The sequence below is a fragment of the Castor canadensis genome, chromosome 7, assembly GCF_047511655.1.
Source record: "Castor canadensis chromosome 7, mCasCan1.hap1v2, whole genome shotgun sequence".
NCBI lineage: Eukaryota > Metazoa > Chordata > Mammalia > Rodentia > Castoridae > Castor > Castor canadensis.
In genome coordinates, this window is record NC_133392.1 from 95,428,757 (window position 1) to 95,500,845 (window position 72,089).

The 72,089-nt window shown below is 34.7% G+C and overlaps 1 pseudogene; it reads right to left on the reverse strand.

Annotated features, from left to right (window-relative positions):
* Positions 1-30,720: 30,720 nt before the first annotated feature.
* LOC109701164 (AP-3 complex subunit sigma-2 pseudogene) lies at positions 30,721-48,456 on the reverse strand (annotated as a pseudogene).
* Positions 48,457-72,089: the final 23,633 nt, after the last annotated feature.

Below are 72,089 nucleotides of genomic sequence, written 5' to 3' on the forward strand. Positions count from 1 at the left end.
ACTGTGACGTTTAAGTTTATTGGTAAAAGTAGACAGAGTCACATGGTACTCTGAATTAAAGAGATTAGTAATGTGGTCTCCCCTTGGTAGAGGTAATTGAGTGAAAATTTGATGAAAATGGGCTCAACGTTCCTCTGTCTGCCATATTTCCTTTGAAATATGATTTTGTCAGTTGTATAAAGAGGCATAATTTATGTGGTATGATTTCCAAGGTCAAAAGTAGCCTTGCAGCTTCTGACTTGTTCTTTCGAAACGTTTGCTCTTCAGATGTTTCATTTTTGGGACCCAAGTCATCACAGGGAATTGCTCTGATTGACAATGCCAAATAAGTCAAGGTTTCAAATTATCCCCGTTCATGTGCTTGAAGAAGCCATCTTGGTCATGGATTATCTAGCCTATTATTTTGGCTTCCAACAATTTAAGTCATCCCCAATCACTTAAATCACTCCCCTTCCCCTACCATTTAAATCTTCTAAATAATGGAACTAAGACATCCTTGAGCAATAAAAGATTATTCCCACTGTCCTCCCATCTGAATTCCTGATCAGCAGCATTTGTGAGCACCACACAAAAGCAAAACCAAAAATTGTCATTGTTTGGTGGTACCAAGTTTTGAGGTATTTTGTTTTCATAGTCATACTATTTGAAATAATCAGTTATGAGAGGATTTCACTAGCCTAGTTTAAAATATATTTCATATTCTACCTGGTTGACATTAATAGAGATGAAGCAAAAGAGTGGTGACTAACAGGTATTGACAAGTTAAAATTATAAACAATTTATTGATGGTTTCATGGATGATGGGTAATAAAGCAAATAAATGTATCAGGATTACTAATAGTACAGCTAACTGAATAGATCATGATGTTTTTTCATGAGGTATTATTTAACATATCCAGTTCTTCTTCCTTTTCTGAGTATGCAGAAGATTGTAATCCAAATTCTGACTAGGGTGGTGGCACCATCTGCCTAGTTCTGGCCAATGAGATGCTATTAGTAACTATGAGTAAAGTGATGGGGAATGTCTGCAGGTTTTTCCCATTCTCTCCTTTGGTGCTGAGAGCAGAAGCAGCCTGACTTATTGAGTCATGACATGAATAATAACTGCCCAGGAGTGGCACTCAACATGCAGAGAACTTTGTATAAATAAGAAATTAACTTTTATTCATCAAGTCACTGAGTTTTGGGGGTGTTTGTCACCATAAATTAGTCTTGTTTGTCCTGACTTATCATTTGGGAAATGCTGAAGGCGGTCTTTTTTCCATAGTAAGTTAGTTAGAACCATGTTTTTCCTGTTCATTTTTAATCACATGGAAATTGCCTCTGTTGTGAGGCCACCTACATATTTTTTGGCAACTATATCTTTCAGTTCTTTACTTCACCTATTTCTTTAACAATATTGAAAAATTACAGAGTGAAAATACACCAGGTTCTATCTACTTAGATGATACTGGATGTGAGGCAAATATAAATAATGGTATAGATAGATAGAAATATACAGGTATTAGCCTAGAAAATCATAAAACTTAGAAATGATTATGCATGAGTATAATAATATTTCAAGGAAAAAGTAAATTATATAAATGTTCAAATACAATGACATGTTTTTTTAAGGAAGCCTAGAGGCTTTGAGAATATGAGTATCTACCAAAACAAACAAAATAATAAATCAAGCCTGGAACAATTGGGAAATATGTGGACACAAGGAGACTCATGTAGCGTTATGGTGTGAACATGGCACACACAGGCTCACATGGGATATATGTGTAACAGAAAGTTATGCGCATGGTCAGAGCTCAAACAATAGAGAGTGTAGTAGAAAGTAAGGTCAGAAATTTTAGTCGGGTATCAGATTGTACAGCACATAAAGTTCAAAAACATAGATTGAAATTTTATTTTGTTAAGTTGCATTTGAGCAGGGAAATTATTTTAGAAAGATTGTATTTGATGAAGGAGACAGAATAAACTATTATATTCAAGCAGTATTCAAAGCAAAAGGCCTTTAGGACCTAAAGAAAATAGTATGAATTAAGAAAAAATACACAGGCAAGTATTTTGTTTTGGAGTGCTTAGGATCAAATCTAGGTCCATGCATGCTGAGCAAGCATTCTATCATTGAGCTGTATCTTCCAGTATTTTTTTTTAAAGATAGGTTCTTTCCATGTAGTCCCAACTGGCTTTAAACTCAGAATCCTTTTGCCTCAGCCTCCCAAGTGTTGGGATTGTGCCATGGGCAAATATTTTTAACTGGTGCTGAATTATATCACATAATTGGCATTAGTCAGATTTTTGTTGCTGTGAGAAAATACCTGAGAGAGACACCAAGAGTGAGAACACCTATTTTAGTTCACAGTTTTAGGGGTTTAGGTCTACGGCCTCTTGGGGCCTGTGGTAGAAGGTACAGTGGAGCAGACCTGCTCACATCACGATGTTCAGGATGCAGAGAAACAGGGAAAGGAAGAATAAGGAACAAGACAAATCTTTCCAATACATGTTTCTAGTGGCCTACTTCCTCCAACAAGGCTGCACCTCCTACTTTTTACTGTCTTCCAGTGATGCCATCAGACTGTGAGTCCATCAAAAGACACCTAAAAAACTAGCTAGCATTTGTTGCCCTTAATGCAGAGAAACTAAAGCAGATACCTTAAAGCAACTGAGGCCAATAGGAAAAGGGGACCAGGAACTAGAGAAAAGGTTAGATCAAAAAGAATTAACCTAGAAGGTAACACCCACACACAGGAAATCAATGTGAGTCAATGCCCTGTATAGCTATCCTTATCTCAACCAGCAAAACCCCTTGTTCCTTCCTATTATTGCCTATACTCTCTCTACAACAAAATTAGAAATAAGGGCAAAATAGTTTCTGCTGGGTATTGAGGGGGGGGAGAGGGAGGGGGTGGAGTGGGTGGTAAGGGAGGGGGTGGGGGCAGGGGGGAGAAATGAACCAAGCCTTGTATGCACATATGAATAATAAAAGAAAAACGGAAAAAAAAAAAAACAGAGAAGACAAGAAAAAAAAAAAAAGATTAATCTATTGATTATATCAGAGCTCTCAGAATTCCATCACTTCCCCAAAGACCATCCACTGGCAATCAAGGTTTGAACACATGAGCCTTTGGAAAGCATTTCTTATTCAAACCACAACCTTATTCTTAACCTCTTAACACTTATAAATCCTTTCTATGCATCATCAACAGTATTTTCAATGTCTTCTCTGTACCCCCTAATCTATCTCACCTTCTTTCACTCTCTCTTCCATTGGTTTATCATCTAGATTTTAGCCTACCTTTCTATATTAAATGGGATTCTATACAGAAATACAATGAATACACAAGATAGGTAAATAAATAGGACAAAAAAAAATTTATTAGGGGGATTGGCTCTTGCAATTATGGAGGCTGAGAAGTTCCACGATAGACTATCTTCAAGCTCAATAACCAAGGTGGTTAATAGTATGGCTCAATTCAAGTCCAAAAGACTCAGAAATCAGGAAAACAGTGGTGGTGTGATTCTCAGTGTAAGGTCAAAGGAGACCACTGGTAAAGTTCCAGAGTACACAGGTTGTCCTTTGAAGTCCAAGGACAAGAGAAGGACATGCCTACTCCAGAAGGAAGACGAAAGGAAGTTCACCCTTTCTGTGACTTTTTGTTCCATCTCAGGCAATGGGATGGTGTCAATCCACACTATTTGAGGTAAGAGTTTCCACACTTAGTATACAGACACACAATGTATCCTCACAGATACTAGATATAGCTTTTCCAGAAGTCTAGATAGCCCTTAATCCACTCAAGATGATAACAAAACTCATAACATAATTTACAACACAAATTTTTTGTAAATTTACTTAAACCTCACAATTACCCTAGAAAGTAAATTTTACACAGCATGCATGGAAGAAGAAAAAGTAACTTAAAACTTGAACTTGAGTGAATGGGACAACTGTGAGTTATAAACATAAAAAAAGAGTGTGTTAGTCATCTTTTAATTACTATAACAAATGCCTGACATAATAAACTTACAAAGAGATAATATTTCAGTTCACAGTTTTAGATGTATCAGTTTAAGATTGGTTGGTCTCTTTGCTATGGGCCTGCGGTGGCACATTATGTTGGGTGATTGTGGTGGAAAAAAACCACCAACTTCATGTCCAGAAAGCAAAAGATAAAGGAAGGAGGGTGGGGCTGAGATTCAACTATTCCTTCAAGGACACTCACTCATTGACTGAAAGACCTCCCACCAGCCCTTCTTAAAGGTATCTATTACCTCTCAACAGTACCAAGATTGGGACGAGGACTTTAAAAATGCAGTATACAATTTGATGTGAAATGATTATTTAGCCCTCAAGTGTTAGAGGGAAATCAGAGGGGAAGAAGTCCTAAGGGTTGAGATGGTCTAAGAAGCTTCCTGAAAAAGGCCTGATTGAGCTGGCTCTTAACAGTATGGGGACATGTCCAGGTAAGAGCCAAGGGCAGAGGTAGAAATGACCTAGTACATAAATCCGCAAATTACAGCCTGTGAGCCACATCTGCACCACCACAAACTAAGAATAGATTTTACATTTTTAAAATGGTTGAAAAAAATAAATAGTATTTCATGGCAAGTGTAAATTATATAAAATTCACATTTGAGTGCCCATAGATAGTTTTGGGGTTTTAAAAAAATGGGCTTTTGGGGAGCATTCTAGATCCAAACTACAACAAGGACAAAATAAACAATATCTGTAAAGAAAATATTCTCCATTTAGTCTTTGAAGAAACTCCTTAAATAAAAGTGACAGTGATGCACATCAGTTCTTAATTTTAAAATCCCAGATATTTAGTTTCAGTAGATATAAGATGGGTGACAAATTCTTCAAGGTGACCTTTACTATATTACAATATTCATGTGTCTGCCTAGGATATGATTTAGATGTTTGAGAGAGCTGGGATGCCTGGGCTCCTCATCCGTGTAGTCTCATGTTTTCTGATAAGTTAACTTGGGATTTTTAACATCATAGAAGAAGGATTCCAGCAGCAAGTGTTGTTGAATCCCAGCACTCAAACACTTTCAAGACAGCATTTATTTTATTTGCTATTGCTCCAATGCTCAAAGTCAGTCACCTGGTCAAGCTCAGAAGCAAAACTTGGAGTAATAAGCTCCACATTTTAATAGGAGAACCATCATAGTATATTTGTAATTGTTTATATATTATGTATATACACATATATATAATTATATATATATAAATATTTTATAAAGCAGGAAAAAAAGTTGGTGGTTATTACTGCAATACAACACAATTGATGCTAAGACTATCAACATGAAAAATACATGCAAATGTTATGTTTTAACATATAAGTGTAGAAAATTTTGGTGATGATGGGTATATGTCTTAGTAGACCTTAGATGGTAAGCATTTTCTACAATTCACTATTCCCTCCTATCTTCTGATTAGGCTGTCACTGTAGGCTGTCACTGTTGATCTGTAAAAGAAAAAAAAAGCCAGAATATTTTCAATAGCTCTACCCCACACCCTGAACCTGTTCTGTGTTGCTATGAAATAGGACAAAAGAGTTGGGTCACAGTAGATACCATGTTGTTCTCTTTTTCTTTTCTCATCACTGAATATATTCTTCTGAGAAAAATGACATGGTTATTTATCTTCATTTTCCTCCACAAAAAACAATTTAATGTACGATATCACTGAAAAATAACCAGATTACTGTTTGTGCTCATTGTACTATAGAATAACTTAATCATTCTATAAATTCTTATTTGTTCATTGACCTGGGAACCTGGAGATTGTTTTTGAAATGTTTGTACTTATAAATGTTGTCAAATTGTTTACTTAAAAACATTTATCTTCTAAGACAAGTTGGAAATATCCTTTCATATGTATTCAGAATGAGATATAAAATCTGTTTATTTATTATATGAGGCAGCATGGGTACAATTGGACAGGTCTAGGAAGCAATCGAGTTAAAGTCTATTTTCAGTTTTACCATTTATTACCTCTGTGAGCTGGACAAACCAGTCTAAATTTATAGGTTCAGTTTTATTTCATGCAAAAAGTAAAATAAAAGTATTTAAAAATAGGTGAAAACTAACTTTTCTGTATCATCAAAGTATGAAAAATATATTAAAGTTTTATGCTTCAAAACATCTGTTAATGTAAAGTGTTATCACTGTCAGAGCTATCTGGTGTTATATGTAAAAACATTCATCTATTTCTTCCCTCACAATTGTTATTAAAATAATAGCAAATGATAAACAGCTTCAAATTAGATTAGAATGAAATTGAATATACTTACTGATAAGCCAAGCATTTTTACAATGAATCAACATATAATTCATCATGTTTTAATAAAGAGTAAAGCTTATTGAATAACACAAAGACTACACTATTTTTAATGGAAACCATGAATTTGAGCATAAAAGGGATATTACAGGCAATCAAGTCTTATAAATCTGAGGTCAAGGTAAAGTACCCATTTATGAATTACTAACTTTCAATACATTTAGTTCCAATAAATTTCATGCAAAGTGTTAAGATAGTGATGCTCCATAAATAAAAAATAAATTTACTAGTCATATTGCCGTATGTTTTATAATATTTTTGTGATACAATGAAAATATGTAGGTCTCAAAATTATACTTTTTGTTAAGATATCTTAAGAACCCAATTTTCACACTCATTATTCTTCAAGTAGTAATGAGAAAAATTGCTAACCATATTTGTAAGTCTACATATTAGTCAAATTTTGGTGACTGTGACAAATACCTGAGAAAACAAGTTAAGGAAGCAAAGATCTATTTTGGCCCAAGGATTCAAAGGTTTCATTCTATTCTCCATTGACTCAATTGTTTGTGAGCAGTGGTGAGGCAGAACATCATGGTAGAAGGGCTTGATGGAGCAAAGTAGCTTGCCTCCTGGCAAACGGGAAGCAGAGAGACACAGACAGGAAGTTCTCACCTCCTAATAGCCTGTTGATGAAATTAGTACCCTCATGATTCAATCACCTCTCAGTGGCAACAGGAGAGGGAAACACATGAGAATTTTGAGGGGACACTCTATATCCAAGTCAGAGCAGTCTGTAACTAATAGCATCCAGGTAATTAATGTCTTTCAAAGAAGTGAAATTTGGGATAAGATTTATATAGCTCTGTGAATGGGGAGACAGACACAAGAAGAAAACACTTTTCATATATTATGCTCTGTGAGAAAATATTTCAATGGATCACTATTTATGTTGGGATCAGAAATTAATATTACTTTACCAGGGGAAAAAAGAAGAGTACTGTGAATGGGGGAAATGGTTTGAATAAAAATACGGAGATATAGAACTCTTGGATTGTTTGAAAAAGTATAAAACTTTCTGCCTTCCTCCAAAGATTTTGTCTGTAGCCATCCCCACTTGAGCATTCCACAGCTCTCTGCCCCTGCTTAGTTTATAAGCTTCATCATTTCTAAACTACGATGTGGTTACTTCAGTCTTTTGCATGTATGTTTGATGCCTCGTTACAGCCCCAAAGAAAATGTTCAGACTCCTCCTCTGTGTTTTCCACAAAGCAATGCTTAATTTGCCTTTTTCCCCTCCCCTCTGGTCATATAAAACAAGTTATAAAATTAGGCGAAACATGACCTGAGCTGCTAAATTTATTTCTGACCTCTTGCTTTTATCAGGGTCCTTTCCATCTTCTAGGGCCCAATTTTGCTGCCAGATCCTGACATCTTTTGTTCAGAATTCTGAATTTGGTCCTAAATACCTGACTTTGTCCACAGACTTCTGTCTTTCTTACCAATAACAAATCTTGTTTCCAGAAACTTTATTCCTTGAGCAAAAAGGTCTGGATAGTATCTATACTGCATTCGTTTTCTATTGTTATATGACAAAGTGGCTTAAAGCAATGCATTTCTTTCTCATTTTCTTTGTGCTACTGGGATTTGAACTCAAGGTCTCATGCTTGCTAGATGGGTGCTTTATCGCGTTATCTGTGCATTCTGCCCTTTTTGTTTGAGTTAGTTTTGGACAGCATCTCCTGCTTTTGCCCTGGTCCAACCTAAACCTTAATGTTCCTTAATGTTCTTACTTCTATTTATACATCCACTGTAGCTGAGATTATAGTAGTGAACCATCATTACCATCTTATTAGTTAAGATGACATCTCACTGACTATTTTTGCCCTGGCTGGGCACAAACCACAATCCTTCTGATCTCTGCCTCTTATGTAGCTTGGATTGCAGTCATGTAACATCCAGTCAACACACTTTTTATATTGTAGTTTCTGTGACACCTGAATCTGGGCACAGCCTAGTTGGGTCCTCTGTATGGCTACAATTAAGGTACTGGTCAAAAGTATGCTCTAAACCAGACTTTGGGGAAGAGTCCACTTCAAAGTTCACTGTAATCATTGACAGCATTCATTGCCTCGCTGTGTAGGACTTGTGCTAGCCTTTTCTTCATATAGCCTGTGAGGGAGAAAGATTCCAGACACATAGTGTTAGCTAGATGGATTCTCCTGTAATGTGACATAATCAGGACACTGATGTTTCGTAATCTCTGTCACATGCTTTTAGTTAGAAGCAAGTCATATAACACATTGGAAGGGGATTATAGAAGAATGCCTGCATTGTGGGTGTATCTTAAAGTCACTCTGCCACACATATACAGTTGGTTTTCTATCTTTTAACAATAGTACACACACACACACACACACACACACACATACAAGCACATTTACATACACACAAAATATCCCAAAGTCTTAGTGTGATTTTAAGATTAATAATTTCAGATGTATACAAGGCTACAAATACATAACCACTACATTTAAAACTTATTTTTTGAACAATTATTCAGTTTTATGCAGATTCCAAGTTAGTTTCAATTTTAATATTAATTTTAAGGGTTATCTATGTTCTATTCACATATATGTGGTAAAGAAAATTATTAAGAAAGCCAAAGAGTTATTAAGAAAGACAAAGAGAGACAGAGAAATTAAGATTAGTGACTGGAAACTCAAAAGATTGTGTAGTACAAACTCCTTTACTTTATAGAAAGGAAAAGTAAACCCAGATGGTTAAAGTAACACAGTTACCAATAAGGTAACAAGAGAAGCAAAATCTAGCTCCCTTTTCTGTGTTTATTTTCATTGTCCTCATAGTATTTCCCTAGTTTATGGTAAATAATTGTATGACAGCAAAGAATAGCATCTCAGTCAGATACTGGATCATGGTCAGTGCCAATATCTTCTGAATAAATTCATGTAAAGAAGGAAGGATTGAAGGCAGGATCACAAATAAAAGGAAATAATCAGGAAGGGAGGGAGTGAAGAAGGGAGGAAGGAAGGAAAGAAGGAATGAATCTTCAAAATAGACTAGGTATGTACTTAACAAGCATTTATTTTGCCAAAATTTTAGGAATATTTATGTTCAATAAATTAATTCTTCTAAAATATGAAAATATATAATTTAAAGATACACACACACATATATATATTACATATATAATTATATATTATATATATAATTAAAGGGAAACAAAGCAATTTTATAATATACTATCCACAATCTGGAATCTAATAAAGTTGGAATAGTAAGAAAATGGTTATCCAGAGACAATTCTTCCAACCAGAAAACAACAGTCAAAAAATAATTAATGAGTTATTTTTAAAGAATATTATCCTTAGAACTAAGTCAAAAAAGGGGGTGAACACTACAAAAAGAAAAAGAAAGGTAGAGATGCTTGTCTGCACAGATTTGCTGCTCATCCTCCCAGTTTTATCCACAGTACTTATGGAGGACCTTGATAGGGAATATTCCCAGGTAATTACAGAAGCAAAAACAATTCTACTTATAAAGGAGTCTGCTGTTAGCAAAGTTGACAAGAGTCTTAAGACACCATGAACTGAATGACAATTTTTGATTTCTGAATAAGAAAATATGAAGAAACATGATGTTTAGAATCTGTGAAATATAGTCATTCCTGCAAATGCTGCATAACATGATGTAGAGATTTTATCTATTAAAAATAAGGTAGCAAAATTTAACTTGCACAATTTAACCAATGCCATACCATGTTTAAGGAGCAGAGGAAGGATTTAAACCCCAATTTACCCACACTCTATTTGCCTTCAGAACACACAAGTTGGACTCAATGCATGTTATGTAACTTGAGTGTTACACAAAATTGTCTTTCTATGCCACAGGAAAAATACTGAACAAAACCAGATGCAGAGAAAAATCTTTTGTGTGTAAGTTAAATAATCATTTGACTAATATGAATTTTTTGCCAACAGTACCATGACACATTCCTAAGCATGCGCCAGCATATTTGAAGATTTATCTCATAAAGACTTCCTCTCTGTCCCCTATATAACTCATTTGAGTAAGTAGGCCATTGCCCTGCAGAGGTCTGGAAGCTCACATCTTCATTTTGTGACCACAGTTAATGAAATCGTAAACAATATTTAAGTCCTGGTATGATAAATTCAGATTATTTTGGAAATTAGATGTCACTTAACCCTTTAAACTTACTGCTTCCTCAATCTGCCTTTGCAATAAGTCTTTCACAGGAACACACTAACATAATAAAAGTAAAAGATAAACTGGGCGTGGGAGCTCACGCCTGTAATCCTAGCTGCTTGATAGGCTAAGATTGGGAGAATCATGAGTTAAGGCCAGCCTGGGCAAATAGTTTGTCCAGAACTATTTCTCTGTTTACTCCAAAGTAAACAGAGAAAAATGGGTTGGAGGCATGGTTCAAGGGGTACAGTACCTGCTTTGAAAGTGCAAAGCCCTGAGTTCTGACTCCAGTCCCATCAAAAAAAAAAAAAAAAGAAAGGATATACCTCCTACTTAAGTCTGTTGAATCCCACATTCCAGAAATAATGATTAAATAGTAATTATATCATTCCAATCCTTGCCTACAGTGACATCAACCAGCTACATCTGGTTGATCTTTTAGCCTTTTTGCATCTTCTTGATTGCTGATCTGTCCCTGTTGTCACAGTGCTATCAGTGATGTCACAAAAAGATATGTTACATTTATTCTTCTAAATACACTTGGGGGATTCCAAAACAATCCATTTTCTTTCTACTATAAGTGTGTTTCACATAAAGTTGTAGCCTCATATTAAATAGATTTTACATTACTCTATAGTAACAGTCTCTTGAAGGAACGATTTGGAACAAGCTAGTGTATTCAGGTTATAATTATTCTTCTAAGCCTTTGGGTTAAGTGGAGCCTATTCTGTCTCATTCCAGCCATAATAATAGTGCTTCATAGGTAAGAGTATCCACTTGCATTCCTCAAAGCATTCAGTGCTTCTTGATAGGGAATGATGCTTCCTAAGTATGTGTCGTTCTATTTCTTACTGATAAACTTATAAGATTACTTATAAGTAATCTTTCTTTTCTCAACACAGGCACACTATTCCACGATTTAGATGCTTCAACTTTCAGGCTACACATTTCATGTGCTCTAATAAGAGGTAATATATGCTTATCTACACCCCATTGCAAACTCTGCATTTTGTCCGATATAGACATTCAAAAGCCAGTGAGGTAAGACTAATAATGAACCAAAATATCAATCGTTATTTTAGAACATAGTAATGAACAAGTTAATGGGATAATACTAATTCTTGGTCCTCTGATTACATGGTTTGTTTCTTGATTCCTGAGATAAAAACTGATTCCTTTGATTATGAGTTATCTTTTCATGTTCAAATTGAATGTTGGTTGATTTGCTTCTTATGCTGCTGGCTCTCCAGTCAACACCCTTATGTACTTTTCCCAAGAAGAAAATCATTAAACTGAGGCACTGGTTGAGACAAGTAAACTGAAAGGGAAAAACAAAGTGGAAGTCAGAGCATCTGTCATTTTCTGTAGTGAAATATCTGATCTAGCCCAGTTAATTAGTATGTTGGCCCCATTTTCTTCATAAGTAAACATGACGTCCAGCGTCCTTTCTAACTCACATTTTCAAGTTCTCTGAATATTATTCACAATCCTATCTCTAGAACTGATTCTATTTGGTGATGGTCATTGCACTAAGTATTCAGTAATCTTTGCTAATAAATTGTCAATTAAATATGTATTACAGTTATCGGAACAACTCTGACTATTCTTGACGCTTTCCCCAGTTGGAACAAGATGACAAAAACAATTTCATTTGATAGATACATTTGTTAAATTCTATCCTATCCACAACCAAAGTCTATTACTAACAGTATGTTTTTATCCAGAAAAATTGAAATAGTGTCTTAAGAGAAAACAAATACAATAATTGTCACTCAAGTCTTGCTAATTAGTGTGGTCTATAAAGGCTATATGGTATTCAGTAGTTTGCTTTCTTAAGTGAATATAAGTAGGTATATTTGGTGAATATGTATAGGTCCTATATTTGTTTAAGATCAGAAAATATGCTTTAATAATGAATCACTAAGGGAAAATTCATGTATGCCATGTGGTTCAATTCAAAACTAATGCATACTTGAGTGTTTTCAGAACATTCAATTCTAAGTGTCTCTGAGTTTAACAATCAAAATGTTTTAAAGTTGCATCCTGCTGGAGTTTTAATAGTTGTGTACCAGAATCACTAGCCTCTACACAATAGCTATGTTTTAATGTACAATTAATGTTGATGTAGTAAAAACAACCTTATTTTCAAAGCAAGGACCTTAATCTGTAGTACTTTCAGGTTAAAGTTTAGCAAATGGCATGGGTCATAGTAAACTAGCTATAAGCTTTAAATTAGCTGCTGAATAATTTACTTCTACATTTCTTATTTAAATAACTGCCAAGATTTTTTTCATATAAACAAGAACCAGTTAGAAAGATGCTCATTAAACTTATTTCTTTTTTAATAAACAAAGGTGTAGCAAATTATTTCACTGAACACTATTAGAAATTTTAAACAACTAATTACTTCTGGTGTGCAAATTTAGTGTAACCTAATTATGTAAATATCAGATCTATTCACTGGCTTATTAAACAATTCTCTTGATTTAAATCAGTCTTACAAGTCCTATGTTTATGATAAAAACTGTTTAAACACACAGGTAATAAAAGAATAAATATAAAATAAGTAATCCTTTTAAGCACTAGGTAATAAAGAAACAAAATAATTATATCAACATTGAAACTGAATTTATACATTTTTTTCAATTCTTGAAAGGAGAAGTTAATTTATAACTAGATGAATTCTAAATAAATATGTGAGATGTTTATGGAATTCATTATCTCTGAATGATTATATCAAGGTTCTTATATGTAGTAAAACAAAAGAAATATTCAAATGTCATAAAGAAATCTTATTTACTTATGAAAATTTTTCCATTTACTTAGATGAGGAATATACTTTAATGTGTAAGTATTTAAAGTGATTATAAAATTTTATCTCATCTACTAAAGATATCTTAACTAGCTAGATTCCATTGATCTACCAGAAAGCTTTGTCAACTAAAGCTTTTTTCCCTCAAATTGATTCTCCATTTTGTCTTCTCATCTTCTCAACAATGCACAGCAGGAATCACTGTCTACAGACAGAAAATAAGTCTAGCTGTAGGCATATGTATAAAACAAAGAGGCCCTGATTAAAGAAAAAAAAAGACTGCTGTTCCTATTTGATCTTAAAATTATTGATCTTGTCAATCAGTAGCAGACAGAGTCCCATTTAAATCTGTAATATCTACTAATATTACAGTTGCATTTCTGACCATTTTTAAAGTCAAAGAAACCTACAAGATAATGGATGTAATGTTATATTTGCTTAGACCATCTATTGCAGATCATTTCACATTCTATTTCACAAACATAAAATCAGTCAAGACTTTATTGGAATGAGAAAATCAAGGGATCTATCTGGAGTTTAGCTCCATGGTGGGTTAAGAGAGTGGAAGTTTAACACCAGGTGCATCATATCTACTCTGTTTTCTTTAGGTTAAAAAATAGAAAGTTAGTTAGCAAAAAAAAAGTACTGCTGGATTGAGATGTAAATTGAACTTAGTTGGTAGTAATACCCAATGTTTCTTAAATAAAGAAAGCAAAACTCAAAAGTCTCGACCTGGAGACACATATCCTTCATTGGAAGTATGTAAGTGAGAAAGATAAAGCAATAATGCTGATTATGATTGCTGCTTGCTTTCCCCCTACAGATCAAATGTGAACAGTTTCTGGTATGGTTGTAACAATGTGATAGCAGCTTGCCTTCACTTACATACATGCTCTGTTCTTCTCCAGAAGAGGTGATCCTCCATTTAACAGGCCAATTTATTTTACTTTGCCAGTCTTTACTTCATTCAGTGAAAGAACTTTGCTATTTCTTTTCTAATAGGACCAGTAATGCCTTGGAACTTACTTTTACTTAAAATACAAAGGAATATGCACTAATCTAGCAAAGGAACATATGTTCCCACCACAGAGCGAGAACTTTCATGAGGTTCTGAGAAGCTACCCCTCTGTCATTTCCACTGAAGCTGGAATCTACAATTCTGAACCTGCTTAACCTCAGGATATGCATGGAAATGACAAAAAACATCACATCAGATCTCTGTGACATTAAATCATCAAGGACCACAGTTCTGGTTTGAGGTGTGCCTATTGCTGTCCTTGAATATCTTAACCCTTATATGAATTCCGTATACAACTCTGTTCTTTAATTTCAGTAAATGTAACATAGATCTGATAGGTGATCAAGAAAATAGACTTAGAAGTCACTGATACTCATTAGAGCATGTTTTATTCTATACATTTAGTTTTTGACTTTTTGAAAAATTGCTGATGTCATCATTATAAACATGCACTTTTTGTGAAGGATAGTTTAAAATTTTAAATTCAATATCCATCATTTGAAACACTATATTTAATTGTTTTCTCAAAGTAACACTTTGAAAATAACTTATATTTCTGTCTTTTATTCTCATAAGAAGGCATTTATCTGTGAAGATAAAGTGACAAATCAGCTCCTTCAATGAGATAAGTATGCTCATCCATCAGTAGGTGAAAAATATTTGACACTAAAATAAATGTACTTTGTTACCTTCAACATTATTCTAGGTTGAAGGGAAAAATCAGAAAAAGTTAGCAAGTTTCATTTCATAGGATGGAGTACAAAAAATGATATGAATAATTTTGATTTATTAACTTTACCAAAATTTTCCAGGGAATTGTATGAAAAAGAAAGCAATAAACAAAATTAATGTTTGAGGTTAATTTTAAAATATATGATTGATATTAGTGTAGGTCTTATATATGTTATTTAATTAATATTTTCAAGTTTGTGTTCTTCTACAGAAAATATCACCATTCTTATTTTATATATGAGGACTACTGTAAGCCTTAGGGAAACTTTGGATTAAACAAAGCAGTTACACACCTGCAATATGGAAAATCCCTTATCTCTCTGCTCTGATTCAACAGTTATTTCGACTAAAATAGAATGTCTTCCTACTTATAACATCTACTATGAGTAACAGCAATTAAGCTCTTTGATTTTAGTGTCTCTAAAATTTATGCTATTTAGAAGAAACACACAGTTTTATATAGTGCTCTAAAATTCATGAATATAGCTTAAAATGATATTGAAATAAAAGATTAGGGTAACTCATAGTAAATCCCACATTCATAGAATATTTTCATATATGAGGTAAAAATATGTAACATAGGAAAGAGGGAAAAGCCGGGATAGAAACTGGATTATCCAGAAGAAGAATGAGCAATGAAGATAGACTTTGACAGCAAGAAAATCCTTGGAGAAAAGAACCACATAAGGTATGGAAAGCCAGAGTAAAGAAAAGAAAAAGGATATAAAAATAAAGGACTAGACTAGAAGTGAGGGACATTCTGAACTTAAAATGAAGCAGGAAACCAAAAATACAGCTTATCATTGAATGTATATTGGTATAACTTTGCCACTTTGTGATGTCCATTAATTTAAAAAGGGAGAGGATATTTATTTAATAGTCTCCTGCCAGACAAGAAAATGAAAATTTTGGCAAAAGAATTTTACCACAGACAATTAATATACATTTCTCTTTCTAGACTCTTGAGAAAAGTGGAATCCTGGAGGAAAGGCATAACATCAAGGGCAAAATTGAAAGAGCAACCCAAATCTGCAAAAATAGTATAAAGAAAGCAAAAGTACAGAGTGAGACAAGCCTTTGGAAAGCACTAAGGACAATTTAAATATAATTTCAAAGAAAGACTGAGTAAGGGATAGGACTGCTTCTTAAGCCAGATGGTGTAATTTTAACAGATGACACTGGAAGGTCTAAACTCCTATTTTGCTTCTGTTTTCTCAATCAGGAAAAAAAAATGATCTTCAAACTCGAAAGGGTAGGACAAACAAGGGAATCAAATCCTGATAAGTGAGGCGATAGTAAGAGAGCACTTAGCTACTTAAATGAGTTCACGTTACCAGGTCCAGATTGATTACATCCCCAAGGTCTGAAGTAACTTGCCACTAGACTCTGACTCACCTCATGAAATTGCCTGCTCTTGTCTATCGCTGCTGCCACTCTCCAGCCCAGACCCCATCATCTCTCTACTGGACTCTTTTAATACCCTCTCTCTTCATTAAGATCAACTTCCACACAGCCTCTAAAATGAACATTTCAAAAAAATTGCGTATTGATCATGTCTCCCTCCTACTAAAACTCACCCCATTTTGCTTGTTTCTACAGAATGTAAAACTTCAAATGGGCATCTGATTTCTGCACTGGCTAATGATTCCCATGGCATGTTTTACCCTCCATCACTCATATCAGATAGCCTGAGGCCTACCCAAGCTAGTCTGCTGTTCAATTGGTCATGCCCACAAATGCCTTCCTTTGCTTGGAACATGCTACCCCTTCTACCTACAGTGTGTTTTCTAACTAACCTTACACTAGGATTCTTTAAGCTGTGGGTTGATAACTCTCCCGTGTCGTTTGCTCTAGGTCTCAAAGTAGAATAAATTTTGTACCTTACTAGATATATTGCTTCTCAAAATGATTAAGATTTACTTATATTCAAATCCTGTAAGCCAAATGTTCAAAGTCCATTGAGTTAAATGTGATTATTATTAAGCACCTCAGTTTTTCCAAAAATGTTTGGCAAATCATAAGAGATAAGATCATTGACAGATATTTTAAGAAGTGTCATATTACTATTTGTACAAACTCAAACATGATATAGGCTCAAGGTGTCTGAATTCATAGTTTTGTTCTCCTCTGTTTTTATTATAACTGGAGGCGATAAATTTTGTCTGTGTGTCTTCAAGTCATCAGCACATGTAAACCTACTTCACTCTTTAAAAAAATTACATAATATTCCTTAGAGATAAGTACAATATTTTTATTATTACATGAAGAAGAATGGGCAAGGAAAAGAGATTGCCATTTATATACTGGGTCTTTCCCACCATGCCTGATTTATCAATGAATTTATGGGCAGAGTGACAATGCCACAGGACATCTAAATCAACTTTTTTCTTGATCAACCTTAGTTCTCTTGAAACTCACAATGTAAACATCTCTTTGTTGTGAGAGTGATTCTAGCATTTTAGGAGTTTGCAGACATCCCTTTCACTAAATTTAAAATCTAAGCTCTTCAAAATATGCAGCATCACTCTCTAAAAACTCCTAAAAAGAACTCTTCTGCATATATATTAATTGTGTTTTATTTTTGCAAGATGGAATCCTAAAAATGAGACTGTTTGAATCAAAAGACATATTCATTTTAATGTTTCATGCTTGAGAAGAACCAGAACTGATTTAATCATAGTGGTCATCTATTTTGATTAATGAATGGATATCCACCAAGAAAAAAACTCTCTAAATTTTTGCTTCAGTTTTATAGTAGTTCTCATTTTCTTATTGCTTTTATTTGAAAAGTTAAAATCATGCTCATTAAATAGATAATAAAGAATAAGATGCAACTAATGCTCTGATAGAATAGTAATATAAAGTACCTTGACAAGTCTGAATAATAAAACCAACAAAAATATAGTAGAAATCAATGAAAGTATGCATAGAGATTCACAAACAGCTTAGTGGCAAAATACTCAGAAGTTTCAGTTGACTGAATTTCTGCCCAGTCATCAACATGTGATACATTTTAGATTATATTGATATTAGTGTCTAGAATGTGAATGATACAGATTTCATTACTGTTCAGAAAGCAGACTCCACCTGGAATAATGCCTTTCTCTCCCCATAACACATTTTAGTATGAACATTTCCAAAACAAAACATGCTGTAAGAATGATAACTAATAAGGAGCAGAATCTCAAAAGTATAGCTTAGGAGAAAGTTAAAATAAATGGGAACAGGAAAACTACACAAGTAATTCAGAGGTTTCTGAATGTTTGAAAATCTGTCTTAATATAAAAATTGATGTAGTCTGTCCAGCTCTAGATTAAAAGAGAGAAATTACAGAGAGATCAAGTTAACTCACTATGTGGAAGAAAGTTGGCTAGTTTGTTAGTTAGAAGTTTCCTGAAGTGAAGAAAAAGATATTGTGTGAAGTATGAATTGTCTTTTTTATCTAGCAAGGCTGGTAGTCTTTACCCATTTTGGAAGTGGGGCATTCAAACTGTTAGTTTGGGCTGGATGCCTTTTGATAGCCCTTTTCATTCAAAACTTTTGTAAAAACAAAAATAGCCTTCACAATAGCCAATATTTATGAAGAATTTGCCTGTCTGGTATTCTTTAAATCTACCATATGAAATAACTTTATTTAATCCCAAAATAACCTTATATTGTAGGTGAGATTATCACCATCCATAATGCTTAGAAATGTCACATAATTTGTCCCTAGTTTTGAACAAGTAAATGGTTGCTACAGAAGTGAAACTCAGGCTGCCTAGCTCTGTGTCATCATCACTTTGAAGCTTCATGACCCCACACAAGAAGAAGACACATTTTATTTTGTAACGAGTCACTTTTTAATAGGTTCCAATGAGTGACTGCTTGTGATTGCATCTTGTCCTTTAATAAGCCCCAGTGCTATTTTTGTTCTATGTTTTTAAAGTGTCTGCACTGCATCAGGTGTTCTAAGAATAACAGCTGCAGGTGCTCTTGTCTTAGAGACCCTAATTGTCCCTTTCACTCTTATGGTCTGTTTTTGAAAAGTTCACATCCCATGTTAATCAAGATCTTTCTGTCTCTAATTTGCACATAGTAGTAGTTCAGGAAATGTTCAAGGATGAGTAGCATGCTCTCATATCCCAGAGTACAATTAGGAAGGCAGAAATGATTTAAAATTGTTCTCTGCTGAATACAAGGTATGTTGGCATGGCTAGATCTTAACTTACCTACATCTAATTTTCTTCCCCATATAAAATGAGCAGTTACAGTAACAACACTATGAATGATAGTATGGATTAAGTGACACAGAGTTACAGTGAGGATCACATAAATAAACACATAGAATGTTCTTAGCACAGTAAGTGACACATGGTAAAGGCTAGATAAATATTAGCTGCTATTGTGTCGATGGAGATGATGACATCTGCCAGTCATACTCTGAAATCCATAAGAAACAGAAAACATGTAAGCACCCATGCAAATGGAAATCTTGACAATAATAATAAACATTATTGTGCATATGTTTCTACAATGCAGAAGTTCCATATTACAATAATTTCTGAAATATTCTATAATTTAAAAATGTAGTTCTCAGTACTGAGCCAAGTTCAATAAATCATTAAAAATTCTCATCCCCACTGAGTTTCTCTGTGATACCTCCAGCAGCTCAGCAGTCATTCACAGGCCCAGCAGCTTGAAGGTCACGGATGCAGTGTCTCCAGGTGCCAGGGTCACTTCAGCATTTAACCCCTAGTCCAGTTGAGTTAAGACCACGCAGATTTTTCTCTCCTTTGAGACAGGACTCAGCAGGGTATTATCGGGTGGTTGTCCCTAGAGAACAGAAACTTCCTTCAGGACAAGCTAACCAACCACATCAAATAAGGGCAGACAGAGAGACAGTCCTCTCCATCCCATGTGTGTATGCTCTGGAGTTATGAAAAGGCCTTCAGAGTGTCACAATAAGTAAGGGGAAGATGACACAAAGCAGGGTACTAGGGAAGATTTAGCAGACAGATGGGCCACTGTGGTTGGTCGTCAGAATCTTGAGTGGTTTCTTAAACCTTATGGCCAGAGCAGAAAAGAGTTTCAGGGGAAAGAAAATGGCTTGGGAAAGGTCATCTTTTCAGACAGATATGATTTCTTGGACTGAATAAATGGTGCTTGGTTGTGTGTCTGCACAAAATGAAGAGACAAAGCCTATGGCCTAGGTCCCATTCTCTCATATAAACAGCTCATGCACTTAAGAAAAATAGAAGCAGTTTAAAACTTAAGATCTGTCGTACTCCTTTCTAGATGCCTTTTTTCACTTTGTTAATTGTAGTTTTGAATAACTATTTCAATGAATTGTTTTTATTGGGTCCTATATAATTCTTAGAACAATGTAACCAAAAGAATTTTGGCCTTTGTTTTAACCACTGTCTTCAATCTGTAAATTAATTTAAAGCAAACATGCAAAAATGCAATGTAACAAGATGTGGGACAACCTTTTCTTTACATATAAAAGGACTTCTTTAGATTGTGTGTTCAGAAGAAATGTTAGAAACACCGGATATGTGGATATGGTTGCTTTCCCATATCTATCTATCTATTTATATAGATATAAATATATAGATTTTTCTCTAGGACTTATGGAAAGAGGAAATATGTAGATATTGTTACATAGCTCAAATATTAAATAACTGGGTTGTATATGTTAGTGTTACTAGGAGATACCTCTTACAAAGATTAAAATGTTTGGTTCATGAAATTGAGATCACAGATCAAATAATCATGATTTGAAGGACCAGTATTCAATTCTTTAGGATTTAAGTGCCCATCCAATATGTTTTAGTGTTACTATGTTACTATGTACAGTTTAAGCCAGATGACAATCTACTATACAACAGTAACATATTTGACACATTGTAAGAAGTTTTATAAATGCCACAATATACCCCCACCCATCACAATAAAGGAAAAAAATGTCCACACAATATCAAATATATGAGGGATGCTAATAAAATGGGAAGCTTGAGAAGAGCATCAAGCCTTTTCAAGGCTGCAGTAAGATTTAAATCCTTAAAAAAAAAAAAGGATCTTTGAACTTTGGATAACCTAAAAAAATCACAGCAAAATACAAGGTGTAGCTTCATTCAAGTTCTACATGTATGTGTTTGCTCTGATGTGTGGAGGAATTGTACATTTTTCTATGATCATCTTTCATTTTAACATTAATGAAATAGAAGTGCCAGTCTCCATTATGTATTAGTTCTGGCATTGTGTTGATAGATAATTGCAGGAAACACTGAGAAATGTACTCTTTCTCTAAGATAAGACAGTACTCCAAGGCCCTACTTTTATTTCCAGAAATATTAACTATTCTCCAGCTACTGCCTGCTGATTCCTTTACTATCTACTGAGCGACAGCCGATGAATTCCTTGCTCTCTGGAATGGAACTTACATTCTAGGGGGGAAATTTGGCAGGTTACAAATGACTATTCCCAGGTGAAATCAAGTGGGTGCCAAAAAGAAGTATAGCCATGAGAATGGGAATGAACCTACAAAATCTGCCAGACTAAGCTACCATTTTTTATAGACAAGGAAATGAGGTCAAATGTAAGTGTCTAGTTTAAGGTCACACTGCATATTAAAACACAACCAAAATGGAAGTGAGGTCTTTTAACAAAAAATCAAGAGTTCTTTTCCATTTAAATTGCACCACCACTTTTGGGGAACTTAAATAACTTTAATTGTTCTTGGACCTTGGCATGTTTAACTTTAAAACAAGAGTATAAAAATATACTGAAAGTGTTTCTGGACACTGAAAAGTACATGGAATGAATTAAAATTTTGGCTTAGTAAAGTAAATATCATTTTACAACTTTCTAACCCCATTATTCTTGTATTTGATATGTTTTACAAAAGACTGTAAAATTAAAAATTGTCAGTGGAGCAAAGCAACAAACCCCCACAGATAGGTCATGACAAGAGAACTGTTTCTGTTGTCCACAAATATCTGAAATTTAACTTGGATTTATAAGAGTACTGGTTACCAATCTCTTAAAAATCTTATCAACCTTCACATGAATGTAGTTTTATTTCTCTGCAATGTTGATTAGCAGACATATAAAATAGCAAAGTGTTACCATGAACTCTGTTGCACTTTTAAATTTTGAAACACAGATACATCTATGAATGTAAAAAAAGTAAAATATATACATAAAAGTATATATTCCTTCAAAATGCAATCTTTACATAAAGGCAATGATAAGCTCATTCATTTATTTATCATTCATTTAAAAAACTGAGAAAAAACTAAAAAGAAAATTGAGCTTAATGTAGTCATGAGTCAGTATTAATAAAAGTAACATTTTTCTCTTCAGAATTTATTTTTCCAATGGATCTCCTGTAACCAGTCATGGAATTTGCTGTGGAATAAAGCAAAGAGTGAAACTATAAATTATTTAATAGAAATAGTCTCATCAGTTATCATGTTTTTCTTGAGTATTTGACAGAAGTAATACATGCACCTGTGTCAAGTATTCTACCTGTGAGACAATGACTAACTCTCCACTACAATGTCTGCTCATTATTTACCTCTACTGGGGTCAGAAGATCCTGCAAGTGTTTTTTAAATAGGTGGGTGGGGGATTTCCAAGGAAAGCAGGGAGACTGAAGTGTCCATTTCATACTAATTGTCACTTATCTTTAATTCATATTGGCTGGGCTTGGAGACCTTTTTAAAGGCAAGAAATTTCAACTCTACCATGTGTAAACTTTCTTGGCAGTGCTCTTTTTTAGGTTGGCATGGAGTACATTTACTCCAGTTATAAAATCCTAGTAACATCTGTTGATATGAAGTGTTCATTTGCTTTTGATTTCCAAGTTTTTCCAGTAGATCTACATGCATTCTGAAGCTAGCTAAATTTGGGGAAAATGAGCAGCCTCAAGAGCATTTCAGAGTCATTTGCTCAGTGACTTCCTTTTCTTTGTTTGCAAATTTGGTTTCCTGGGGACAACAGCAAACAAATAGAAATGTAGACAAGGCCAGTTCATGTACATGAAAACTCATGTATTTCTTCCTTTCATTTTTCTTCTTATTACACTTAGATTTTTTTTTTTCTGTAACTGGTGTATACATTTACATATAATTTACTCTAACAGTATTTCAAATGTCTGTTTGCTTTGCCTTTTAATCAAATCATTTCTGATCAGTTGTCTAAACAAGAATGATAGTGCCCTTTTTGTAAAATAAGTATATCTGACAAACAGTTCACTGATTCCAAATCATGCCCTTCACATCACATTTGGACTAGAATCTCCAGGATCTTTTGGACTGTAACAGACGATGGCTGCCCTCTAGTGACAAGATATTCCTGCTGTTTTCAGTTTCGGTAAAATAGGGATGCTTAAAACAGATGTCTGATTTCCTACTCAATCAGTGGTGCATTAAAAACCTTTATAGAGAGAATGCAACACATATATTGCTAATTGTACTGAATGTTATATTCTAGGAAATGCAGACATACATGAAATGCGGAAATGCAGATATGTAGTCCTTTATCATAGCAAGTTGACAACATGCATTTCCTTAAAAGTCAACCTTTTAAAACTCAAATGTTGTAAGTTAAATAACACTATATTATTCCAATAATCTTGGAACAAAGGTTAGACTTTTTAATGCAGATTGGCTTTCTAATAACACTGATAACTATTGAATCTGCCTTCCATCTCCCCAATCATTCTTATTTTCCCTGGTAAACAGAACATACTATGATCATTTGGCAAGCAATTTGTATTTCAAGCTAGCTTCAGAGCAAGTGTTTTCTTTTTGAATTGCTAAATGTCTGCAGTTGTATTTAGATAATCACACATGCTTGAGTACATCAGGCTACATTCAAAATTCAACTAGCAAGACTGTAAATGGCCCAATAAATAGTAACAAAACATGGTAATGCAGACCACAGGCAAGTTGACTTTTTCATTTCACATCGGCTACCAGGTAGAGCATGGCAATGTTTGATTTAATTTTAAATTAAATCAAAATCAAAAAACAAAAAAAGAAGAAGAAAAAGAAAAGAAGTAATGCACTTTGACCTGTTGCTGGTAGAGCTGAATCAAAATAAATTTCACTGCCAACCAGACCAGAGAAAAATCACCTCTTTGAAGGTTGACAGAAGAGCAAATCATTTTTCATTTACCACCTCATTTTTTCCTGTATTTCCAAACATAAGAACATTTTCTACAATGGATAGTTGATTTCCTATTAAAGCCAAGTTTTCACTGTAAGTGTGAAAACCTAAAAATCATCTAAGAATAGAGGGAAGAATTCTTCCCAGTTTCTATGAAATGATAAATCCTCCCTTGTTTAAAAGACAGTGCAGCATTTCTTAATGGTTCCCATTAAAAGTAAAAACTATGCAGGCACACATAGTAAGGATAGAAATGCACCATGAAAAACCTATGAATCTCGCTTGGAGTAACTAATGAAAAATATTGACATTAAAAGCAGGTTGACTGGAAATCTAGTATGGCTTTCCACATGGTTGATCATCCAAAAGACCTATTGGATGATCTAAAACCACAACAGTAAATCCAATCAAGGTGCCAATTTTGATTTGTATATATTTCAAAGCTTTATGAAGGGGTAGTTTATTTCCTATTTGTCCTCATTACTTTTATAGAAAAATATACTTTTCCTCTGTTCATTAAAACTAACAATTTTTTGGTGAGTCAAATCTAAACTTCCTGATCTTCATGGCTAAGCTAAAATGTCTAAAATTAACTGATGGTAGCAATATCAATGTGTGTCTTTCTGTTCATTCCTATAATTTCTGGAAAAAAATACTCATTTTAGTTTATTAAATATTTGTGAAATTCTGATTCTGCATCAGGCAAATGAGTTTTTAGTGGTGAAAATGCAGATATGATTAGGGTTCTGCTTTCAATGACATAAAAATACTTGCACATTAATGTACACAGTCATAAGAACACATACATTATACAAACATTGCAAAATAGGATGTATTTCTCTTGAGACCAGGGAAGACCTTCTAGAAGTGATCACCCCATGTTGACTAGGCCAATATTTTCAACAATAAAAAGGGATTCTGCAGACATATAAGAGAAGGATCAAACACTACTTCAGTGGACAAAGTTTAGTTATATTCAATCCTGACAAATGTTATATAGTTTATTATAAATTATGCCTGTATTTCTGGTACTGCAAGATCTGATTAGTCCCAAAGAAAATAATTCGTATATGATAATTTAGAGAGTTAAATAATTTTAAAAATCAATTTCAGTTCAACTGATCATTCCACAGAGAAACCCATACAAGCTCATACTCACACAGAGAACTACTAGATAGCTTTTTAGTGTTTTGGTCTGAAATATGAATAAAGAGTTAAGCACAACTCTACATGTTCAGAAAAATAAATTAATCTGAATAATCTCTCCTCCAAAGAAACAAAAGAACACTACCACATGAGGAGCAGAAGCCAATAATCATACCTTCAATATATCAGAGAGATGATAGAAAACATTGTGCCCAAAAAGTAAGAATGTGAAGTATGAAAAGGGACATTTAGAAAGCATGAAAAAAGCTCTTAAAAATCAAAAAGTTCATTGCCAAAATAATACTTCAATATAAGGGTTAACAGGATAGGAAATTACTCTGAAAGTAAAACACAAAATAAAGGAATAGAAACTAAAAGTGTAACAAATATAAACATTAAGGTCAATCCAACAGTCTTAAATTTCCATTTGTAGTAGTTATAGAAAGAAATTCAGGGGCTATTTAAATTGACATGTTATCAAATCAGAATTAGAAAATATTTCTCATATGATTTTTAAACTAAAACAATATCAATGGTCTAGTAGAGTATACTGAACACACACACAAAACATCAACTACAGAAAATAAACATACAGAAAAAACTAAATACATGCACACACACACCAAAGCCAAACAGAAGTCACATGTAAAGACAAAGGAATCAAAAGATTTGCTTGGTTTCTGGGAAAAGTTGAAGGAATAAGATTTTTAACCTAGAATTTTCAATGCAACCAGATAAGCAGTAAAAATGCAGAATAAATACATTTCTTGATATGCCCATGCTCAAAGAATTAATCTCCCATGAAATCTTTCTTAGGAATTTGATCTACGGTATCCTTACTTTAAAATACACCTTGGAAATCCCAGAACATAGGTAGGAAACCAGCCTAGAAGGTACAGTAAAATAAGCAGAAGACATAAGAGGAAGCTCTTTTAGGAAGAAATCTCGTGGTAGTGCTAATTTATAAAGTTAAATTTAATAAAGTTCCTCATGAAGTTGATGAGTAATCTAAATTTCAAACATATTGCTTGCTTCTTGAAAACTGACAATAAATGCATAAAAATTTAAGGAAAGGGGTAACATATTTCTGGGCAAAGATGGATTTTTTTTCAGTACTGCTGCTTGAACTCAGGGCCTTCACCTTGAGGCACTACCCCAGCCCTTTTTGCAATGGTTATTTTCAAGATAGGATCTCCTGAACTATTTGGCCACACTGGCTTTGACCTTGATTCTCCTGATCTCTTCCTCCTGAATAGCTGGGATTACAGACGTGAGCCACTGGCATCTGCCAAAGATGGAATATTGAATATTGAACAATACGATTATTTTCTCTTCTTCTCTATACATATCTAATAAACAATAAAGTGTACATCTACAAAACAAGGTAAACAGGAGACTGCACTAAAAGAAAAAGAGATTCAGGCAAATAAATAAAGTAACAATTAGCATATTTGACCTAAGAACTGAGTACTACACTAAAAGGAAAACTGAGAATAGCATCACAGAGTCTCCTGAGGACTCAGATTTGGGGGGGAGAAAACACTTTTTTAAATTTGTTGTTTTTCTGGATGAGGGACACATTGTGGCATTTACAAAAGTTCTAACAATGTATCAAATATATACTTGAATTCACCCCCTCCACTTCTCTCCTTTATCTCCCCTTCTCCCCTTCCTGGAATAGTTTCAACAGGTACAATTTTGAATTTACACACATGTGCGCAAAGTTTTTGCAGCATATATGAAAAGAAATACTAAATTAGGAGGATTATTTTAAAGATTGATTAAGAAGCGACAAGAAATTCAGATCCCTCATCGTTGTGTCATATTGGACTATAGACTTATTCCAACACAGGAAAAAAGAAAATTGAGTTTATTTTTTGGAGATGGTAAAGTCACTCTAGACTATTAGCTATGGAGCACATTTGAAGATGAGAATGAAGTGTGATATTGAGAAGGGTTAGATAATTTGCCAACTGTCCTCAGGCTGAGATCCGGGAAGATAGCCTCCACTGAAAATATTGTAGGATATTTCCCTGAGGAATTTAGCCAATCCCAGAGATTAGTAGTTGACAAGATCTGCAGACTAGGGATTTATAAACAGCTTTTTTTCTCATGGGATAATAACCAAGGAATAAAACTAGATAATATTCTCGTTCTTGATATGGGAGCTGGTTATCCAGATAGGATGAAATTGTGAAATTTTGTACAGTTAAAAACCTATATATTATTCCTCAATGATGATTAAAAATAAAAGTCAAGCAATAAAAATTAAAAAATAAAAAGACAAACAGTATGAAAGTATCAAAATATTCCTAACTAGTCACTGTTACATTACCTTGGTGATTATTTCCTTTAGGTTATTTGTTTGAGGCAGAAACAGTCTTGAATGACAAATAGGTTTGATATCAATTGAGAGAAAAACCAAGGTCCAGATGGTGAGAAACTTTCTACAAAATTTGCCCAACCGTTTAATATGTCCAGAGTACATTATGTACTCTGACCCCCATAATTTTCTGGAGGCTGCAGTGACGGGTCTGTACTATTATAGTTTGGATGTAAAATGTCCCCAAAGGCTCATGTGTTGAAGGTTTTTTTGCAAGGTTATCGACTTTTCAGAAGCAATTGAATCAAGAATATTCTTACCTAATCAATGGATTGATCTATTGATGACTTCATAATATGATGACATTTTGGGGAAGTGGTAGAACCTAGGAGATGGAGCCTGGTTGGAGAAAGTAGTTCACTGGGGGTGCACTTTCAATCCATCCATTTTTCTCTGTCTCCCATCCAATATGAGGGGAGACTATGCTCCACACATTCCCTCCCCTCTATGTCATTCTGCTTCACCACGCACAGGTACAAAAGCAATGGAGCCAAATGATCAGAGTCTAAATCCTTTGAACCATAAAATAAATCTTTCCTCCTTGAAGTTGATCTTTTCAAATGTTTTGTCACAGCTATAGAAAACTAACTTAGACATAGTGATGTTCCAAAACTTTTCTCTTAACAATAAAGACTTCTAAACCAGGTCTAGTGGTGGTGTATTACCTACAAACCTAGCACTCAGGGAAAATTTGAGGCCAGCCTAGGCTACACAGCAAGACCATGTTTCAAAAAAAGCAAATAAATAAATATGTCCAGACTACATTTTCTTAAATTCTTTTAACCAGTATCAATTATATGTATTTGAATCCATTAATATTGTTGACAAGGTTTTCTGCCTAATTTTTGAATATTTGATTTAGGATTCATATAGGATTGCTTTAGGGACTAACTAGTTAACCATTTGTCTGGTAACAACTATTAAACTTAGATTGAAAGTTTTCACAGTTTAGAAACTAAGCAAAATTTCACATGGATTATGATTTATTGAAGTATTCAAAAGGAATGAAGAAATGTATACACTTTTCTATGCTTTATTTGCAAAAGTAAGTAGCTACACTGAAATATTTTCACATGAAGTTGAGGCCAAATTTCTGTGCAGTAACACCACGTGGATTAATTCTTATGCACTGTAGGGGATAGGAAACAATGCTTAGTGTATTCTAATACTTGATTTCCATACTGTGGTAAATTTGGCCAAATTCTGATCCACCAGAATTCTCAAATTTGTACTGTAGACCTGAGAAAGCCCTGTTACTACTCTGCATTTCTTTCAACACAAATCCAGCCCTAGCAATTTTTCAGTGAGCTTCCCTGCTAGAATCCTGGCACAACTTCAAGTCTTCCTTGCTCAAGGGGCTTTCATGCTGTGTGCCATTAAACATGGAAATGTTCATATTTTGTGGATTTTACTAAAAATCAGAACACCTAAGAGAATATGCAGATTTTTTTTTTTTTTTACTGAAAAAGCGAAAGAAAAGTACCATGTGCAAGCTGATATTTGGAAATAGCTGAGCAGGAAAGTAAAGTCTCTTTTCCTGCATTCTTGTTGCTTTGCTGTCCATTTTCCAAACAGAAAGATTTTATTATTTGAGTCAAATATTGCCACTCCTCTGATCAATGTCTCATTGAACTTCCTAAATTTTCATAATAAACAATCTTTTTTTTTCTGTTTACTTTCTTTTATTCCAATTTTTCATTCAGTAAATGTGAAAGGGACTTGAACTTGCTGAAAATGATCTCCTTCCCCCCCCCCCCACAAATCAAACCTTTGAGAGACAGACATTAGGGTATTCCGTTACATCTATTCGCCTACATCCCCTCTCCAACTTCACAGAAGCCTGCTTTCTAGTCAACCGCTGCCTCCAAGGTCACCTTAGAGGTGCTGAAAAAGCCAAGACTGGACTGGCAGAGTGCGCAGGAAGCATTGTTTGAAAGTGAAAGGTTACGGGCCAGACACATAGTCCTGCTGGGCGCCACCTCTGCTTTGCTTTGCAACAGCATCAGGAGGCCTGAGAAAACAGTGCGGGTCTCCAGTTGGGAGACTCCCACGCACACCCATTCAGCTCCTTATCTCAAGGAGCAAGGCCAATCCTGGGAGCTCGCCTTCGGGAAGTGTGGAGCAGCAGCCCTACTCTGAGAGCATCCTTAGCTCCAGTGGAGGCACAGGAAGAAACACATGGGTTTCCAAAGCCCTGGGAGAAGTCACCTGAGGAAAGCCTTGACCAGTAAGTGCTAGTCCGGCCCCCATGGGGGCCACAGTCCGAGCTGTCAGGCTTTAGAAGGTGGGACAAAAGGACAGTGGGCTTCCTCCTGATGGGGGCTATCATTTACAACATAGCACTTGAACCTTCTGTCCCCGGGAGGAAGGATTTTTAAATTTGGGAGTGGTAATTCTGGGACCATCTGCTCCTTGTCAGCTTTCACCTTCTACAGACTCAGGGCCTCTCTGCTCTGGGAGGAGGCCATCTCTGCCAGGTGGGAGGATGCCTCCTTATTGGCACATGTATGTTGGCATGCATCAGGTGTATGATTTGGACTGTCTTGCAGAGACACCTGCAATATGCAGTGAGGGGAATGACTGTAGCAGGCGGTGCCCAAAAAAGCTTAACTAAACAAAAGGATTCTAAGTATGACGACCCTCACAGAGCCAGCAGGTGATTGTGGTTCCCATAACCCTGCCTTCACCATACTCCACAGTGTCTCACCACAAGTGAGTGCTACAGGACCGTGGAAGCCTGTGGTGCTGAGGAGGATTCCAGTCAGGGAACATGCTCTGTCTAGTGGCAGACTCTGTACAGCAAGCAGGCCTGCTCCATAAGCCCCCAGTCCCAGATTGCAGCAGTGCCTAGGCAGCCATGTGGATGAGAAAGCAGGTCTGTGGTGGGAGGGCTCAGCAAGCCCGATGGATGTGCACCTCAGCTCCTTCCCACTCCATGCCAAACGCTCTTCTCAGACAGAAAATCCTGAGGCTCCACTCCTCTAAGGCCCAGTGGTTCTGCTTCCAGACTTGACTGGCTTTGCTCATCTGAAGGACTCCAGTTCAGCCCAATCCTCCACCCTCAGACAAACTGGGACAGGTTGGGGACCTTGATGTTGAGGTCACCGATGTTGATATTGTGTGGAATCTCTGGCAGGTTCATGTTTTTCACAGCAGACACAGCCCGGACAGGGGCTGCAGAAAGGCCACCCTCCGATTTCTCCAGCTTCTTCTGAGCCTCGATCTGAGACATGATTTCGTTCATGTTTATTGCCAACATCATCCCGCACATCACCACCTTCTGGAGGATGTAGTGTACCTTATCCATATGAAAAATCAAGTCCAACTCACACACATTTTCAAAACACTTATCCAGAGTCTCCACAAAAACCTGGATGAGGTTCAAGATCCCAAGTTCACTTTTGTATGCGTCCACACAAAATACAAAGTAGAGAATAGCATAGTGCTGGTAAATCAGTTTGTAGTCAGGTGCACCAAACTGATGCCCTCTAAGAAGTTACAGATGTCATCTCGCTTGAGGACAAGGTGGAAAGTCTCTGGGACTATCTGCTGTTGAATTTCTTCTGGCAATAGACCCTTCAGCTATCTGAAATATTAAAATAAATACATGTGGTACATGAGCCTAGACTTGTGAGTAGCTGATGATAATAGGAGCTACAATCTAAGTACTCCCCAAATACTCTCCCAAGGCATATGAACAAAAAAAGGGAAATAGAAGTTTTGTGAAAAAAAAGTCTTCTTCCTAGCTTAAAGACAGCAAAGGTCGAAACTCCAGCGTTAGTAAATAGAATGGAATGGATATGTATGATGTGTCATTCTGCTGCCTCATCTCCCATCAAGCCAAGCTTGGTACATGGTGATGATGAGGAAGGACTGAAACATAATGTAAGAAAGTTAGAGGGGTGTGATGACAATGGTGTCCAAATATGATTTTTAGCAAGTACACTAAATCTTGACTACTGCAAATGTAGGCAGGTCTGGTCACATCAAGAGAGATTTCAAAGAACCAATCATTAATGAATCATATGTAAAGCGTAGGCACAAAGAGAGACTTATAAATATTTCCTGGTAAATAAAAACAAACCAAAACAGAAGTGACCATTGGCAAGTGGCTAGCGACAGCAAAAAGTAGCAAAAGTGTACATTTATTGTCCTCACAACTGCTATAAGGAAAAGACCACCATAGAAATTTCCTACCAGAGAAGCCACAGAGGCAGGGTCACCACCACACTCCAGCCTGAGAGAGTCATAGACACAAGACAACAACCAATGAGAGTGCAAGTTTGAGTGGTACATAGTAAAGCCATGTGGGCAAGGCTACATGGAGCCCTATAGGCCCACTTCTTCCCTCCAGTGTGCCCAGAAGGTAGACATGGAGTCAAACATTATTTTCTAGCTTTATAATTTATTGTTTGCCCTGCTGTGTTTTGAGTTTATTTGGGACCAGTTACCAATTTCTTCCTTCCTTATTTATTATTTCTCCCTTGTGAAATAGGAATGTCTATTGAATGTCTATCCCACTACTGTACTTTGGAAGCACATAATTTTGATATTTCACAGATTAACATTTAGCAAGCAATTTGCCTTTGGTTGAATTGTACCTGGTGTCTCACCCTAAGAAAGTAAGGTAGATAGAGAGATATGGACATTATGTATATGTCTTTCTCTCGCTCTCTCTCTCATATATATATATATATATATATATATATATATATATGTCTATGTGTGTGTGTGTGTGACTTGTTTGTTGTGTTAGGATTTTCCAGAGGAAGAGAATCAACAAAATGCAAGTACAATTATAAGAGGGAAATTTATTAGACTAATTTACATAATCTAAGCTGAATAGTCACACAGTGGCTATCTGGAGGATGGAGACCAAAGAAGCTAGTGACTTCCCAGTCCAAGAAGCTGGAAGACTCAGGACACAAAAGACCAAATGATTAGACCCAATCTGAATCAGAATTGCCAAGAATCACTGGTGCAAGCCCAGGCTCATAAGCTAAAGAATATGGAATCTGATGTCCATGCATCATGGCAGCAACAAAAACAAACAAACAACAACAACAACAAAACTCCAATGCTAGATCATGGAGACATTATGCCACATGTAACATCCAGTGCTCAAATATGATTGCTAAATATCATCCTCTGATAAAATGTACTTGGGTTCCTTGGAGGAAAAAATGGAATCAAGGAGCTTGGGAGAGAAAATATAAGATATGCACAGAAAATTTTGTTTTTCCCTAAATAAGGAAGTGTTTGAGAAAGAGTAGGTTCAAGTTAAAAAGACACAAGTACAGCTGGAAGGATACAGCAATGGTCAACATGGAGATGTTTGGGTAACTGAGGAAAATATGGCGGCATTTTTGTGTTATAAGCCATAGAGTGAAATAAAGATTCTATAGTTCATCTTAACATAAATAAATAACTGAATAAAATTTAAGTAATGGGAAAGAGAGAGCTCTCCCATACAGAGAATTGCAGTTAAGAAATGCAGAAGAAATGAGAGAACTATTAAATTGCCAGCAGGTGGTTGAAACTTAGAGGAGAATTGAAATATTTTTACAGTCTCAATGGATTGCCTGAAAATATTGACCACATACAAAAGGAAAAATGATAACTTACAGAGCCACAACTCACCAGACACTACCTTAAGCAAATGATTGAGGTTAGAAGCACTGATAATGATTGGTATCCCGTACACGTGAATGAGAGCACACACTCCTGAGGCCTGTGCTATTCTCGCCAATGTGCATAACTGTAATCTACTCATGAGAAGCACAGACATCAACATTGGCAGGTATTCTATAGAAAAAAGAACTAATACTCATCAACAGTTTCAAGGTCATAGAACATAAAGAAATACTTAAAACAATCTTCCCCTCAGAACTGTCACAGATTAGATGAGAATAGTGAGAAGTGAGAAAATAGATGCAATGTGGATCTTGGTTTGTGTCCTGGAAAAAGAAAAGGACATTTGAGGGGAAACTGATGAAATTCAAGTATGGCCTATATCTTCTTTGAAAGTACTATAGCAATGCTATTGTCCTTGTTTTGACAATTTATTATCATTATCTAAAGCTGTTGGTAAAGATGGCTAGATAGTACAAATGAACTCTCAGGTTCTGTTTTTCAATATTTCTGAGTCTGGAGTTATTTGAAAATAAAAGGTTGCAAATAGAACAAGAAAATCATGCTCCAAATATGAAGTGAATTAAATTGGCTTGGTTTTGAGCAATTAGTGAAGTGTAGAGAATCCATTTGAACATTCCCATTTGAGTAGCAGAGGGCTTAAGGCATTTGAAATTTAGAGTCTAATATATTCATATCAAAATACTTGCCCCTGCAGTGAATCATAATTGCATAGCTGCAATAATGTAAATGATATTTGCAAATTTTTGGTAATTGGAGTCTACCTATGGACAAATCATTGAAAGTTTGATTATGGTTATAAAAGGCAATATAGCTATTTCCACTCTTGACAATATAAAGTGTACATACAGCAATCAAAAATTTTGAAGTAAAGGTGGGAGTGAATTCAAATATGATATATTTGATATATTGTAAGAACTTTTGTAAATGCCACAATGTACCGCCACTCAGCACAACAACAAGAAAGTAAAGTTTTGAGACAGAAATAGGGAAGAGGAGTGAAAGAAAATGGGAAACCTTATTACTATTATTCCTCACAGTGGAAAGTTATGAAGAACTTTACAGTTATGGATCAGTTGTTCTAAGTGAGCTTGGTTGAACAGAATGATATTTCTATATTGGGGTTAGGGGCCATGGAGCAGGACAAAAATCATCTTAATTTAGTATGGGAAAAAGTTAAAAGAAAATGTGTACTATTGACAATCAAAATGCCTACTTACAGGATATTTTTGTGTAATTATTTAGCATTTAAATTGATATGACATACTATTTTGAGAATATTTGCAGGTGATATTAATTATAACTTCCAATTTTGTTAATGTTCTTTAAGTATATAAATTAGCATCTTCTTCTTTTGTATCACATAAAATTTTATTTATTTTTCAGAGATGTGCTCAAATGTCATTTTACTTGCATTCCACTGTTGACTGAATGATACTCATATCCTTATGGAGTTTTCCTTTACCATCAAAATAGGTTTAATATTTTGATCATCTGTACTCTAATAAAATTTGTTTGCAATTCCATTAATCTTTTTATAATTATATTCAATATAACTTATCTTATACCTTTCTATTTTCCTTGCCAAAATGGAGTGCCTCAAGATCAGGTGTTATATGTCTTACTCATGTTTGTATTTTTAACACCTAGAGTGATTAAAATATTGTTATTCCTTGGTATCTTCAAGGCATTGGTACTAGGATTTCTACTGTCCAACCCCTATAGAAACCCTATATACAAAATGACAGTCTTTGCACACAATCTGCATATACCCTCCCATATATTTCAAATGATCCCTCGATTATTTATAATACCAAATACAATACAAATTCTTCATGAATTATTATTACACTGTATTGCTTAGTAATTAATGAAAAGGAAAAAAGTCTACAGGTTCAGTACAGATGCAATTTTAAAAATTTCGTATGATATGTGGTTGGTTACGTCTGCAGGTTCAGAATTTGTGGATACATAGGGCTAAGTATATTTTCCTTAATATGTAAATATCTGCACAAACTAACGATGACATTTGACCTCCTCTCATAATTAAAGCACTTCTTCATTGAGAACAGAAGCCAAATCTTTGAAGAATTGCTTTATTTTCATTTATATTCTTATCCTTCAGTCATTCACTTTTACATGTCAGTATAGAAAATAATTTTGAATACAGTAGCCTTCTTTGCCTAATTAATAGCATTTCAATGATGGAAGAAGGCAAAAACAGTGGATCATCTAGTATAGATACTGGTGTAGGTTGAATTGTGTCCTTCTCTTCTCCTGTGCCCTAACCTCCAGCAAGTGTGAATGTGACTTATTTGGAAATACAGTTTTTAAAGATGATCAAGTTAAGATAGGTCCATTAAGGTGAGCCCTACACCAGTATGACAGGTGTATTTATAAAGAGTTAAAGGTTGGAGATAAAGATAGAGATAGACATGCATACAGGGAGAATGCCATGTGAATATTGAGTTCTGTTTCCATGTATCAAGAAAATACTAGAAGCTAGAAGGATGGTCTGGAACAGATTATTTCCCAACATCTTCACAGGGAACCTGGCCCTGCTAACTCTGGATTTGCTAGACAACAAATATCTGTTGTTTAAGCATTCCATTTGGGACATTTTGGCACAGCAGCTCTTGGAATTAATATAGACACAAAATGGGTTTTATTTGAAAAATATTCAAGTAAAAGCTAATAAGACAAGGCCTACTGTCTCTGTTGTTCTCTTATTTTTCCTTGAAGTGCATTACAGAGGTGAGATCATAGCTCAGTGAATGGTGTACACCAAAAGACACCTTATACCTCTTCTCTGACTTGTTACAGGTTGTGAGAATAGTCTGGTGAGCAAGGCTAATGGACATTCTCTGAGCTTCAGTGCCACTCTTAGAAGGGATTGTTTGGGAAGTCCAACTTATGGCACCTAAAAACTTAGAGAAATAGAAGGATTGGGCTTAATGACCTCATCTTGGAGAGAAAGGCACTTGGTCTGGGTTGTGCTTTGCTCAGTAACTCATAGAGAACATCACCAATAACTGTAAGATAGGATCTACTTTATGCATCTACTTTATGTTTTTTTCTCATAGTGTACTATGGCAAAAATTGACTAAATACTAGGCAATACTATTGTTTTAGGGGTGAGTTTCTGTGTGTATTTAGCTCATAGACTAGTGATGAAGTGAAGTGAGGAACATTTTATATTCTTCACTTATGTATTTGCAGATACTTATATATACCTTATTTTATGTTTACATATATACATGCATACTCAATTATATATACACCCATTTGTATGATATATCTTTGCATATACTTATGAAATACACATACATAATTTAACTTTACCACAAATCTATGTTATGTTACTACATTATTTTCCCTTACAGTTTAGATATGTGGAATAGGGTTTTGAAAAACTTTGTACAATTAGTAGAAACACAGGTCAAAATTTACCTGTTAATATTCTCAAGGAATATTACATGTAGAATTTGCAAAAGGAAAAATACTATGAGGGTTTTTATTTTTAATGGACCTATGGCAATCCTCAGAAGAAGGCAGAACCAGAAACTGATGTTCCTCTAACTCTTTCTTTTTATGTGTCTTGGCAATTGCTTCATTTCATTTTCTTCCTTTCTCTATGCTATTCTAAATGCCTCTACAAATAGCAAAATGATCAAATATACATATTCTCTTTTCAAGCACAGCATGTTTTACCTAAAGTTGAAATTTAAAATTCCCAACAAGGGGAGTTCATTATGTCAGTATGGACCAGTTTGTCACCTTTGGTCTTACCGACTACTAGAATAGAACACAGAGGCTAAAAATAGAATGTTCACAAAAGTAAGTTGAAACCCATTCATTGAAAGAAGTTTTGGAGAAGAGGCTCTCCAGTTGCTTCCTATTCATACCATCTTGAGATTTAATATGTATTCTTCCATGTTAAGATAAGAGTATAATTATGATCTTCAGAAAATGTTCCTATTATGTATCTCTTCCTATTATTTATCTAATATTTATCTATTATTCCTATTATTTATCTTCAGCAAACTTTCATTGAACATATGAAATATTGTGATAGGTTGATTTAAAGTAAATCCCTGTAAATTCACCTTACTGGGACTAGGGTCTTTGCATACGATTAAGTTCATTAGGGTAGGTTTTAATCTAATATGATTATGTTAGGGATAATTTGACAATAGTCAGACATGTGCACAGGAGAACACTGTGTAAAGATGAATGGAAAGCCTACTGTGATGATTCTATAAGTCAAAAAGTACCACAGAAAGCCAGCCAACCACTATAAGCTAAGAGAAAAGCATGAAGCAGATCATACTTCATGGGTCTTGGATGAAACCATCCTTCTGACACCTTGATTGGAGTGTTCTAGCCTCCTTAACTGTGAGATAACAAATTTTAAGCCACACAGTTTGTGGCTCTAACAGCAGCCACAGGAAACTGAATGAATGTGCATTCATGAATGAGCAGTTGGCTCTCAAGTACCTACACCAGATAATGTGGAAAGTCTCAGGAGCACATCATGTAGGACAATTTTGGATGCAGTAACATTTCCTCAGGCAGAGATGCTTCCAGTCAGGGTTTGAAGTTATGAGAATACCATCTGTTACTTTCAAGGTTTCGTTGAACTTTTCTTCAAATAGCTTAAATTCAATAGAATTAACACCTTTGAGTAAAACTATTTGGCAATATCTACTCTCCAGTCTGAGTAAAATGCTTCTTTTTTATATTCTCAGAGAACCACATGCTTCCTGTTTAGTAACAGTCATGAAAGTGAATTTTTATCTCTTTAAAATGCATTACACATACTGATTTTTTTGTTCCCATATTTGGGAGAGACTCTCTAGAAAAGAAAACCAATATCTTATAAATATCTAATTTCACATTCATAAAAGTTATGACAATGTATTTTGGTTGAATGAACAAATTAATTAACATTCAAATGTTTATAAAAATAACTGTATGGGGCACAAGGCTTTTCTTTTCAATGCAGCTTCACTAACTTGCAACAATGTCTACCATTGTTAAAGAAATCCAGTTTGAACTCAACAAAGAATGAACAAATACATGAGTTAATTTTCTTTATACTACTTCATATGCTTTCCTTGCTGCATATTAGAGGTGCATAGCATAGCATTTCACTCATTTGAATGATAGATTAATTGATCGATTATTGTGACAAACAACAAAAGTTCTATGCCAAATTATAACTTCAAACTACTTCTGTCATTCAAAATTCAATTGAATCATGTTATGAGGACAATTTTGTCCTGGGGAAATGTAACAGAAAAATTACAGAAGTGCCAAAGAATTTTGGACATATTTCTATATAGGAAAAACAACAAAGTTTCCAAGTCTAACTAGGGCTGACCAAGATCACACAAAGAAGTTTCTGTCAACACAGGGATAACAATGACATCCCTACTGGTCTGGTCTGGGAATACATGCGTTCCCTGTAAGAAAAAAGGAAGCAATACCAATACTCTTTTGGATGTGGGTATCTGGAAATCAGAATCCTCATGGAACTTCTTTTTTGACTACTACATCTGTTGTTTGAAAAGGAATATGGATGTTATGAAAAAACTTCTTCCTTAAACTCATATAATTTTACATTCATCCTACATATCATCAGGGGACCCTATTCTATATTTAGACATTACATGATGCTGTGCAGAGTTGTCATTGTTTTTAGCTCTGTATTCTATGTCAACCCAAATTATTTTTAATACAAAAATGTACTAGCATGAAGGAAACCTGATTTTTCTTCTCTGCCTAATGATGGGAGAATCTAGAAAATGTGTAGCTACTATGGAAACTTTCTAATTTCTCTTCTAGCATTCTCTGATTCCATCTAGTCTCGTCACTCTTTTTTTTCTCCAATATGATTCCAAACTGATCTTCTGAAGTGGGACTTTTCCACACAAATTGCCCTTCAAAAGCTTGCCATTTAGTCTACAGAAAAGGTCTACAGTCATTCTTTGATTAATTTCAACAAATTTATCCTCCTTCTATTAAATAATCATTTGATAAATATCTCCAATTAACTTTTATGATATTAAGTCTTACAGGCAGCCCCAGAAATGCTAAGATGAATAAAACATGGAACTGTATTTCAGGAGGTGATTGTAAAATAATCAAGACATAGATGATCAATTCTTGTTATTTTCAGTCACTATGTTCTATAGGGTTGTCATGAGCAAAAATCTATCAAATACTGAACCACTGCTTCTAAGGGAACCAAACTGAACAAGAAAGAGGTACCTGCTTACAGTATGAGAGCTGAAACAAGGAGGCAGCCTTCATCTTGAAAATCATACATTGAATGACTGAACATTTTTGCCACACTGTGCATGTCTGCAAATGACCATGAAAGCACCATGAGTACTTAGGGATGGAAATATATCCAAAATTTCGAATATGGAATCCACAAATAGTGAGTAAACAGATGAGAAAAACGTATTGCACCATTAATAGTGAATGGACAAAGGGGTGTGAAGTAGAGGAGGGAAAAATATTAAACTGTGGTTTAGGGATTTGAAGCAGTATTGATAGGGTTCTGTCACAGGCAAAACCTGCCCTCCATGAGTCAAATAAATTATGATGACAGCATAAAGTGTCATGAGATATTCAAGGAAGTACAAATAGTTTGGTAATCTGTGGGCTTGAATCTCAAAGTGGAGGAGTTAAAAAGTGTCTTAAGAGGGTAGTAGCAGCCAGTAATGGAAAATCTTACATGTCCACGTTAATTTCTTAAGATGAAATATTTTAGTGATGTTGAAAATCATGCAACTTTCAAATGAGAATTTGACATGAATAAGATATGTACTTTAGAATGATAATTATTTGTGAAAATATTCAAGGCTTTTGATGGTGTTTTTTGTTTCTTCCAGATTTATTGCCCCCCCCCCCACAGTTTTCTTATTTCAGAGAATTTTCATCTTCTGTTTTTAGTAATATGCTTTTTTATGGGAAGAATTGTGTTCACTAAAAACTCATAGTTTAACTCTCTAACATGCAGAAACATAAAATGGTACTGAATTTGGAGATAGGGCCTTTAAAGAAGTAATTGAGCTGAAGGAGTCCATTGGGGTAGAAATAATCCAATCTGACTGGTGCTTATATTCAAGTTGAAGATTAGGACGGAGACAGCCCAGGGAGGGCATGTGCCTGCAAATTAAAGACCATGAGGATACCATGAGAAAGTGAACCCTGCAAGTCAAGGAAAGAATCCTCAGAAGAAATCAAACTAGCCAATACTTTTATTTCTCCATAACTGTGAGAAAATGCATTTCTGCTCTATGCAGGACTCCATCTGCAGCACTTATTGTCATAGACCTAGCAAACTAAAATACTCTCTTATCAACACTTTTTACTTTTTTTGATTTATGTAGTTTTAGTATTTATAAATCTTGAGTCACATACATTTTGAGCTTTCACTATTAATTTATTTATTAACAATCTTACTTCTTGAAATATGCTATAAAATCTCAAGGAAAGAACTTTATCTTACCACACTCTGCCCCTCAGTATCTTGTGGGAAGTGTTAATTACTTAAATAACAATACCATTAGATACATATTATGTCATTTGTTCAAATCACACTGCACACTTTTTCAAAAAGACGGAAAGGTTTTACTTTTTTTAAAGATGGAATTCTAAGGAAATGTTCTGTTAATATCAAACCAAAATGAGATTCTTAGAAGAATTGTGAGGCCTAATTTGAAGCTAATTAGTTCAGCAAAGGTACAGTGATTACCATAAATTGGATGATGATTGTAAAACAGCTACTTTATTTTCTTAAAGTAACCCTTTTTTGGCCTCATGCCTACTCCTAGTATTTGTGAGTGGCTCCTTAGTTAGGTCTATGCTCAGTGGTAGAAAATGCTGGAACTTTCTACAAATGTGCTCCCATAGCAACCTTTCCCAGTCCACATTACAGCATTCACCACATTCTCATTTTGTCTTAACATGTATTTAACTCTTTGATGGTGAGAAATAATACTTTACATATCACAGGACCCCAAGCTCTAATAATACAAGTTTGTCATTTGATTTTATATAGACTAATAAATAATATTAATTATGAATAAACAGAAAATATTAAGAATAGCTTTAGCATTTAGTACCAAAATCTTTTACTCCTATATGAGAAAAGCAACTCACAACAGTTTTTTTTTCTCCCACATTCTTTTAAAGTCCTGCATGTACTTATTCCAACAGTCAGTATTATTTGGGTAAGATGTCTGTGGGTAGTGAGCCATTTTATTTTAAGATGTTCTTTTTGCAAATACTTAGTAAATGGATAATGTGCAAGAAATTTCCAAGTTGGAGAGATGACTCTGAAAAATCAAGGTATGTAGTATACTCAAGAAAGATAATATGCTTCTTGAAGAAACCTCTTGAGAGTTTTCTGTAAGTGACCTGGCAGCAATTATTTAGCTGATACATGCTGTTTAGAGTATTTCTTTGACATGACCTGCTACAATAGAAGAAGCCACCCTACGGAGGCACTTATCACAACTGTCATGTTTTGTTCTTTGCCAAGGATTTTAAATCCCTCCACAAATAGAACCCAAGAATCCACTGTAGCTCATGTCCTGTGTTTTATGTAGTACACCTCTGACATTCTGAACAAGATCAATCAATCAATTTCTTCCACCAGGAACTGAGTGTTCATGACATCACCATCATGACATCCTGTTCTAGAAAACCGATCGAGCTTGACCAAAATGAGCAGCAATTTATTTTCAACAAGGGAGGCTTAGTCTCTATAGGGTTTTAAATATCAGATACTACTGTTGGTGTAGGTCCAAGAGTACCTATATAGAGCCAAGAAAGAATGGTTAAGGAGGATCAATGTGCTCATTTTCAATAAATCACTCAATTAATCCAGGTGGGACTCTGCAGCTGTGGGTAGAAACCAAAAGGAGATCATTGTTTATATTTAAAAGTGTAAAAACAAAATCTATTTTTTAAAATCAAGGTTCAGGAGGACTGACTGATGAAGGAGTAGTAGAGAAAAGCATAAATTTTGGGATGAGAAAAACTTTTGTCACCTCTGCCCCTCATTCATTTCAGTGAAGCCCACATTTCAAATACAGTCTGGATGGAATATTCAGTGCATTTTATACCACTGGTATTTCATTAAAAGGGGCTTCCTTTGCATCTATTTATGAAAAAATAGTCTCTTTATTATTTTCCTAAGCATTGTTTTTTAGCTATAATGTCAATATGAACTAATGAAACCCTCTCTTACTATGGGTTTTGATTATATATATGCAATTTGAACCTCTTTCAGCACATGCAGTTATATTACTTGGGCTTAATAGCCTCCTCAGGCAAAATAATACTATGTATGAATGTTAAATTTTCCAAGAATATTTAACAAGCATAATACTAATTATAATTTTTATAATGCCTATATATTTTTGTTAGAACAATGTCTATAAACTCATGTCCCTGAGTAAATAAAAATATTTCTAGATAGTTGACTGTATAGTATGTTTAGCTTGCTGACCTTTTTACTTGTGGCCTTTCAATATTAATTTGAATACACATTAACTTAAAATAAGGTATATATTGTCAACTGTGTGCATTGTGAGATTCTTGGTTATTTGAATGGAGACAAAAACAGAAAAAATAGTGATATCAACATACTAGCTATTGTATTGCACGTGCTATGTAATTAAAGCAGAAATAATTAGTGTGAAATGAAATGGTGAACAAAGGTTGCAAAATGTTCACAGAAATTTGGGGAACATCTTTTATAGTGTTAGTAGTAGGAAATCGGCAGCATATTCCACAGTGTAGTAATGATATGAACAAAGATACAGTGTTTGGAACAAACATTACATGTTCCTTTAGAAGTGTTTTTAGAATTCCAGAAATAGTGTTTCTCAAACATATAGCTGAAGCTGAAATCTTGGAAGGCTTCTAAAGGAAATATTTTGAATTTTCACCTAGACCTCTTTAGAGCAGATCCAAAAAAGTCTTTGGTTATGCATAAAACACTTTGGGAACCACAGTATATGGGTACATTTGTGGATGTGAAATTCATGAAGCCCAATCAGTACTGGCATTTCCTTTCCAAACACAAAGGAAAATTCTAAGGAAAGTATCACTCTCTCATTTTTGGGAAAAGACATTATTCCTAAGTGGTACAAGGCAAAAGTATTAGAACCCACTTGACCTTCATTAGGATCCTAAGGGCAAGTTGCTCTGCTGTTCAAGTTTTGCTCAGTTTTAATCTATTCCATTTTGGTATTTCTTTTTTATTTTTTTGGTGAGGATGTTGTTTGAACAGGCAGGTGTTCTACCACTTGAGCCACAACTTTAGCAGTAGCCCATTCCATTCCATTTATTTTATTTATTTACTTATTTATTTTTGGAATACTAGGGCTTGAACTCAGGACCTACACATTGAGCCATGCCACCAGCCCATTTTTTGTGATGGGTTTTTTAGAGATAGGGTCACTCGAAATACTTTCCCGGGCTGGATTTGGACCATAATCCTCCTGATCTCTACCTCCTGAGTAGCTAGAATTACAGTAGTCCATTCCATTTTGAAGGCAGTGATCATGTCTTCTTAGATTATGGTTATTTCGGTACCTAGCTTTCAACAAATTACCATTCTTGTGAATAGAAGGTGATGCCATTTATTATCAGTTAAATGCAATAATGCTAATCTCTGAAAATACATGTAGAAATGCTCAACACTATATAGCTAATGATTCAATTCTAATAAAAAACAGCCAATCTGTAAAACTTCTGTTCCCAATCTAAATTTTGTGGCTAGAACAATAGAAGACAAAAGTCTTTGTCCTCAAACATCTTATTGTTTTATGGAAAGAAAAGAAAATAAATGGAGAATTTTTATAGAGAAAGGAGCTTAAGATGACATGGGAAACATGTAAGAAAGATGCAGTACTCAGATGAAGCACAAGGCATGCTCCATGAAGGCTTCTCTGAGAACAAGGCATGACATCCAGATTAACTTCCTAAGGTTGCTATAACAAATTAATACAAAGTGGGTTAAAATAACAGAAATTTATTTCCCCCATTCAGGAATCTAAGAGGTCAAAATCAAGGTGTTGGCAGTGGTATGTTCCCTCTGAGCCTGCTGGGGAAAATTCTTCCCTTGCTTCTTCTGAGCCTCCCAGTTATTCTGGGCATATTATCTGCCTACATTTTCATATGGCCTTTATCACTTTGTGTATCTCTATATTCCCTGTCTTTTTAATATGATGACACCAGTATTAGATTTCACGCACAACCCCAATTCACTACAATCCCATCTTAATTAATTACAGATAAGATCACATTTGGAGGCTCTCACTGCACACAGATTTTTGGGAGACACTGTAGAACTCACTATAACAAAATGAACTACAAGTAAAGGGTGATCTGACCAAGAAGGTGGTGTTGAATTCTGCATTGCTGTCATTAACCTGGTCATTTTAATGACTGTGTTACTTCATCGTCACTACTGTCTACATGGAAAGCCTAGACAGAATATCACTTTATATTCTTGGGAATTCTATAGTTTTTCAGCTCCTAGATGCTATAGTTGTGTAGTCCTGTGTAAGTAAGACATGATCACAGACAAAAATCTCTCCAGTCTTGTAGCATCACTGTATGGGAGAATCATTTTAACTTCTAGACTCATGAATCCTTAACAGAAACTGAGATCCCAGTTGTACTTCCTCACCAGAATAGAATTTACTTGGCTTTGTCTTAACAGACAGAGGCTTAATATCATCTAACGTGTTTGTGGCTGTGTCTCTCCAAAATCAGGAACAATGACACTGATATTTCTCTTTTCACTCGTACAGTAGCATATATCAGAAATGGTGCTGAAGGAGGATTTGATGAAGGCAAATAAAGAACTGTGGTTTGTTTAAAATTGATGAAAGGAAGCTTGCATGCTTCACTTGCTTTTCATGCTTTCATTCTCACTCAGTTTTTCCAATAGAAACAGCTTTTTTTCTTTCCAATTTCTAAAAAAAAATGATCCAGAAAAAATAGTTCATTTAATTTCCTAAGTTCAACAGCACTATAGACTAAGCTTCCCATATACAAATTGCAGTCTTTTGAAAACCCCTAGTGGTTTGCCTGGTATTACTGAGTTTTTCTTTCACTTAACTTGCCAAACAGACCAAGATATTGCCTACATCTTTCTATAGAAACAATATTTTCTTTTCACTACCTTTACTCTGCACACTATGACATTCTTGTGGATTAAATGACTTCCGATCTCTTAGTCATCTATTCCATTGGGAGAAAATGGAATTAGCAGAGGAATAAATATATGGGTTATAGCACCTTTAAATACCTTCTTAACAGGTTGTTTTGACTGCCTTATCAAATGACTTACAAATTTCAATCCAATCCGTGTTATCTTTATTTAAATTGGCCCATTTCCATTCCTGACTTTTCACTAACCATGGGCTAACCAAGCAAGAGGAAAGTAAAGAAGTGAATTGTATTTGCTTATGGAAGACCTACTAGTCTGCAGGCAGTAAGTAATGGCTAGTTTATCTGAATGTAAAGCAGAATTAAATCAACCAACTTGGTAAAACAGAATTTTAAGTGGAACATTCTTCAAATGATATACTAAAATTACTTCCAAAAGTAGTGCCTGTATTTATTTTAAAATGAATATTATCATATTCTCATATTTAGATGCATTTTGGATCCCATACATGTTGAACATTTAAAACAACTATTTTAATGAAGTGTTGTAATATCACATCTTCTGAAAATAAAGGTTTTTACATATTTGACAGTAACTTCTAGTATTACATTTACTGAACATTCTCTCATATTTGAGATATATCTACAGATGTATATGCTATTTTCATTTTTGTTATGATTATATCTTTGTAGCTATTTCACTACTCCATTAATTCTGATTTTCATGATAACATTGCACATACACACACACACTATTTTCAAGATGGGCAAAATGATTTAGAGTAAAGATTACAGAACATCATAAATCACGAGCTAAGGAGCTCCAGAATTACTTTAGTTCGAGGCAAAGGTTCATTTGTGAAGAATCACTATAATCTTTAAGATGATTGGCTCTGGTTTTAAGAGAATGATACGTTGATAAATTAATAATTATTGATTGATTAATAAATCTGACATTGATTAAATAGGTGAGTTTAATTAAATTAGTTTCTTTAGATTCCTCATCTGAAAATAATAATAATTACAGTGTCTGTCTCCTAGGGTGGTTTTGATAATGCAAATAGCAAATATCTGCATACATACCAAACTTAAAAGGATGCCTGGTCACACATGCTCATCACATTTTCGTTCTTATTATTTAGACATGGATATAATATGGTCACTCAGAGTTGTTGAAGTAATTAAATAAGATAATCTGCCTAGAAAACCCTTTACAGATTTTAAAAGAATACATATTTTAATTTATAATTAAGTAACTAGTATCATTTTGCATTCTGACCATAGGAATATGACAAACCTTCTAACCTACCAATCTTTTCATTAAAACTCTTGAAGTTGAATTCACATGAAATCAATTTGCAGAAAAAAAACTCATATGTGTAATGTTTCTTATTAACTCTATCTAAAGTTTATATAGTTGAATATTTTTATATTCACACTATGATATTGTGATAAGGATAGAGCAGATATTGTTACCATTTTAGAAGAGGAAATGAAGGAGTTGAGACATCAGAAAATTATTCAAAGTCATTCAAGCATTTTGTAGCATAGGTGGAAGTCAATGCAAGTTTTCCAAATTCAAGGTCAAGAGATAACATTTTTAGAAAAAATCTTGTCAGTGTTTTATTTAAAGCAACATGGTCAGTTGAAGATTCTTCTTAGCAGCACACTTGCAGTTATAGAGCTGAAAAGGTAAGTGCTGACAGGATCCATTCCTATCAAATCTGATTAGAACTGATTTCTAGGACTACGGAGGTGTTTTTGAAAGCTCTTACAGACATCTCATTTGTCTAATGGATCCTTGGTGACTATTTTTGTCCTAGCATGAGTACTCATTCAATAATATTCCAGTGAAAGTCAATCTGTGTTATGTAGCTGTGTTCTGTAGCCAACATACCATATATGTTGTACTTTTATCATTCTCTGCTTTCTTACCATATATAAAGTGCTTATACCTCCACACCATCCTTTCCTGCCCATGAATGTGCTCTTTATAAGTGGGAACATATACTCTTCTGGGAATGAAGCAGATGTAAATATCTACATACATGAATAACACTGTTCACTACATGATTTGCTCTGTCATCTTATTACATTGGTTAAGAAGTGTTGCTTTCTGGGAGGAGGGGGCAAGATGGCAGATTGTTGACATTCCTATATCCTAGCAGTGAACAACTACCCCCAAAAAATAAAATCAGAGGACCCCAAAAGGCACCCACGGGGTCCCATAACCAGCGAGAAGCAAAACCCTCTCTGAATCTGCAAATAAGAAATGACTAACCATGGGAGGAATGGGAAGATCAATACATAGCTTAAGCTCAACATTCCCATTCCCCTGCCCCTGAAGTCGCCACACAGCTCCATGCAACATTACTGGGTGGTAAGTCCCTCTGCCCAGTACACAGAAACTCGGAGCTCCGTGCTCATCCCAACAAATGAGCTGCTACCTTCACCCTGAAATGCCAGAGAAACCAAGGTCCCTGTGTAAGAAGGTCCAGTGGCTTCCATTGTTCCATGGGGAACAGAAGATGCAAGCTAGCAGGCTCTGTTCTCCCAGAAGAAGCACCACAGAACTGAGCTCTCTGAAGCCTGTGTGAGAGATCAGGCCCTGGAATTCCAGGTATACGCAGGCTTTGTTCTCCTAAGCTAGCAGCAGTGCAATGGGACTGCATTTCCAGAAGCCTATGCAGGAAATTGGGCCCCAAACCCCCCACAACCTGCTGGCTTGGTTCTCCTAAGTGGACAGCAGTCCCACAGAACTGCACTCCCTGAAGCCCATGTGAGAAATCAGTGCCTGGAATGCTCACTGCCTGCAGGCTCTGTTCTTCTAAGCCAGCAGCAGCTACCATGGCTCCTGGAAGAACATGACATAATGCAAGTAGACCCTAGGGCTTCTGCTGCTTGGTGCACATCAGATGATTCAAATCCTCTGGTCTTGCTGCCCCAGGGATACTTCAACTTGCTACACAGTGCCAGAAGCCAGACACCACATACCCAAGAGAACACCAGGCTCCAGACCTTGCTAATCTGCTGGTGCTAGAAGGCTTCCCTTCCCACCACAATAAGAATGCAGCCAGAGGTAACATTTCCAGTATACCCCTCTATGAAGAACTTTGCTGGAGCTCCAGGAGGGGAAAGAAAAAAAACCCTCAAAACACTAACTATAGGGGCACAAGAGATTAAACCATAACCCAAAACAACTCCAGATACATAAATCTCAACACAGAATGAAACAGCAAGACAACCACTCTCTGTCAAAAGCCAATTCCACCACTAAGGATCCAAACATCTATGTAGAGGGAAAGCTATCAAATAATGAATTTCAAAAAACAATAGTAAAAATGATTAATGACCTCAAAGAAGAAACACAAAAGCTAGTATTTGACCTCAAAGAAAATGTGAATAAACAATTAAATGAGCTCAAAGAAAATACAAACAGATGAATGAAATTAAGAAGACTATCTAGGATATGAAAAAGGAAATTAATGAAGATATGGAAACTCTGAAAAATAATCAATCTGAAATAACCAACTCAATATCCTAAATAAATATCACAATCAAGTTTGGTGAACAGAGTGGAGCAAGCTAAAAATAAAGTATCAGAAACTGAAGACAAAATAGAGGAATTAGACCACATAGTAAAAGATCATGAAACAATGTTAAGAAAATATGAATGGAACATGCAAGATATATGGGACATCATGAAAAAACAAACATATGACTCATTGGAAGAAGGAAAGGAGATACAAAGTAAAGGCATTGACAACATATTCAATAGAATAATAGCAGAAAAATTCCCTAACCTCAGGAAAAAGAGAGTCACACAGGTGCAGGAAGCTTACAGAACACCAAACAAAAAGGACCAAAAAAGAAACATCCCAGACTCATCATAATCAAAACACTCAGCACACAGAACAAAGAAAGAATTCTGAAAGCTGCAAAAGAGAAAGGACAAGTCACATATAAAGGCAAACCCTGTAGATGAGATCGGGCACATTCAAGTTGGTATGGCCATAGACAGGCAAACCCATTAGAATAGCAGCACATTTCTCAACTTAAACTTTAAATGCAAGAAGGTGATGCAAAGCATAATCCAGCCCTGAAAGAAAGCAATGCCCAAACCAGAGTAGTTTACCCAGCAAAACTATCCTTCCTAATTGAAGGAGAAACTAAAATCTTCCACAATAAGGAAAAATTAAAAGAATTTGTGACCACAAAGCAAGCACTACAGAGGATGCTTAAAGGACTTTTGCATATAGAAGAAGAAGGTAGAGTGAGACATGTAGACTAAAGAAAGAATTAATCCTTTTGAGCACACAGACTCGTAAATAAGGGATAGGTAAAACTAAACAACAGGGAAACAAAATTGACTGGAAACAACAGGCACATCTCAATACTAATACTGAATGTAAATGGCCTTAATGCCCCAATCAAGAGACATAATATAGCAAATTGGATGAAAAAACAAGACCCACCCATATGTTGCTTACAAGAGACTCAACTAAACTGTAAAAAATAAACACTAGCTTTGAGCCAAAAGGAGGAAAAATTTTCCAGGCAAATGGACCCCACAGACAAGCAGGAGTAGCTATACTCATATCTGAAAAAGTTGATGTCAAACTAAAATCAATAAGAAGAGATAACTTCATTTTAATGAAATGAACAGTTCATCAAGAGGAAATATCAATGTTTAACATATATGCACCAAACACAGGGGCACCCATCTACATGAAAAAAACCCAAAAACTCCAATGGCCCTGAGAGCACAGATAGACAATAACACAGTGATAGTAGGAAACCTGAATACCCCACTGTCATCAATAGATAGGTCATCCAGACAGAAGATAACCAAAAATTTTCAGAGCTACTCCACACATTAGACCAAATATACATGGTTGACAACTACAGAGTATTTCACTCAAAAAGTAGGCAATACACATTCTTTTCTGTAGCTCATGGAACTTTCTCCATAATAGATCATATTTTAGGTCACAAAGCAAATCTCAACAAATTCAAGAAAATTGACATAATCCCCTGCATTATATCAGATTGCAATGAAATAAAATTGGATCTCAACAACAAATGAAAACCCAGAAAATACTCGAACACATGGAAACTGAACAATAGTCTGCTATAAAAACCAATGGGTGACAGAAATCATAAGAGAAGAATTCAAAATATTCCTAGAATCCAATGATAATGAAAATACAAAATACCAGAATCTGTGGGAAACAGCAAAAGCCATGCTAAAGGGAAAGTTCATAAGTATAAGAGACTACATTAAAAAAAAGAAAAAGAAACTTCTCAAATAAGCAATCTAATGATGCACTTTAGACTCCTAGAAAAACAAGAACAAAAAAATGTAAAGTCAGCAGATGGAAATAACAAAGATCAGGGCCAAGATTAATGAAATCAAAATCAAACAAGTTATATAAAGAATCAATGTAATGAAATGTTGGTTCTTGGAAAATATTAACAAGATCAACAAATCCTTAGCCAACCTGACAAAACAGAGGAAGGAGAAGACACAAATTAATAAAATCAGAGTGAAAAAGAGGACATAACTACAAATATCAACAAAATTCAGAAAAGCAATAGAGAGTATTTTGAAAACTTATATTCAAGTAAACTGGAAAATCTAGACAAAATGAATAAATTCCTTGACATATGCAACCAACCAAAATTGAACCAAGAAGATATTAATCACCAAAATAATCCTATCATGTGTGATGAAATTGAATCAGTAATAAAGAGTATCCCTACAAAGAAGACCCCAGGACCAGATGGATTCATGGCCAATTTTAAACAAACATTTAAAGAAGAACTATCACCAATAGTCCTCAAATTTTTCCAGAAAACAGAATGGAAAGGAACACTACCAAACTCATCTATAAAGCCAGCATTACATTCATTCCAAAACCCAGTAACAATGTAATCAGAAAGGAGAATTATAGACCAATATCTTTAATGAACATAAATGCAGAGTTTCTCAACATAGAACTGGCAACAAAATTCAACAACACATCAAAAAGATCATACATCATGACCAAGTTGGTTTCATTCCAGGGATGCAAGGGTGGTTCAACATATGTAAATCCATAAAGGCAGTACAGTATATAAACAGAAGGAAGGATAAAAACTTCATGATCCTTTCAATATATGCAGAAAAATCCTTTGACAAAATCCAACACCTTTTCATGATAAAAGCTCTGACAAAACTAAGAATAGAAGGAACATTCCTCAACATAATAAAGGCTATATATGACAACCTTAGAGACAACATCATGCTAAAAGGAGAACAACTGAAACTGTTCCCCTTAAAGTCAGGAATGAGACAAGACTGTCTGCTTTCTCCACTCCTATTCAATATAGTTTTGGAATTCCTAGCCAGAGCAATAAGACAAGAGCAAGAAATAAAAGGAATTCAAATAGGGAAGGAATATGTCTAACTATCCCTATTTGCAGATAACATGATCCTATACCTAAGAGATCCCTAAAACTCTACCAAAAAACTACTAGAAATCATAAATTCTTTTGGCAAAGTAGCAGGATACAAAATTAACATACAGAATTCAATAACTTTTCTATATACCAACAATGCAGACTGAGAAAGAAATCAGGGAAACAATCCCATTTACAGTAGCTGCAAAAACAGTAAAGTACCTTGGAATAAATGTAACAAAAGAAATCAAAGACCTCTTTAGTGAAAACTATAAACCACTAAAGAAAGAAATTGAAGAAGACTTCAGAAGATGGAAAGATCTTCCATCCTCTTGGATTGTTAGAATCAACATTGTGAAAATGGTCATACTACCAAAAGCAATCTACATGTTCAATGCAATCCTTGTCAAAATTCCAATGACATTCTGCACAGAAATAGAAAAAGCAATTGTGAGGAGTATATATGGAAACACAAAAGACCTTGAATTGCCAAAGCAATTCTGAGCAAAATGTCCAAATGCTGGAGGCATCACAATACCTGACCTCAAATTATACTACAGAGCCATAACAATAAAAACAGCATGGTAGTGACGCAAAAGCAGACAAGAAAACCAATGGTTCAGACTAGAATATAAGGCCATGCATCTATAGCCAGCTGATCTTCAATAAAGGAGCCCAAAACACATGACAGAGAAAAGACAGCCTCCTCAACAAATGCTGCTGGGAAAACTGGATATCCACATGCAGATGACTGAAACTAGATCCCCATCTTTCACCCTGTACCAAAATCAATTTGAAGTTGATGAAAGACCTGAAACTTTGAAACTCCAAAAAGCAGTAGGAAATACACTAAGATAGATAGATATAGGGAATGACTTCCTAAACAGAATGCAAAAGGCTTAGCAACTAAGAGAAATAATGAACAAATGGGACTGAATCAAACTAGAGAGCTTCTTCACAGAAAAGAAAACAGTCACTAGACTCAAGAGACAGCCCATAGAATGGGAGAAAATTGTAGCCAGCTATTCATCTGACAAGGGTTTAATATACAGAAACTATAGGGAACTCAAAAAAACTCAGCCCCTAAAGAATCAACACCCCAATGAAGAAATGGGCACATGAATTAAACAGGGAATTCTCAAAGGAAGATGTATAAATGGCCAGTAAATACATGAAGAAGTGTTCTGGTTATAAAAGAGATGCAAATAAAAAACAACACCTCAGTTAGAATGACCAGAATCAAGGCTAATAACCAAAACAAATGCTGGTGAGGATGTGGCAAAACAGGAACGCTTTTACACTCCTGATGGGAATGCAAACTAGTACAACCACTATGAAAAATAGTATGGAATTCCTCAAAAAACTAGAGACAGAACTACCATAAGATCAAATGATACTACTCCTGGGCATCTACCCAGAAGAATGTAAAACAGGATGCAGTAGAGACATCTGTACACCAATGTTCATCACCACACTATTCACAATAGCTAAGTTCTGGAAACAACCCAGATGCCCTACTACTGATGAATGGATCATGAAATGTGGTATGTGTATACAATGGAGTATTACTCACCCAAAGGAATAATAACATTGGGTTTGAAGGTAAATGGATGCAATTGGAGGATATAATGTTAAGTAAAGTTAGCCAGAATCAGAAACACAAAAGATGAATGTTTTCTCTCAAATGTGGAAGATAGATCCAAAAATAAACATATACACAAAAACAGGCATGACCATATACAAACTCAGTTGTAGAACATGTTTGTAATAGTGTAAGTACTCTGTGGAATGTGGGGAAAGAGAAAGGAAAAGAGAATGATAGAGCAACAGTAATATTGCATACCACAAGATGTGAAAGTAAAGGATATAAGGATGTGTATTGAAAGATGTTGAAAAACAGTGTGTGTAGGGTAAAGGGATAAGAAAGAGTATTCAAAGGTATTGAACAGACCAAAGTAAAGAACACCCACAAAGGACATGCATCCTTTGAATGTCAACTCAAATGTTAATTATGAAAATCAAGACTGTAAAATAGGAACAGTGTGTGTGTGGGTGGGTGGAGGGAATGAAGAAAGGAGACTAAGGTGATGGTATATTCCAAAAAAGAAAACTACAGGCCAATTTTCTTAATGAACATTGATGAAAAAAATCCTCAATAAAATAATGGCAAACTGAATCCAGCAACATATCAGAATGATCATTCACCATAACCAAGTCGGCTTCATCCCAGGGATGCAGGGATTTTGTTCAACATATGTAAATCAATAAATGTAATACAGCACATTAGTAGAAGTAAAGACAAAATCCATTTTTAGCATCCGAATAGATGCAAAAAAAGCCTTTGGTAAGATTCAACACCATGTCATAATAAAAGCTCTAAGAAAACTAAGAATGGAACGAATGTATCTTAACATTTTAAAGGTTATTTATAACAAACCTATAGCCAACATCATACTAATGGGAAACCATTAGTATGATTTCAGGAAACCATTTTCCTGAAAGTCAGGAATGAGACAAGGATGCCCACTCTCCCCACTCTTATTAAAATGGGAATTCCTAGCCAAAGCAATAAGGCAAGAAGAAGAGGAAGAAGAAGAAGAAGAAGAAGAAGAAGAAGAAGAAGAAGAAGAAGAAGAAGAAGAAGAAGAAGAAGAAGAAGAAGAAGAAGAAGAAGAAAAAGAAGAAAAAGAAAAAGGAATACAAACAATTAAAGAAATAGTCAAAGTATCTATTTGCAGACAACATGATCCTATACCTCAAAGACCCAAAAACCTCCATGCAAAAACTCCTAGACACCACAAACAGCTACAGAAATGTAACCAGGATACAAAATCAACTTCCAGAAATCAGTAGCCTTTCTATACACCAATAATGAACAAATTGTGAAAGAATATAGGAAAACAATTCCATTTACAATCACCTCAAAAAAAAATCAAACACCAAGGAATAAACTTAACAAAGGATGTAAATAACCCCTACAAAGAGAAATGCAAACTACTGAAGAAAGAGAATGAAGAAGACTACAGAAGGTGGAGAGCTCTCCTGTGCTCATAGATTGGTAGAATCAACATAGTAAAAATGTCTATACTATCAAAAGCAATCTACATGTTTAACATAATTCTCATCAAAATCCCAATGACATTCATCAAAGAGGTTTAAAAAATCTATGCTAAAGTTCATTTGGAAACACAAAATATCTTGAATAGCCAAGGCAATATTGAGCAAAAAAAGCAATGCTAGAGGTGTCACAAAACCCAGCTACAAAATATACTACAGAGTCATAGCAATAAAAACAGCATGGTACTGGTACAAAAACAGAATAGTGGATCTAGATATGAATCCACACAGCTATGCCTACCTTATTTTTGACAAAGTTTACAAAAACATACGATGAAGAAAAGATAGCCTCCTTAACAAATGTTGCTGGGAAAAGTGGTTATCTGTCTGAAGAAAACTGAAACTAGATCAATGCCTGTCACCCTGTACTATTATCAACTCCATGTGGATTAAGACCTTAATATCAGACCCAAAACCTTGCAGTTTGCTACATGAAAGAGCATGAAATATTCTGTAAGCAATAGATATAGTCAAGGGCTTCCCCAGTAGAACTGCAGCAGCCCAGCAACTAAGAGAAAGAATGGACAAATGGGATTTCATGAAATTAAAAATCTTCTCACAGCAAAAGAAATGGTCTCGAAATTGAAGAGACCACCCACAAAGTGGGAGAAAATGTTTGCTAGCTATACATCAAAGGACTGATAAGCAGAATATACAGGGAGCTCAAAAAACTAAATTCCCCCAAAATTAATGAACCAATAAAAAAGTGGGCACCTGAACTAAACAGAACTTTTTCAAAGTAAGAAGTCCAAATGTTTAAAAAACACATGAAAAAGTGCTCACTATCCCTTGCCATAAAGGAAATACAAATCAAAACCACACTAAGATTCCACCTCACTACTGATAGAGAATAGCTAACACCAAGAACACCACCAACAACAAATGTTGACGAGGATGTGGGGAAAAAGGAATCCTCATACACTGCTGGTGGGAATGTAAGCTAATACAACCACTTTGGAAAACAATATGGAGGCTTCTTAAAAAAACTAAACATAGATCTACCATATGATCCAGCAATCCCACTCCTACGGATATACCTGAAGGAATGTGACCCAAGTTATTATAAAGGTACCTGCACACCCATGTTTATTACAGCACTACTTGCAACAACCAATCTATGAAAACAGCCAAGATGCCCCACTACGGATGAATGGATTAAGAAAATGTGGTATTTATACACAATGGAATTTTACTAAGCCACAAGGAAGAATGAAACTTTGTCATTTGTGAGTAAAGGGATGGAACTGGAGAACATCATCTTAAGTGAAGTCAACCAGGCTCAGAAAGCCAAAAATTGCACATTCTCCTTCATATGATAAACCTAAAAGAAGTGCAGTAATATTATTGGACATGGGTCACACACTAAGGGGAGAATGTGCATGGGAGGAATAGGGAAAAGGAAAGAAACCTAAAACTTCAATGTGGTTGATGTTCTCACTGTAAAGGAGCAAATATAGTAATCTTAAACAGGCAGAGGCCACTATGGGAAGGGGACCAGGGGGTAGTGAAGAGGTCTGGCAGAGATGAACCAATGTGGGTTGCAATACACAAGTGCATATATCAGAGAACAAGAGGGAGTGCAGGATCTGCCCAGAAACAGGGCAGGGGGTTGTGGAGGTGGCCCCAAAATGTCCACATATGTAAGCAAATGTAAAAACGATAAAACAAAAGAAAGAAAAAAGTATATGACAGATGGACTTCATATATGTATAAGAAACAGAATAAGAAAATTTCTTGCAATTGCTTAAAGTGTGATGGGGAGGGTGCTAAAGGGGAGAAATGATGGGAGCAATGTAACCAATGTACAATACAAGTCTAATTGGAATTGTCAGTAAGAACCCCCCCATGTATCATGAATATTTCCTAAAAAAATTTATTGAAAAGAAGTGCTGCTTTCTATAGGTTGCCAGAAGATAATATTACAACATATTTTAGGATATTTCCAGATTGAAGTCAAGTGTTCTACTGCACATAGTGTTTTCTTGTGAAATAAAGTGACAACTTGAAGGAGCCAGATATGTTAATTATCACAGAGAACCAGTTGAATTTCATTTTGTAACAGTTCTAAAGACTTAGTACTGGAATGTGTTTACAATGATATATTTGATTTAATTATGTGAGCAACTTAGCTTACTGTTAGCCAAAATGAGAAATTTTTAAAATGAGTTTTCTTTTAGGTTGTGGATATCATTTGAAAGTTTTTAGATCCTAATGGTGAAACTCCAGTTTTCCATATGATGCTTATTCATCAACTCATTTCCATTTATTGTTAAGGCAATATTTTGAGGGTCCCTGAAGAAACACAGAGAGAAAAATTCTGGGAAGGTTAGAATTGTGTTCTTTCTTCAATTTCTGTGAAGTATTTCTTAGGCACTTGGCTTCAGATTATAGATGTATCAGGCAGCCTCAGGTTTTACCTAGGACTCATCTCTTCCGTGTCCTAAAAGCCTTAGCTGTCAACTTTAAGCCCAGGTTTAGAGAGACCAAATTAGTGGTTTTTGCCTGAAGGAGAATAGTTTTAAGACAATGATAGTGTCTTACATTTACTAGTTTTGTATTTCACTTTGTATGCTATATTATAGACTTGCTTACTATTTTCACTGAAAAAGTACAGTTATATCTGTGGCAATCCATGGATGATTAATCTTGTTATTTTCTCAAACCCTAGTATATCCTAGAATATTCCCAGAGAATGCATTGCCCAGTAACAAGTAGCACAGTTTGTATGTACTTCTGTGCTTCCATACATTTAGGGTTCATTGTGATGTTATATGACTACACTTTGGTCTACCGGTCATTACCACAGGTACACTAGAAAATGGTAATGGACCCAGCAATACACTCTCCTTCACTGTTTCCTGGACTGTACAGAAATTTCTGTTATTACAGATATATGGGATAGTTTACTAAGGATCTGCTCCAAATGTCAGATCTCTCAAGTAGAATTGTTTAGATAATAAAAATCTACTTATATTAATAAGCATAATGGAATGATAGAAATAGAGTAACATTTCCTGTTATTCTTCCTCACAGGTACACCCTGTGAAACACCAATTCTCTCACCTGATTCCCCACAGAACTGCTAAGAAAGTGAGTACTGGTAGCAAAATAGTTTTGATTCCATCAACATCCTGTGATTGTACCAGTAACCTTAGGCAAATCCATGGGACACAAAAGTACTTGTGGGAGTACCCAGCAGGCCCAGAAGCCTTGGAAAAACTCATGCACAGACTAACTTGTGGAGAAGCAAGCAAAAAAAAAAAAAAAAAAACCAGAAAGTAAACATATCTACATAGAAACCCTCTTGAGTCAAAGGCTAGAGCCCTTCAGTTGGATGGAACAGGTAATACTAGCCACTTCTTAGAAACTGCAGTGGCATGTATCTTAGCACAATTTGACAGCTTGAACATGAGAAGGATTGCTGTTGAAGTTCAAACAGACTGAGTTTGTGGGAACTTGGGAGAAGGAGAAACCATAAGTGTAGGGGGAGCTGTACAAAACTGGGAAGCCGAAGGCCAAACCTCAGAAGTCCTCAATGGAGATTGCATCAGATTTCCAAATTTTTCATCTCTATGTTAAAAAATGAACACAAACATACTCCTTTCCAGAGTCAAGCCTCAAACTAGACTGTATGTGATACTTTGAAAGATTCAGCTCCAGTGGTGAAATGTACATGTAGCCACTCATGAAATCAACTAAAAATTCTGGTATTTTTATGTTTGTTTTTGTCAGTGATTGATTTTGATTGTCTGATCTTTTATTCATTTGTATTGTTTTGGTATATCCAATTAGTGTAACTTTGCAATCTCTCTCATTTTCTTTTTAGTTTTATGTTTCCTGCCCTCTTTTTTCTCTATATTCATTGTACATGAACCACGATACCTGCCTTTCTTAGAATATCCCTCTTATTAATACTCTTTTGCTCACAGTTTTCCTCTGTCAATCCCCATCCTTAAACCTTCTTTGTGACCTACAATTTGAGTGACTTAATTAGATTTCCAGATCATTTTTAAAATATTTTTGTTTGTATAGTTTTCTTCATTTCCCTTCACCTCTCTTTCCCAACACAACATTAAATAAATCTTTTCTAAGCATGTCACCTCACCTTCTCATTTGTAAGGAAAGCCATCATCACTTCCTATCTTCTCAAATCATACCCTTATTTTATTTATCAGTTTTATCACACCTATCTCCTTCCCATTATTGCCACAATTATTAACTAAGGACTTCATAGATGAAGAAGATTCACCTTTGCTCCTATATGCCTATAAAATATACTGGTAAGAAGTGGTGATTGGATTTCATTGGTATTTGTCATAATTTCAAAGTTGTTGTTGGTCACCAATATGCCAACCTAATCTAGGTTTTTTTTTTTTTTTTACTTAAGCATCCTTTTCTTGACTGGCGTAAGGAGTTACTTCCAGTATCTTGTGCATCAAAGTCTAATGTTTGACAATTGAACTACACACCTCTAGTCTAGTGACAATAAAAAAAAAACCCACTACAACAGAGCAATTAACCAGCCTTAAATAATCTTCAAGAAATTCCTAACAAAGGACACAGAAGATTTAAAATGTAACCCAAAATTTAACCCCAGATGCATAAATTCCAATTAAAAAGTGCAACTTTCAGGAAAAAGAAATCCAATATGTCTCCTTCAAAGCAAAAACTCTACGATAAAGGGCTTAAATGATAGCAAAGATGAAGAAATACATATAAGCAGTTGAATGAATGAATTCAAGGAGGCTGTGAACAATAAATCAAAAGAGATGCATACAATAAAAATGTAGAAACACCAAAAAAGTCAAATAGAAATCTTCAAAATGAAAAGTTCACTGACCCAAATACAAAGTTAAATTTTAAGTCTGGTTAATGTAGTGGAGCATGTTCAAAATACAGTATTGGGGATTGATGATAACGTAGACAAATTAGATCAATCAGTCAAAGATAATAAAACATACTAAGAAAATATGAGTTTAACATGGAAAACATCTGGGACTATCAAAAGACAAAACCTATGACTCATGGATATAGAAGAAGATATACAAAGTAAAGTTGTAGATACAATTACAACTAAAATATAGAAAACTTCCCTAATCTAGAGAAAGAGAGGGTCATTTAGGTACAGGAAATTTTTATGAAATCAAATAGGCAAGGTCAGAAAACAAACACTCCAGATATATTACAATTATAAAACTAAATGCACAAAACAAAGAAAGAATATTGAAAACTGCAAAAGAGAACTTACAAGCCACTAATCAAGGCAAACTCATCAATATAACAGAAAATTTTTCAACACAAACTGTAAATGCAAGGAGGGCATGTAATGATATATTTCAAGCACTGAAAGAAAAGAGCTGTCAACTTAGACTAGTTTACCTGCAAAAGTATCCTTCATAATTGAAGAAGAAAAAAAACTTTCTACAATAAACAAAAACTAAAGGAGTTCATGGCCACCAAACTAGCACTGCAGAAGATACTTAAAGGAATCCTATGCACATAAGATGAAGAGAGACACAGCAAGGAAAATACAAGAAAGGAGCTCCAGGCAAGTAGATTAGCAAATGAAGAATAGGAAAAAAAGTAAATATCACAAAACAATAAAATGACAGGAAATCCTACATACTTTCCATTCTGTTTCATATCTCCTTCCACCTTTCCACTTTAAAAAATTTTCAATGAGTTAATTTTATTAATTTCAAATCCAATACAGGTATTTCAATCATATTTCCCTTAATCCTCTCTTTCCTCTCTCCCATTTGATCCTCCCAACAGTCCATCTTTTACAATCATGTTTAAGTGTTATTATTATTAGTAGTAGTAGTACTAGTAATAGTAGTAGTAGTAGTAGTAGTAGTAGTATTTGGGTCTAGATTCCACATATGAGTGAAAACATGTGATATTTGTCTTTCTGAGCTTATAACACTGATTGTTAATGGTCTCAATTCCCCCAACCACAAGGCATGGAATGGTGAATTGGATTAAAAAAGCAAGTACTGATAATTTGTTCCTTATAATAAATGCATCTTACTGACAAGATAAACATTGGTTGAGTGAGGGGTAAAATGGTCTTCCAAGCAAATGGATCCTGAAAGCAGACAGAAGCAGCTATACTTATATCAAAATTAGAAGAGATAAAGAAGTTCAATTCATATTAATAAAAGAAACAGTCCATCAAGAGAAAATTATAGTATTTAACATGCATGCGGGAAATATTGGTGCACTCAACTACATTAAACCAACACTACTGAACTTAAAAGTACAGCTAGATTCCCAACACAATAATAATGGGTATCTCAATACCCCACTGTTACAGATAAATAGTCCATTCAGACAAAATAAAATCAACAAAGAAGTCTCAATATTAATTGACACTACAGACCAAATGGACTTAACAGACACCTATAGAGTATTTCATCCAGGAGGTATTCTTCTCAGTAGCTCATAAAACTTTAATCAAAATGAATCATGTCTTAGAACACAAAGCAAGTCTTAACAAAAATAAGAAAATTGAAATAGTTTCTTGTATTCCGCCAGACCACAATGGAATAAAACTAGAACTCAACCGGAAAAGAAACTACAGAGACTATTTAAACACATGGAGATGGAGCACTAAATTGTTGAGTGGGTCATTGGACAAATAAAAGGGAAATCAAAATGTTCCTAGAATCTATTGAAAATGAAAACACAGCTCACCAGAATCTTTGAAATATCATAAAGGCTGTGCTGAGAGGAAACTTCATATGTTTGAGTGCTTACATAAAATATAAAACAGAGATTGCAAATAAATAACCTAATGATATACCATAAGGTCTTAGAAAAGCAAACTAGTAGGTAGAAAAAGATAATAAAGATTAGGGCAGAACTTAATAAAATGGATACTAAAAAATGCTAAAAATTAATGAAGCTAAAAGTTGGTTCTTTAAAAAGACAAATGATATTGATAAACCCTTAGTCGATCCAATCACAAAAAAGGAAGGAGAAGAGCAAAATCAACAAAATTAGAGATGAAAAATGGAATATTAAAACCAACACCAAAGAAATACAGAGGATCATCGAGGGAAACCTTGAAAAATTATATTCTAGTAAATTAGAAAATGTAGAACAAATGGATACATCTAGACTTATATAACTTCCTAAATTAATTCAAGAGGATAGCTACTACTTAAACAGATGGAACAAGGAGACTGAAGCAGTATTACAAACCCCCATAAAGAGCCCAGGACCAGATGGATTCACTGCTCAATTTTACCAGATCTTCAATGAAGAACTAATGCCAATGCTACTCAAATATCTCCATGAATCAGAAAGGGTAGAAACACCACAACCAACCCACTTTATGAAGCTCATATTACCCTGGTACCAAAACTGAACTAGGACAAAACAAAAAATAAGAAAATTATAGACCAATTTCTTTGATGAACATAGAAGTAAAATTTTCAAAATACTTGCAAGCTGAATTCAACAACTCCTTAAGATCATATGCATGCATTTTAGGGATGCAAGGATGGTTAAATATATTCAAATCAATAAATATAATAATACACTACAGAAACAAAATCAGGACAATAAAACACATGAGCATCTTAATAGCAGAAAAAGCCTTTGCTACAACTCAACATCCTTTCATGATGAAAACCCTGAAGAAACATACTTCAACATAATAAGGCCTAAGTATGACAAACTTACAGGCAACATTTTACTGAAAACTGAAATCATTTCTATAAAATCAGGAACAAGAAAAAGGTGTCCATTCTCTCTACTCTTACTCAAAATAGTGCTGGAATTCCTAACCACAGCATGAAGGCAAGTGATACAAGGGACACAAAAAGGAAAGGAAGAAACCGAATTATTTCTATTTGCAGATGATGTGACCCCATGCTTAAAAAACCATAAGGAGTCCAACTAAACTGTTAGATCTGATAAACAGTTTGGCAAAGTAGTAGAATACAAAATTAATGTACATAAATCAGGAGCTTTTCTACACACCAACAACAGATAGGAAGAGAAACAAATCAGAAAAAGTATCCCATTCACAATAGCCTCTAAAAATACACCTAAAAAACTAGATAGCATTTGTTGTCCTCAACACAGAGAAACTAAAGAAGATACTTTTTTTTAAAATTTTTCTTTTATTATTCATATGTGCATACAAGGCTTGGTTCATTTCTCCCCCATGCCCCCACCCCCTCCCATACCACTCACTCCACCCCCTCCCTCTCCCCCCCAACCCCCTCAATACCCAGCAGAAACTATTTTGCCCTTATTTCTAACTTTGTTGTAGAGAGAGTATAAGCAATAACAGGAAGGAACAAGGGTTTTTGCTGGTTGAGATAAGGATAGCTATACAGGGCATTGACTCACATTGATTTCCTGTGCATGTGTGTTACCTTCTAGGTTAATTCTTTTTTGATCTAACCTTTTCTCTAGTACCTGTTCAGACAATTCAAACTAGATCTTAATGTAAGCTGTAACATTTTGAAGCTACTATAGAGAAACATAGTAAATATTCATGAAGATACAGACAAAGACAGTTATTTCCTAAACAGGACTCTAATTGCCTAGAAAATAAGAGTAAGATTTGGCAATTGGAATTGTATATATGAGGCTGCCCCATTTCTTGACATCTTGGTCAACTTTGTTTTCTCTCTGGTGGTTATAATACCTCATTGTGGTTTTGATTTGTGTTTATGAATGATTATTGATACTGAGCAACTTTTCATGTATATATAGTTCATATGTATGTATTTTTTGTGAAAGTGTCTGATCAAATATTTTTTCCATTTATTCTTGAGTTATATATCTTTCTGTTGTTGAGTTGTGAAGGTTCTTTAATATTCTGATTAAAGTCTCCTATCAGACATACAAGCTGTGATTATTTTCTTCCTGAAATCTGTTTCTTTTCACTTTCTTGATGTTATCATTTGCAAATAGTTTAGATAATAGTTTTATTATATTTTTGAATTAACATACATTAATAATACAAGGGGTTTCATAGTATACTTTGAATAAGTTCAGCCCTTCTATTATATTAAGATTTCCCCTACCTTCCTTCTCTCTTTCCAACAGTTTTGGTGGTTTCATTATTCTGTGTTTGTGTGTGTGTGCGTGTTTGTGCTTATGTGGCGTACTTGGATCCTCTTCACCCATTGGTATCCTTTCTTTCCCTCCTCCTCCTCCCATTGAAAGACCATACCATTATTATGGTCATCATCATCTTCTTCATTTTAGGTCTAGGTTTCACAGATGAGTGAAAACATTTCACATTTGGCTTTTTGACATTTGATATCTGGTTTGTCTCACAGAGCATAATGATCTCCTGTTCTATCCATTTTCTTACATCACTTGCATGATAAAGTTTTTAAGAAATTATTGCCTTATCCAAGGTTATGAAGATTTATTACTGTATTTTAGCATTTTTACTTACATACAGACCTTATATACATTTTAAAATAATTTTGATGTGAAGTATAGAGAAGGTTTTCTCTGCCTCTCTCTGTCTCTCTCTGTCTCACTCTCTCTTTCTTGATCTTTCTTTTTTTTTTTGCATGTGGTTATCTACTTTTCTCATCCCTAGCATCATAGACAACTTCTGTTCTAAATTAACTTGAGTTCATACCTCATCTTTAATACATTACTACATTCTGGCCCCTCCACTCACTTGTCTGTAAACTTTCACTCATTGTAGATAGGATTATTTGTTTTGTTTAAGTATTAATTTCATCAACTTTATTTATTAATTAGTTAATTCAGATTAATTTCTCAGTATACTCCTATTATTACTGTAAAGTCAAAAGTGATATGTTAACTTCCCAAATTTCATTCCAAATATTTTAATTCAATTCTCTCTCTGCATGTCTATCCCTTCTTTTTCTCATTTTGATAACATTTTTGCTATGATGTTCAACTGAAAAATAATTTGTAATTTTGTCAATTTCCTTATGTCTTTTCTCTATTTTATCCAATTTTCATTCTAGTTGTTATTTTTAGTTTCATAAAATAACATTGGGTTTAATTTCTTGTTTTTCAGGTTTCATATATTGAAATATCTGATTACTGATCTGAGACAATCTTTCTTTATTAATATAAGTGTTTACAGTTGTAAAATTTCCTGTAAGTACTACTTTAGTGGCATATCACAAATTTCGATATGCTGTGCTTTAGTTTTCACTTATCTGAAAGATTTTCTAATGTTTTCTATAATATTTTGATTCATTAGTTGCTTAAGAGTGTGCTGCTTAATTTCCAAATATTTATAAATTGCCATATTGTATTTTTATTGATCTTTAATGTAATTTCATGAGGCTAAAGCATATTTCATATTATTTCAATCCCTCTGCATTTATTGATCTTTATTTATTGCCTACAATAGGATGTACTCTGAAGAGGTGATTCACATGCAGTAGGGAGGAAGGTATATTCTGCTGTCATTGGCTACAGTGTTCTAGAAATGCCTATTAGCTCTTGTTGGTTTATTGTATTGCTTATGCCCTGCATATACGTTCTAATTGTCTGATGAGTTGTTATGTCCATTATTGAAAGTGGAGTATTGTCTAAAATAGTTTTTGAATTGTCTATGCTTCTTTTCAATTTTGTCAGTTTTTCTTAAGTATTCTGGGCTGTTAGATATATACTTATTCATAATTGTTGTAACTTCCAGATAGACACTGTTAACCTTTAAAACTGTCCATTGGTTTTGTTTGATTTTAGTATAACCACCCTTGCTCTTTTGTGGTTGCTTTTTACATATTATATTTTTGCTCATTCTTTTACTTAATACCTGTTTGTGGTTTTGTAACTAATGTGAGTCTTACGTATCATATGCACAGAATGAATGATAATCTTGGTATTTTATATTGCCTGACAGTTTCTGCTTTTTGATTGAACAATTTATCTGCATTTAATATATTATTATTGATATGTTTGTTTTTAGGTATTTTGGCCATTCTCTAAATAGTTATTGAAGATATTTGTTTATTAGTATCACTATTTTTTTAGTATCACTAAATACCATTTAGTGTTACTGGCTTTGAGCACCCAAGCGTCTTTTAGTATTTCTTGTAAAACACATCTACTATCAATTAATTTTTTGTTTTCATTTTTGAAAGATAGTTCTGCTAGTTATAATATTCTTGTCTGACAGTTGCTAATCTTTCTTTACGATTCCTCACTTTGCTGTTATCTCCTGTTTCTGAGAAAATGCAGGCTGTTAACTTTCTTCAGAATTTTCTGATATGCTATGAATTATTTGCTTTTGTTGCTATGAAAGTTTTCTCTTTGCATTGGCTTTTGAACTTTTGGCTATGATGAGCCTAGGTATGGGATTTTCTTCTTTGATCTTATCTGAGTTTCTTAAGCTTCTTGGATGTGTACATGAGCATATTTCAGCAGATTTTGAATGCTTTTCAGCCACTACTTCTCCAAACATTTTTATGCTACTTTCTCTCTCCTTTCCTTCTTATCCTATGATTCTGTACATATCACTAAACTTAGTGACATTTTGTATTTCTGTGAGTTTACGAATCTTTGTTTATTTGTGTTCATTCTTTTGTTTTTCTTGCTGAAGATTTCATAATCTCTATTGTTCCTTTATTCATATCCAATGCTATTCATTTTTCTTCTCTGTTCAAACCTACTATTGAGTCTCTCTTGTGAACTTACTTTTTCAGTTGTACTTTTCAGGCCCAGGATATCCATTTCATTCTTTTTTTTTCCTTTGTTTTGCTGTGTGAGGGTATGAAAAAACCCTTCATTCTTTTTATCAATACTATACACTTACTGGGGACATTATTATCACCTTCCAATTCTTCAGTTCTTTGAATACATTTATAGTAAGTGCTTAAGTTTTTATTGATTAAATTCAATATTAATCACTCACAGTAGTGATTGATGTAGTTTTTAATCTTTTTTTTTCTGTGCTTGGGTTACAATTTCTGATTTCTTCGCATGTCATAGCATGCTTAGTTGCCAAGTAGACATTTAGATAAGTGTATTGTAACAATTCTGAATGCTGTCATGCTCCTACTGCTTGTTTTTTTGTACAGCCAAAAATTTCTCATGTCTTGCCCCTTACCATAGACAATACTTTCATTCTGTTGCACTAGTGCTAGGATAAGACAGCTGCCTGCCTCTCGTGGTTTCATCCATGTTCTGTGAAGGATTCTGAGTGAGGGGAAAGCCTCTGATATTCTAAGCTTATCTCTCTGGACATGGATTTTCTATACTAGAAAATATCTAGAATATTGAGAACCCAGTATTTTTGTCCTGCTGCACATGGAGTAGACCTTCAGTCCCATTAAGTCTGCTTGAATACTGCAGACTTTCATTGTACTGACTGAGATTTGGTAGATTTTCATAGACAGACATCCCTCCATTTACTGCATGCCTTTAGGATTAATTTCCAAGTCTTTCATGCTTATATGTGTATTTTAAAATAATTTTCATAGCAAATGGTTATTTCACTCAGAAAGAAAGAGTGCAGTGAAACTAATACCACAATTCTTTCACCTGTTTGATTTTCCAAAACATTCAAGTCTATCTATTTCTCTCACTTGATCTTAGGGCATTTCCAATTCAGGCCCTGAGAGGATTGTGAGCATATTATGAAAATATTCCTTTTTTCATTAATCATAACACTTAATAAATAAGACATAATATATCTAATGACATTACCTGGTACTTTTGGTTACCAAACAAAAATAACAATTTTAGGAAATACTGTTAGTCAAATTCATAAACAGAAAAACTATAATTTGATCATATTTCAAAATGTATATTTGTTCTATCAAGAAAGATTATCTGTATTCAGTGTTTTTAGCCAAATGCTCTTTTCTGTTTTCTATAATGCTATGTTTGGGATGTGGTTTGAGTTTATGTTTCAAAGGTTCATATGCTGGAATCTTGATCCCCACTGCAGTGGTAACAAGCCAGTGTGACCTTTAAAAATAAGATTTAGGGGAGCTTATAAAGTTATAGGAATCACTGCTTACAGAATAGATTAATGTAGTGCTTCAGAGGTACCAATTGGTTCCCATGATAGTAGTGAGTATCATGGTGGTAAGTTCATGAGTATAAAAAGAATAAGCTTGGTCCCTGAGTCTTTATGTCTTCCTGTTTTATCATGTGATCTTTTCTATATTTGTTCCCATATATGTCTACACACTTAAGATGCCATCCATCATAAGGCCCATATTAGAATTGAGCAAATGGTAGAGACATACACTTGGAATTCCAGACTGCAAGGTCGATAAACGTCTTTTCTTTGCACAATACTCAGCCTCAGGTATTTTGACATTCCAACAGAAAATTGACTGATCCACATGATATATATCAAAAGCACCTGAGACATAAAGATTGAAAGCAACTAACATTATTAAATTTCAAAAACAGATAAAGCATTGAAAAGAGATGGTCTTCATATCCACATGAGTGCAGCATATATGACTTATGTATTTAAATTTATATTCCGTAACTTCAGTGTGCAATTCCTGTACCTAATGGTAGGTTCTCACCTCAAGAACCTACATCTCTTTGCCTGAGGTTAAATTAGACTTCATCTTCATGCCTGGCCTGGAGTATGTCTGCAATATTTCACAGAAATAATACCACTCCACACACACCCAAGAGCAAATATCCACCAATGAGAGACGGAACTTGGTGCATAAACGATGCGATGCCACTCTCCTTGCTCTCAGGGAGTGACTCATAGCTGAGGTGGGGCTGTGGACGTCACTGAGATTTTTCCTTTTAGGATGTGTCTGCAACAGAAACTCATTCAACATAGTTTCCACTGACTTTCACCCCTTCTTATGTCAAATCCATATTCCTTCACCATACTTCCAAATAAACCTCTTCTGAAATTCTTTCCTCTAATAATACATTTGAAGGAATGAACTTATGACGTTTTTTCTTTAAAACTCTGGTAGATAGTCTTGGAAGACATTGAAAGGATAGTGGAAGGAGTATTCCATAAGGCAGGATTTCAGTGTCCCTTTAATTCAGTTGGCAGCATTTGATTTCATTCAGTTATTCAACTCTGAGTTAAAAATCCTTATTGGTTGATGCCAAACTAAAGTCTATATTATATCTGTTACCCATGTTTATAACCTAGCAGGAAAATTCTGTATTTAACTTGAAGTATGTAATAACTTTCTTCCTGTAATAAGCACTTTTTTACTACTAAGGATATTTCCAGTCTTGACCTTTCAAATTAAAGTGGAGCTGAGCAGTCTCTCCTTGCCAGGTAAAAACAAAGCAAACTTGAGACGCAACATATGAAAATACTGGGCTTCTATCACATTTCTATTTCTACTATTCACCTGGAAATGCAGACAAAAAGTAACTAAAAGTGCATCCATCACACCACCTAAATGAGATACACTGAACATAGTGTGAGTACTAACTAAACTTTTGCTGCATAGTTTTTAAAACTGCATGGAAGCCAGGTACATTGAAAAGGTATTTAATGAAAGTAACACCTAAGAGGTAAGAAAGTAAAGATTAAGTAATAAGAAAGCAAATATTTATTGAAAATAGATCCTGTAAAGGAAGTGTAGCATGAGTTTCAGAGCAGAAACAAAAATTTCTCACAGAGGCAAGAAGTGATGAGGTAATTCACATTGTTTTCCAACTGAAATTTTCCTTTTAATATATAGCACATTTGTCAATCTCTTGTGGATCTTGTCCTCAACACATTGACGAAGGATGCAATGGAGTTCTGTGAAATGTAAGCCCAAAAAAGTTAAGCAAGCAGCTGACACCTTGATGTGCTTTTGCAGGAAGTGATCTCATGAGATTATCAAAAGATGTCCACAAAGAAATGAATGATTGTACTTATGGCATATATAAATATCTGTTAGTGATCTTACACAAAGACATTTTGTAAAGGAATGGTGGTAGATTTTATATATATGAGATAATTCAGTAAGTCAGAAGTCATGACTTGGGCATGGGAAAATTGCTTTGCATTGATATCAAGACACAGAAACCAGGAGTGTTATTCCATTTTGGATTGTGAATACTTCCTTCACATGTTCTAAGTATTTTTATGGAAGGATAACTTTCTTCCTATAAAGCAAATGTAAAGCAGACAGTTTTTCTCATAAGAAGATAACAACCTACAAATGCTTCTTAATCTACTTTTCACTTTAACTGATAACCTTGAGCCCCTGAAAACTTATACCAAAATAAAGTAAAGAAGCACTTAAAGTGTGCTTTTTTAAGTCTTAGGAATATTTACTATCCTTAGCTCAGATTTGTGCAGCAGCACCTAATTAAACTGTATTTTTATGTTTTGAATGACAATATCATGTTAAATTCAGAAAGGATAACTGTCAGCAAAACATGGATCACTCACTTTGTGAATTCAGGGTTCTTGATTTGAATGAACTGCTTTCTAAAATTCTGGAAAGACAGAGGCAGATGAAACAATCACAAAATCCTGATGAATTATACTGTTTTGAAAATTAAATTTTTAGTGTTAACTAAGAAAAACCGGAGAAGCTAATATAGTCCAAAGAAGATCATTATCAAAGATTCTCTTCTAGGCAGAATGCCAGACAGTCTGAGCCAGCTTTCCACAGCTCTACCTTCAGGTTTTATTTAAATTGAAATAAAGCCTGAACTGGCACAATTAAATGCATAGCTTCTTACTCAATTCTAACATTAGTCCTACAATTGTATCTAGTAATATACATTTGCAAATGTATATTCCATAGTGCTTTCACATGGCTTGCCAAAAGTTCTTAAAACTCTTTATTCAGCTAAAACATAAAATAAATATGTAAATATATAAATGATTATATAAATAAATAACATCAGTAGCTTTGTAGTTCATTTGACAGAAGTAGTGCAGTTGGAAATTGAAACATTTGGAAATAAAATAGATGTATCATAGAAATTAGGTTGACCTAATTGAGGTCATCTGACTTGACTCTTTTAAATGAGACAATTTTTTAACCTGATATAACTGTTAATTTTTCTCCAATTCAGTTATTAATATTTTAAGGGTTAGGCCTGTGAAGATCCTTAATTTAGTCAAGTAGATTCTCATTTTGAAAACATTTCTCAAATACCTTATATTCATCTACTTCTATATTTGCTTAATGACGAATCTTAAGTCTGAGTTTTTACAGCATTACACTAATATTTTGTATCTGCACCAACCACGTAGTCAGAATATCTTGCAGCTGTGCAGGTGCATGAGCTTGTTAGTATATATAATACCTTACTGCATATACTATTGTATTACACAGCAATAACGTAATCACTACATAAAACTATCAATTTTCTTGAAAATTAGCTTCGTTCCCAATATATTTTATGAATACCCTTGGAAAATAATTTAGCTTCATGTAGAACTTTCCACAATACAGAATTTTTAACCAGATATATTTGTTCAATAAGGTAACCACTATTTATTATCTACTATTTATAAAATACTATGCTAGTTAATACACAGAAAGATGATTAAAAAAATATCTAGTACTCCAAGGTCCTGAAATCTTAAAGGGAATAAAGGACTATCATTCCAGGAATGTAATCTACAAATTAGTAATAAAGAGGAGGGGGCTGCTGATATTTTAAGAATCGCTTTCTGGCATGATACTTTTAACCAAATCCTGAGGAACAGAAAGAAATAGGTACAGAATGACAGAAACTTTTTTGGGGGGGAAGGGGCAAAATTTTCACATTCCAAGAAAGCTGAATAATGAAGTGAGAAATAAAATTTGAGGAAGAAATGTGCATTACAGAAAAAAATTTGAATATAAAAACAATAGAAAATTCATAGGAGGAAACAGGTCTCCAGGTAACTAATGGTTTACAAAGTTTCCTACTCAAGTTTATATGAAAGGTTGTGAGGTATGACTCTGAAAGTCTGAATAGAACAGTGTAGTGAGTATAGTTATATGACATACAGAATCAA